Below are 72,089 nucleotides of genomic sequence, written 5' to 3'. Positions count from 1 at the left end.
TATAGGCCTCTTGGCGCTTAGCATGTCCAATTGCAGTTTCTACAGAAAGAGTGTTTCAGAACGGCTCAATCAAAAGTAAGGTTCAACTCTGTTAGTTGAATGCACAGAACAGAAAGAATTTTCACAGAATGCTACTGTGTAGTTTATATTTGAATATATTCCTTTTTCCACTATTACCCTCTTAGCGCTCCGAATGTCCACTTGCATTTTCTACAGAAAGAGTGTTCAGAACTGTGCAATCAAAAGTATGGTTTAACTCTGTTAGCTTAATGAACATATCAGAAATAAGTTTCACACAATGCTTCTGTGTAGTTTTTATTTGAAGATATTATTTTTCCCAATAGAGGCCTCTTAGCGCTCAGAATGTCCAATTGCAGTTTCTACAGAAAGAGAGTTTCAGAAAGGCTCAATCAAAAGTAAGGTTCAACTCTGTTAGTTGAATGCACAGAACAGAAAGAAGTTTCATACAATGCTTCTGTGTAGTTTATATTTGAACATATTCTTTTTTCCACTATTACCCACTTAGCGTTACGAATGTCCAGTTGCATTTTCTACAGACAGAGTGTTTCAAAACTGCTCAATCAAAAGTATGGTTTAACTCTGTTAGCCGAATACTCAGATCAGAAAGAAGTTTCACAGAATGCTTCTGTGTAGTTCATATTTGAATATATTCCTTTTTCCACTACTACTCTCTTAGCGCTCCAAATGTCCAGTTGCATTTTCTACAGAAAGAGTGTTCAGATCTGCTCAATCAAAACTATGGTTTAACTCTGTTAGCTGAATGCACAGACCAGAAAAAGTTTCACAGAATGATTCTGTGTAGTTTATATTTGGAGACATTCCTTTTTCCACTATTACCCTCTTAGCGCTCCGAATCTCCACTTGCATTTTCTACAGAAAGAGTGTTTCAGAACGGCTCAATCAAAACTAAGGTTCAACTCTTTTAGTTGGACAAACAGAACAGAAAGAAGTTTCACACAATTCTTCTGTGTAGTTTTTATTTGTAGACATTCTTTTTCCCAATATAGGCCTCTTAGCGCTCAGAATGTCCAATTGCAGTTTCTACAGAAAGAGTGTTTCAGAACGGCTCAATCAAAAGTAAGGTTCAACTCTGTTAGTTGAATGCACAGAACAGAAAGAAGTTTCATACAATGCTTCTGTGTAGTTTATATTTGAACATATTCTTTTTTCCACTATTACCCACTTAGCGCTACGAATGTCCAGTTGCATTTTCTACAGACAGAGTGTTTCAAAACTGCTCAATCAAAAGTATGGTTTAACTCTGTTAGCTGAATGCTCAGATCAGAAAGAAGTTTCACAGAATGCTTCTGTGTAGTTTATATTTGAATATATTCCTTTTTCCACTACTACGCTCTTACCGCTCCAAATGTCCAGTTGCATTTTCAACAGAAAGAGTGTTCAGATCTGCTCAATCAAAAATATGGTTTAACTCTGTTAGCTGAATGCACAGATCAGAAAGAAGTTTCACCGAATGATTCTGTGTAGTTTATATTTGAAGACATTCCTTTTTCCACTATTACCCTCTTAGCGCTCCGAATCTCCACTTGCATTTTCTACAAAAAGAGTGTTTCATAACTGCTCAATCAAAAATATGTTTTATCTCTGTTAACTGAATTTACAGATCAGAAATAAGTTTCACAGAGTGCATCTGTGTAGTTTTTATTTGAAGATATTCTTTTTCCCAATGTAGGCCTCTTAGCGCTTAGCATGTCCAATTGCAGTTTCTACAGAAAGAGTGTTTCAGAACGGCTCAATCAAAAGTAAGGTTCAACTCTGTTAGTTGAATGCACAGAACAGAAAGAATTTTCACAGAATGCTACTGTGTAGTTTATATTTGAATATATTCCTTTTTCCACTATTACCCTCTTAGCGCTCCGAATGTCCACTTGCATTTTCTACAGAAAGAGTGTTCAGAACTGCGCAATCAAAAGTATGGTTTAACTCTGTTAGCTTAATGAACATATCAGAAATAAGTTTCACACAATGCTTCTGTGTAGTTTTTATTTGAAGATATTATTTTTCCCAATAGAGGCCTCTTAGCGCTCAGGATGTCCAATTGCAGTTTCTACAGAAAGAGTGTTTCAGAAAAGCTCAATCAAAAGTAAGGTTCAACTCTGTTAGTTGAATGCACAGAACAGAAAGAAGTTTCATAGAATGCTTCTGTGTAGTTTATATTTGAACATATTCTTTTTTCCACTATTACCCACTTAGCGCTACGAATGTCCAGTTGCATTTTCTACAGACAGAGTGTTTCAAAACTGCTCAATCAAAAGTATGGTTTAACTCTGTTAGCTGAATGCTCAGATCAGAAAGAAGTTTCACAGAATGCTTCTGTGTAGTTTATATTTGAATATATTCCTTTTTCCACTACTACTCTCTTAGCGCTCCAAATGTCCAGTTGCATTTTCTACAGAAAGAGTGTTCAGATCTGCTCAATCAAAAGTATGGTTTAACTCTGTTAGCTGAATGCACAGATCAGAAAGAAGTTTCACAGAATGATTCTGTGTAGTTTATATTTGGAGACATTCCTTTTTCCACTATTACCCTCTTAGCGCTCCGAATCTCCACTTGCATTTTCTACAGAAAGAGTGTTTCAGAACGGCTCAATCAAAACTAAGTTTCAACTCTTTTAGTTGAACAAACAGAACAGAAAGAAGTTTCACAAAATTATTCTGTGTAGCTTTTATTTGTAGACATTCTTTTTCCCAATATAGGCCTCTTAGCGCTCAGAATGTCCAATTGCAGTTTCTACAGAAAGAGTGTTTCAGAACGGCTCAATCAAAAGTAAGGTTCAACTCTGTTAGTTGAATGCACAGAACAGAAAGAAGTTTCATACAATGCTTCTGTGTAGTTTATATTTGAACATATTCTTTTTTCCACTATTACCCACTTAGTGCTACGAATGTCCAGTTGCATTTTCTACAGACAGAGTGTTTCAAAACTGCTCAATCAAAAGTATGGTTTAACTCTGTTAGCTGAATGCTCAGATCAGAAAGATGTTTCACAGAATGCTTCTGTGTAGTTTATATTTGAATATATTCCTTTTTCCACTACTACCCTCTTAGCGCTCCGAATCTCCACTTGCATTTTCTACAGAAAGAGTGTTTCAGAACGGCTCAATCAAAACTAAGTTTCAACTCTTTTAGTTGAACAAACAGAACAGAAAGAAGTTTCACACAATTCTTCTGTGTAGTTTTTATTTGTAGACATTCTTTTTCCCAATATAGGCCTCTTAGCGCTTAGCATGTCCAATTGCAGTTTCTACAGAAAGAGTGTTTCAGAACGGCTCAATCAAAAGTAAGGTTCAACTCTGTTAGTTGAATGCACAGAACAGAAAGAATTTTCACAGAATGCTACTGTGTAGTTTATATTTGAATATATTCCTTTTTCCACTATTACCCTCTTAGCGCTCCGAATGTCCACTTGCATTTTCTACAGAAAGAGTGTTCAGAACTGTGCAATCAAAAGTATGGTTTAACTCTGTTAGCTTAATGAACATATCAGAAATAAGTTTCACACAATGCTTCTGTGTAGTTTTTATTTGAAGATATTATTTTTCCCAATAGAGGCCTCTTAGCGCTCAGAATGTCCAATTGCAGTTTCTACAGAAAGAGAGTTTCAGAAAGGCTCAATCAAAAGTAAGGTTCAACTCTGTTAGTTGAATGCACAGAACAGAAAGAAGTTTCATACAATGCTTCTGTGTAGTTTATATTTGAACATATTCTTTTTTCCACTATTACCCACTTAGCGCTACGAATGTCCAGTTGCATTTTCTACAGACAGAGTGTTTCAAAACTGCTCAATCAAAAGTATGGTTTAACTCTGTTAGCCGAATACTCAGATCAGAAAGAAGTTTCACAGAATGCTTCTGTGTAGTTCATATTTGAATATATTCCTTTTTCCACTACTACTCTCTTAGCGCTCCAAATGTCCAGTTGCATTTTCTACAGAAAGAGTGTTCAGATCTGCTCAATCAAAACTATGGTTTAACTCTGTTAGCTGAATGCACAGACCAGAAAGAAGTTTCACAGAATGATTCTGTGTAGTTTATATTTGGAGACATTCCTTTTTCCACTATTACCCTCTTAGCGCTCCGAATCTCCACTTGCATTTTCTACAGAAAGAGTGTTTCAGAACGGCTCAATGAAAACTAAGGTTCAACTCTTTTAGTTGGACAAACAGAACAGAAAGAAGTTTCACACAATTCTTCTGTGTAGTTTTTATTTGTAGACATTCTTTTTCCCAATATAGGCCTCTTAGCGCTCAGAATGTCCAATTGCAGTTTCTACAGAAAGAGTGTTTCAGAACGGCTCAATCAAAAGTAAGGTTCAACTCTGTTAGTTGAATGCACAGAACAGAAAGAAGTTTCATACAATGCTTCTGTGTAGTTTATATTTGAACATATTCTTTTTTCCACTATTACCCACTTAGCGCTACGAATGTCCAGTTGCATTTTCTACAGACAGAGTGTTTCAAAACTGCTCAATCAAAAGTATGGTTTAACTCTGTTAGCTGAATGCTCAGATCAGAAAGAAGTTTCACAGAATGCTTCTGTGTAGTTTATATTTGAATATATTCCTTTTTCCACTACTACGCTCTTACCGCTCCAAATGTCCAGTTGCATTTTCAACAGAAAGAGTGTTCAGATCTGCTCAATCAAAAGTATGGTTTAACTCTGTTAGCTGAATGCACAGATCAGAAAGAAGTTTCACCGAATGATTCTGTGTAGTTTATATTTGAAGACATTCCTTTTTCCACTATTACCCTCTTAGCGCTCCGAATCTCCACTTGCATTTTCTACAAAAAGAGTGTTTCATAACTGCTCAATCAAAAATATGTTTTATCTCTGTTAACTGAATTTACAGATCAGAAATAAGTTTCACAGAGTGCATCTGTGTAGTTTTTATTTGAAGATATTCTTTTTCCCAATGTAGGCCTCTTAGCGCTTAGCATGTCCAATTGCAGTTTCTACAGAAAGAGTGTTTCAGAACGGCTCAATCAAAAGTAAGGTTCAACTCTGTTAGTTGAATGCACAGAACAGAAAGAATTTTCACAGAATGCTACTGTGTAGTTTATATTTGAATATATTCCTTTTTCCACTATTACCCTCTTAGCGCTCCGAATGTCCACTTGCATTTTCTACAGAAAGAGTGTTCAGAACTGCGCAATCAAAAGTATGGTTTAACTCTGTTAGCTTAATGAACATATCAGAAATAAGTTTCACACAATGCTTCTGTGTAGTTTTTATTTGAAGATATTATTTTTCCCAATAGAGGCCTCTTAGCGCTCAGGATGTCCAATTGCAGTTTCTACAGAAAGAGTGTTTCAGAAAGGCTCAATCAAAAGTAAGGTTCAACTCTGTTAGTTGAATGCACAGAACAGAAAGAAGTTTCATAGAATGCTTCTGTGTAGTTTATATTTGAACATATTCTTTTTTCCACTATTACCCACTTAGCGCTACGAATGTCCAGTTGCATTTTCTACAGACAGAGTGTTTCAAAACTGCTCAATCAAAAGTATGGTTTAACTCTGTTAGCTGAATGCTCAGATCAGAAAGAAGTTTCACAGAATGCTTCTGTGTAGTTTATATTTGAATATATTCCTTTTTCCACTAGTACTCTCTTAGCGCTCCAAATGTCCAGTTGCATTTTCTACAGAAAGAGTGTTCAGATCTGCTCAATCAAAAGTATGGTTTAACTCTGTTAGCTGAATGCACAGATCAGAAAGAAGTTTCACAGAATGATTCTGTGTAGTTTATATTTGGAGACATTCCTTTTTCCACTATTACCCTCTTAGCGCTCCGAATCTCCACTTGCATTTTCTACAGAAAGAGTGTTTCAGAACGGCTCAATTAAAACTAAGGTTCAACTCTTTTAGTTGAACAAACAGAACGGAAAGAAGTTTCACAAAATTATTCTGTGTAGCTTTTATTTGTAGACATTCTTTATCCCAATATAGGCCTCTTAGCGCTCAGAATGTCCAATTGCAGTTTCTACAGAAAGAGTGTTTCAGAACGGCTCAATCAAAAGTAAGGTTCAACTCTGTTAGTTGAATGCACAGAACAGAAAGAAGTTTCATACAATGCTTCTGTGTAGTTTATATTTGAACATATTCTTTTTTCCACTATTACCCACTTAGTGCTACGAATGTCCAGTTGCATTTTCTACAGACAGAGTGTTTCAAAACTGCTGAATCAAAAGTATGGTTTAACTCTGTTAGCTGAATGCTCAGATCAGAAAGATGTTTCACAGAATGCTTCTGTGTAGTTTATATTTGAATATATTCCTTTTTCCACTACTACCCTCTTAGCGCTCCGAATCTCCACTTGAATTTTCTACAGAAAGAGTGTTTCAGAACGGCTCAATCAAAACTAAGTTTCAACTCTTTTAGTTGAACAAACAGAACAGAAAGAAGTTTCACACAATTCTTCTGTGTAGTTTTTATTTGTAGACATTCTTTTTCCCAATATAGGCCTCTTAGCGCTTAGCATGTCCAATTGCAGTTTCTACAGAAAGAGTGTTTCAGAACGGCTCAATCAAAAGTAAGGTTCAACTCTGTTAGTTGAATGCACAGAACAGAAAGAATTTTCACAGAATGCTACTGTGTAGTTTATATTTGAATATATTCCTTTTTCCACTATTACCCTCTTAGCGCTCCGAATGTCCACTTGCATTTTCTACAGAAAGAGTGTTCAGAACTGCGCAATCAAAAGTATGGTTTAACTCTGTTAGCTTAATGAACATATCAGAAATATGTTTCACACCATGCTTCTGTGTAGTTTTTATTTGAAGTTATTATTTTTCCCAATAGAGGCCTCTTAGCGCTCAGAATGTCCAATTGCAGTTTCTACAGAAAGAGTGTTTCAGAAAGGCTCAATCAAAATAAGGTTCAACTCTGTTAGTTGAATGCACAGAACAGAAAGAAGTTTCATACAATGCTTCTGTGTAGTTTATATTTGAACATATTTTTTTTCCACTATTACCCACTTAGCGCTACGAATGTCCAGTTGCATTTTCTACAGACAGAGTGTTTCAAAACTGCTCAATCAAAAGTATGGTTTAACTCTGTTAGCTGAATGCTCAGATCAGAAAGAAGTTTCACAGAATGCTTCTGTGTAGTTTATATTTGAATATATTCCTTTTTCCACTACTACTCTCTTAGCGCTCCAAATGTCCAGTTGCATTTTCTACAGAAAGAGTGTTCAGATCTGCTCAATCAAAAGTATGGTTTAACTCTGTTAGCTGAATGCACAGACCAGAAAGAAGTTTCACAGAATGATTCTGTGTAGTTTATATTTGGAGACATTCCTTTTTCCACTATTACCCTCTTAGCGCTCCGAATCTCCACTTGCATTTTCTACAGAAAGAGTGTTTCAGAACGGCTCAATCAAAACTAAGGTTCAACTCTTTTAGTTGGACAAACAGAACAGAAAGAAGTTTCACACAATTCTTCTGTGTAGTTTTTATTTGTAGACATTCTTTTTCCCAATATAGGCCTCTTAGCGCTCAGAATGTCCAATTGCAGTTTCTACAGAAAGAGTGTTTCAGAACGGCTCAATCAAAAGTAAGGTTCAACTCTGTTAGTTGAATGCACAGAACAGAAAGAAGTTTCATACAATGCTTCTGTGTAGTTTATATTTGAACATATTCTTTTTTCCACTATTACCCACTTAGCGCTACGAATGTCCAGTTGCATTTTCTACAGACAGAGTGTTTCAAAACTGCTCAATCAAAAGTATGGTTTAACTCTGTTAGCTGAATGCTCAGATCAGAAAGAAGTTTCACAGAATGCTTCTGTGTAGTTTATATTTGAATATATTCCTTTTTCCACTACTACGCTCTTACCGCTCCAAATGTCCAGTTGCATTTTCAACAGAAAGAGTGTTCAGATCTGCTCAATCAAAAGTATGGTTTAACTCTGTTAGCTGAATGCACAGATCAGAAAGAAGTTTCACCGAATGATTCTGTGTAGTTTATATTTGAAGACATTCCTTTTTCCACTATTACCCTCTTAGCGCTCCGAATCTCCACTTGCATTTTCTACAAAAAGAGTGTTTCATAACTGCTCAATCAAAAATATGTTTTATCTCTGTTAACTGAATTTACAGATCAGAAATAAGTTTCACAGAGTGCATCTGTGTAGTTTTTATTTGAAGATATTCTTTTTCCCAATGTAGGCCTCTTAGCGCTTAGCATGTCCAATTGCAGTTTCTACAGAAAGAGTGTTTCAGAACGGCTCAATCAAAAGTAAGGTTCAACTCTGTTAGTTGAATGCACAGAACAGAAAGAATTTTCACAGAATGCTACTGTGTAGTTTATATTTGAATATATTCCTTTTTCCACTATTACCCTCTTAGCGCTCCGAATGTCCACTTGCATTTTCTACAGAAAGAGTGTTCAGAACTGCGCAATCAAAAGTATGGTTTAACTCTGTTAGCTTAATGAACATATCAGAAATAAGTTTCACACAATGCTTCTGTGTAGTTTTTATTTGAAGATATTATTTTTCCCAATAGAGGCCTCTTAGCGCTCAGGATGTCCAATTGCAGTTTCTACAGAAAGAGTGTTTCAGAAAGGCTCAATCAAAAGTAAGGTTCAACTCTGTTAGTTGAATGCACAGAACAGAAAGAAGTTTCATAGAATGCTTCTGTGTAGTTTATATTTGAACATATTCTTTTTTCCACTATTACCCACTTAGCGCTACGAATGTCCAGTTGCATTTTCTACAGACAGAGTGTTTCAAAACTGCTCAATCAAAAGTATGGTTTAACTCTGTTAGCTGAATGCTCAGATCAGAAAGAAGTTTCACAGAATGCTTCTGTGTAGTTTATATTTGAATATATTCCTTTTTCCACTACTACTCTCTTAGCGCTCCAAATGTCCAGTTGCATTTTCTACAGAAAGAGTGTTCAGATCTGCTCAATCAAAAGTATGGTTTAACTCTGTTAGCTGAATGCACAGATCAGAAAGAAGTTTCACAGAATGATTCTGTGTAGTTTATATTTGGAGACATTCCTTTTTCCACTATTACCCTCTTAGCGCTCCGAATCTCCACTTGCATTTTCTACAGAAAGAGTGTTTCAGAACGGCTCAATCAAAACTAAGGTTCAACTCTTTTAGTTGAACAAACAGAACAGAAAGAAGTTTCACAAAATTATTCTGTGTAGCTTTTATTTGTAGACATTCTTTATCCCAATATAGGCCTCTTAGCGCTCAGAATGTCCAATTGCAGTTTCTACAGAAAGAGTGTTTCAGAACGGCTCAATCAAAAGTAAGGTTCAACTCTGTTAGTTGAATGCACAGAACAGAAAGAAGTTTCATACAATGCTTCTGTGTAGTTTATATTTGAACATATTCTTTTTTCCACTATTACCCACTTAGTGCTACGAATGTCCAGTTGCATTTTCTACAGACAGAGTGTTTCAAAACTGCTCAATCAAAAGTATGGTTTAACTCTGTTAGCTGAATGCTCAGATCAGAAAGATGTTTCACAGAATGCTTCTGTGTAGTTTATATTTGAATATATTCCTTTTTCCACTACTACCCTCTTAGCGCTCCGAATCTCCACTTGCATTTTCTACAGAAAGAGTGTTTCAGAACGGCTCAATCAAAACTAAGTTTCAACTCTTTTAGTTGAACAAACAGAACAGAAAGAAGTTTCACACAATTCTTCTGTGTAGTTTTTATTTGTAGACATTCTTTTTCCAAATATAGGCCTCTTAGCGCTTATCATGTCCAATTGCAGTTTCTACAGAAAGAGTGTTTCAGAACGGCTCAATCAAAAGTAAGGTTCAACTCTGTTAGTTGAATGCACAGAACAGAAAGAATTTTCACAGAATGCTACTGTGTAGTTTATATTTGAATATATTCCTTTTTCCACTATTACCCTCTTAGCGCTCCGAATGTCCACTTGCATTTTCTACAGAAAGAGTGTTCAGAACTGTGCAATCAAAAGTATGGTTTAACTCTGTTAGCTTAATGAACATATCAGAAATAAGTTTCACACAATGCTTCTGTGTAGTTTTTATTTGAAGATATTATTTTTCCCAATAGAGGCCTCTTAGCGCTCAGAATGTCCAATTGCAGTTTCTACAGAAAGAGAATTTCAGAAAGGCTCAATCAAAAGTAAGGTTCAACTCTGTTAGTTGAATGCACAGAACAGAAAGAAGTTTCATACAATGCTTCTGTGTAGTTTATATTTGAACATATTCTTTTTTCCACTATTACCCACTTAGCGCTACGAATGTCCCGTTGCATTTTCTACAGACAGAGTGTTTCAAAACTGCTCAATCAAAAGTATGGTTTAACTCTGTTAGCCGAATACTCAGATCAGAAAGAAGTTTCACAGAATGCTTCTGTGTAGTTCATATTTGAATATATTCCTTTTTCCACTACTACTCTCTTAGCGCTCCAAATGTCCAGTTGCATTTTCTACAGAGAGAGTGTTCAGATCTGCTCAATCAAAACTATGGTTTAACTCTGTTAGCTGAATGCACAGACCAGAAAGAAGTTTCACAGAATGATTCTTTGTAGTTTATATTTGGAGACATTCCTTTTTCCACTATTACCCTCTTAGCGCTCCGAATCTCCACTTGCATTTTCTACAGAAAGAGTGTTTCAGAACGGCTCAATCAAAACTAAGGTTCAACTCTTTTAATTGAACAAACAGAACAGAAAGAAGTTTCACACAATTCTTCTGTGTAGTTTTTATTTGTAGACATTCTTTTTCCCAATATAGGCCTCTTAGCGCTCAGAATGTCCAATTGCAGTTTCTACAGAAAGAGTGTTTCAGAACGGCTCAATCAAAAGTTAGGTTCAACTCTGTTAGTTGAATGCACAGAACAGAAAGAAGTTTCATACAATGCTTCTGTGTAGTTTATATTTGAACATATTCTTTTTTCCACTATTACCCACTTAGCGCTACGAATGTCCAGTTGCATTTTCTACAGACAGAGTGTTTCAAAACTGCTCAATCAAAAGTATGGTTTAACTCTGTTAGCTGAATGCTCAGATCAGAAAGAAGTTTCACAGAATGCTTCTGTGTAGTTTATATTTCAATATATTCCTTTTTCCACTACTACGCTCTTACCGCTCCAAATGTCCAGTTGCATTTTCAATAGAAAGAGTGTTCAGATCTGCTCAATCAAAAGTATGGTTTAACTCTGTTAGCTGAATGCACAGATCAGAAAGAAGTTTCACCGAATGATTCTGTGTAGTTTATATTTGAAGACATTCCTTTTTCCACTATTACCCTCTTAGCGCCCCGAATCTCCACTTGCATTTTCTACAAAAGGGTGTTTCATAACTGCTCAATCAAAAATATGTTTTATCTCGGTTAACTGAATTTACAGATCAGAAATAAGTTTCACAGAATGCAACTGTGTAGTTTTTATTTGAAGATATTCTTTTTCCCAATGTAGGCCTCTTAGCGCTTAGCATGTCCAATTGCAGTTTCTACAGAAAGAGTGTTTCAGAACGGCTCAATCAAAAGTAAGGTTCAACTCTGTTAGTTGAATGCACAGAACAGAAAGAATTTTCACAGAATGCTACTGTGTAGTTTATATTTGAATATATTCCTTTTTCCACTGTTACCCTCTTAGCGCTCCGAATGTCCACTTGCATTTTCTACAGAAAGAGTGTTCAGAACTGCGCAATCAAAAGTATGGTTTAACTCTGTTAGCTTAATGAACATATCAGAAATATGTTTCACACCATGCTTCTGTGTAGTTTTTATTTGAAGTTATTATTTTTCCCAATAGAGGCCTCTTAGCGCTCAGAATGTCCAATTGCAGTTTCTACAGAAAGAGTGCTTCAGAAAGGCTCAATCAAAATAAGGTTCAACTCTGTTAGTTGAATGCACAGAACAGAAAGAAGTTTCATAGAATGCTTCTGTGTAGTTTATATTTGAACATATTCTTTTTTCCACTATTACCCACTTAGCGCTACGAATGTCCAGTTGCATTTTCTACAGACAGAGTGTTTCAAAACTGCTCAATCAAAAGTATGGTTTAACTCTGTTAGCTGAATGCTCAGATCAGAAAGAAGTTTCACAGAATGCTTCTGTGTAGTTTATATTTGAATATATTCCTTTTTCCACTACTACTCTCTTAGCGCTCCAAATGTCCAGTTGCATTTTCTACAGAAAGAGTGTTCAGATCTGCTCAATCAAAAGTATGGTTTAACTCTGTTAGCTGAATGCACAGACCAGAAAGAAGTTTCACAGAATGATTCTGTGTAGTTTATATTTGGAGACATTCCTTTTTCCACTATTACCCTCTTAGCGCTCCGAATCTCCACTTGCATTTTCTACAGAAAGAGTGTTTCAGAACGGCTCAATCAAAACTAAGGTTCAACCCTTTTAGTTGGACAAACAGAACAGAAAGAAGTTTCACACAATTCTTCTGTGTAGTTTTTATTTGTAGACATTCTTTTTCCCAATATAGGCCTCTTAGCGCTCAGAATGTCCAATTGCAGTTTCTACAGAAAGAGTGTTTCAGAACGGCTCAATCAAAAGTAAGGTTCAACTCTGTTAGTTGAATGCACAGAACAGAAAGAAGTTTCATACAATGCTTCTGTGTAGTTTATATTTGAACATATTCTTTTTTCCACTATTACCCACTTAGCGCTACGAATGTCCAGTTGCATTTTCTACAGACAGAGTGTTTCAAAACTGCTCAATCAAAAGTATGGTTTAACTCTGTTAGCTGAATGCTCAGATCAGAAAGAAGTTTCACAGAATGCTTCTGTGTAGTTTATATTTGAATATATTCCTTTTTCCACTACTACGCTCTTACCGCTCCAAATGTCCAGTTGCATTTTCAACAGAAAGAGTGTTCAGATCTGCTCAATCAAAAGTATGGTTTAACTCTGTTAGCTGAATGCACAGATCAGAAAGAAGTTTCACCGAATGATTCTGTGTAGTTTATATTTGAAGACATTCCTTTTTCCACTATTACCCTCTTAGCGCTCCGAATCTCCACTTGCATTTTCTACAAAAAGAGTGTTTCATAACTGCTCAATCAAAAATATGTTTTATCTCTGTTAACTGAATTTACAGATCAGAAATAAGTTTCACAGAGTGCATCTGTGTAGTTTTTATTTGAAGATATTCTTTTTCCCAATGTAGGCCTCTTAGCGCTTAGCATGTCCAATTGCAGTTTCTACAGAAAGAGTGTTTCAGAACGGCTCAATCTAAAGTAAGGTTCAACTCTGTTAGTTGAATGCACAGAACAGAAAGAATTTTCACAGAATGCTACTGTGTAGTTTATATTTGAATATATTCCTTTTTCCACTATTACCCTCTTAGCGCTCCGAATGTCCACTTGCATTTTCTACAGAAAGAGTGTTCAGAACTGCGCAATCAAAAGTATGGTTTAACTCTGTTAGCTTAATGAACATATCAGAAATAAGTTTCACACAATGCTTCTGTGTAGTTTTTATTTGAAGATATTATTTTTCCCAATAGAGGCCTCTTAGCGCTCAGGATGTCCAATTGCAGTTTCTACAGAAAGAATGTTTCAGAAAGGCTCAATCAAAGGTAAGGTTCAACTCTGTTAGTTGAATGCACAGAACAGAAAGAAGTTTCATAGAATGCTTCTGTGCAGTTTATATTTGAACATATTCTTTTTTCCACTATTACCCACTTAGCGCTACGAATGTCTAGTTGCATTTTCTACAGACAGAGTGTTTCAAAACTGCTCAATCAAAAGTATGGTTTAACTCTGTTAGCTGAATGCTCAGATCAGAAAGAAGTTTCACAGAATGCTTCTGTGTAGTTTATATTTGAATATATTCCTTTTTCCACTAGTACTCTCTTAGCGCTCCAAATGTCCAGTTGCATTTTCTACAGAAAGAGTGTTCAGATCTGCTCAATCAAAAGTATGGTTTGACTCTGTTAGCTGAATGCACAGATCAGAAAGAAGTTTCACAGAATGATTCTGTGTAGTTTATATTTGGAGACATTCCTTTTTCCACTATTACCCTCTTAGCGCTCCGAATCTCCACTTGCATTTTCTACAGAAAGAGTGTTTCAGAACGGCTCAATCAAAACTAAGGTTCAACTCTTTTAGTTGGACAAACAGAACAGAAAGAAGTTTCACACAATTCTTCTGTGTAGTTTTTATTTGTAGACATTCTTTTTCCCAATATAGGCCTCTTAGCGCTCAGAATGTCCAATTGCAGTTTCTACAGAAAGAGTGTTTCAGAACGGCTCAATCAAAAGTAAGGTTCAACTCTGTTAGTTGAATGCACAGAACAGAAAGAAGTTTCATACAATGCTTCTGTGTAGTTTATATTTGAACATATTCTTTTTTCCACTATTACCCACTTAGCGCTACGAATGTCCAGTTGCATTTTCTACAGACAGAGTGTTTCAAAACTGCTCAATCAAAAGTATGGTTTAACTCTGTTAGCTGAATGCTCAGATCAGAAAGAAGTTTCACAGAATGCTTCTGTGTAGTTTATATTTGAATATATTCCTTTTTCCACTACTACGCTCTTACCGCTCCAAATGTCCAGTTGCATTTTCAACAGAAAGAGTGTTCAGATCTGCTCAATCAAAAGTATGGTTTAACTCTGTTAGCTGAATGCACAGATCAGAAAGAAGTTTCACCGAATGATTCTGTGTAGTTTATATTTGAAGACATTCCTTTTTCCACTATTACCCACTTAGCGCTCCGAATCTCCACTTGCATTTTCTACAAAAAGAGTGTTTCATAACTGCTCAATCAAAAATATGATTTATCTCTGTTAACTGAATTTACAGATCAGAAATAAGTTTCACAGAGTGCATCTGTGTAGTTTTTATTTGAAGATATTCTTTTTCCCAATGTAGGCCTCTTAGCGCTTAGCATGTCCAATTGCAGTTTCTACAGAAAGAGTGTTTCAGAACGGCTCAATCAAAAGTAAGGTTCAACTCTGTTAGTTGAATGCACAGAACAGAAAGAATTTTCACAGAATGCTACTGTGTAGTTTATATTTGAATATATTCCTTTTTCCACTATTACCCTCTTAGCGCTCCGAATGTCCACTTGCATTTTCTACAGAAAGAGTGTTCAGAACTGCGCAATCAAAAGTATGGTTTAACTCTGTTAGCTTAATGAACATATCAGAAATAAGTTTCACACAATGCTTCTGTGTAGTTTTTATTTGAAGATATTATTTTTCCCAATAGAAGCCTCTTAGCGCTCAGAATGTCCAATTGCAGTTTCTACAGAAAGAGTGTTTCAGAAAGGCTCAATCAAAAGTAAGGTTCAACTCTGTTAGTTGAATGCAGAGACCAGAAAGAAGTTTCATAGAATGCTTCTGTGTAGTTTATATTTGAACATATTCTTTTTTCCACTATTACCCACTTAGCGCTACGAATGTCCAGTTGCATTTTCTACAGACAGAGTGTTTCAAAACTGCTCGATCAAAAGTATGGTTTAACTCTGTTAGCTGAATGCTCAGATCAGAAAGAAGTTTCACAGAATGCTTCTGTGTAGTTTATATTTGAATATATTCCTTTTTCCACTACTACTCTCTTAGCGCTCCAAATGTCCAGTTGCATTTTCTACAGAAAGAGTGTTCAGATCTGCTCAATCAAAAGTATGGTTTAACTCTGTTAGCTGAATGCACAGACCAGAAAGAAGTTTCACAGAATGATTCTGTGTAGTTTATATTTGGAGACATTCCTTTTTCCACTATTACCCTCTTAGCGCTCCGAATCTCCACTTGCATTTTCTACAGAAAGAGTGTTTCAGAACGGCTCAATCAAAACTAAGGTTCAACTCTTTTAGTTGGACAAACAGAACAGAAAGAAGTTTCACACAATTCTTCTGTGTAGTTTTTATTTGTAGACATTCTTTTTCCCAATAGAGGCCTCTTAGCGCTCAGAATGTCCAATTGCAGTTTCTACAGAAAGAGTGTTTCAGAACGGCTCAATCAAAAGTAAGGTTCAACTCTGTTAGTTGAATGCACAGAACAGAAAGAAGTTTCATACAATGCTTCTGTGTAGTTTATATTTGAACATATTCTTTTTTCCACTATTACCCACTTAGCGCTACGAATGTCCAGTTGCATTTTCTACAGACAGAGTGTTTCAAAACTGCTCAATCAAAAGTATGGTTTAACTCTGTTAGCTGAATGCTCAGATCAGAAAGAAGTTTCACAGAATGCTTCTGTGTAGTTTATATTTGAATATATTCCTTTTTCCACTACTACGCTCTTACCGCTCCAAATGTCCAGTTGCATTTTCAACAGAAAGAGTGTTCAGATCTGCTCAATCAAAAGTATGGTTTAACTCTGTTAGCTGAATGCACAGATCAGAAAGAAGTTTCACCGAATGATTCTGTGTAGTTTATATTTGAAGACATTCCTTTTTCCACTATTACCCTCTTAGCGCTCCGAATCTCCACTTGCATTTTCTACAAAAAGAGTGTTTCATAACTGCTCAATCAAAAATATGTTTTATCTCTGTTAACTGAATTTACAGATCAGAAATAAGTTTCACAGAGTGCATCTGTGTAGTTTTTATTTGAAGATATTCTTTTTCCCAATGTAGGCCTCTTAGCGCTTAGCATGTCCAATTGCAGTTTCTACAGAAAGAGTGTTTCAGAAAGGCTCAATCAAAAGTAAGGTTCAACTCTGTTAGTTGAATGCACAGAACAGAAAGAAGTTTCATAGAATGCTTCTGTGTAGTTTATATTTGAACATATTCTTTTTTCCACTATTACCCACTTAGCGCTACGAATGTCCAGTTGCATTTTCTACAGACAGAGTGTTTCAAAACTGCTCAATCAAAAGTATGGTTTAACTCTGTTAGCTGAATGCTCAGATCAGAAAGAAGTTTCACAGAATGCTTCTGTGTAGTTTATATTTGAATATATTCCTTTTTCCACTACTACTCTCTTAGCGCTCCAAATGTCCAGTTGCATTTTCTACAGAAAGAGTGTTCAGATCTGCTCAATCAAAAGTATGGTTTAACTCTGTTAGCTGAATGCACAGACCAGAAAGAAGTTTCACAGAATGATTCTGTGTAGTTTATACTTGGAGACATTCCTTTTTCCACTATTACCCTCTTAGCGCTCCGAATCTCCACTTGCATTTTCTACAGAAAGAGTGTTTCATAACGGCTCAATCAAAACTAAGGTTCAACTCTTTTAGTTGAACAAACAGAACAGAAAGAAGTTTCACACAATTCTTCTGTGTAGTTTTTATTTGTAGACATTCTTTTTCCCAATATAGGCCTCTTAGCGCTCAGAATGTCCAATTGCAGTTTCTACAGAAAGAGTGTTTCCGAACGGCTCAATCAAAAGTAAGGTTCAACTCTGTTAGTTGAATGCACAGAACAGAAAGAAGTTTCATACAATGCTTCTGTGTAGTTTATATTTGAACATATTCTTTTTTCCACTATTACCCACTTAGTGCTACGAATGTCCAGTTGCATTTTCTACAGACAGACTGTTTCAAAACTGCTCAATCAAAAGTATGGTTTAACTCTGTTAGCTGAATGCTCAGATCAGAAAGAAGTTTCACAGAATGCTTCTGTGTAGTTTATATTTGAATATATTCCTTTTTCCACTACTACTCTCTTAGCGCTCCAAATGTCCAGTTGCATTTTCTACAGAAAGAGTGTTCAGATCTGCTCAATCAAAAGTATGGTTTAACTCTGTTAGCTGAATGCACAGACCAGAAAGAAGTTTCACAGAATGATTCTGCGTAGTTTATATTTGGAGACATTCCTTTTTCCACTATTACCCTCTTAGCGCTCCGAATCTCCACTTGCATTTTCTACAGAAAGAGTGTTTCAGAACCGCTCAATCAAAACTAAGGTTCAACTCTTTTAGTTGAACAAACAGAACAGAAAGAAGTTTCACACAATTCTTCTCTGTAGTTTTTATTTGTAGACATTCGTTTTCCCAATATAGGCCTCTTAGCGCTCAGAATGTCCAATTGCAGTTTCTACAGAAAGAGTGTTTCAGAACGGCTCAATCAAAAGTAAGGTTCAACTCTGTTAGTTGAATGCACAGAACAGAAAGAAGTTTCATACAATGCTTCTGTGTAGTTTATATTTGAACCTATTCTTTTTTCCACTATTACCCACTTAGCGCTACGAATGTCCAGTTGCATTTTCTACAGACAGAGTGTTTCAAAACTGCTCAATCAAAAGTATGGTTTAACTCTGTTAGCTGAATGCTCAGATCAGAAAGAAGTTTCACAGAATGCTTCTGTGTAGTTTATATTTGAATATATTCCTTTTTCCACTACTACGCTCTTACCGCTCCAAATGTCCAGTTGCATTATCCACAGAAAGAGTGTTCAGATCTGCTCAATCAAAAGTATGGTTTAACTCTGTTAGCTGAATGCACAGATCAGAAAGAAGTTTCACCGAATGATTCTGTGTAGTTTATATTTGAAGACATTCCTTTTTCCACTATTACCCTCTTAGCGCTCCGAATCTCCACTTGCATTTTCTACAAAAAGAGTGTTTCATAACTGCTCAATCAAAAATATGTTTTATCTCTGTTAACTGAATTTACAGATCAGAAATAAGTTTCACAGAGTGCATCTGTGTAGTTTTTATTTGAAGATATTCTTTTTCCCAATGTAGGCCTCTTAGCGCTTAGCATGTCTAATTGCAGTTTCTACAGAAAGAGTGTTTCAGAACGGCTCAATCAAAAGTAAGGTTCAACTCTGTTAGTTGAATGCACAGAACAGAAAGAATTTTCACAGAATGCTACTGTGTAGTTTATATTTGAATATATTCCTTTTTCCACTATTACCCTCTTAGCGCTCCGAATGTCCACTTGCATTTTCTACAGAAAGAGTGTTCAGAACTGCGCAATCAAAAGTATGGTTTAACTCTGTTAGCTTAATGAACATATCAGAAATAAGTTTCACACAATGCTTCTGTGTAGTTTTTATTTGAAGATATTATTTTTCCCAATAGAAGCCTCTTAGCGCTCAGAATGTCCAATTGCAGTTTCTACAGAAAGAGTGTTTCAGAAAGGCTCAATCAAAAGTAAGGTTCAACTCTGTTAGTTGAATGCACAGAACAGAAAGAAGTTTCATAGAATGCTTCTGTGTAGTTTATATTTGAACATATTCTTTTTTCCACTATTACCCACTTAGCGCTACGAATGTCCAGTTGCATTTTCTACAGACAGAGTGTTTCAAAACTGCTCAATCAAAAGTATGGTTTAACTCTGTTAGCTGAATGCTCAGATCAGAAAGAAGTTTCACAGAATGCTTCTGTGTAGTTTATATTTGAATATATTCCTTTTTCCACTACTACTCTCTTAGCGCTCCAAATGTCCAGTTGCATTTTCTACAGAAAGAGTGTTCAGATCTGCTCAATCAAAAGTATGGTTTAACTCTGTTAGCTGAATGCACAGACCAGAAAGAAGTTTCACAGAATGATTCTGTGTAGTTTATATTTGGGGACATTCCTTTTTCCACTATTACCCTCTTAGCGCTCCGAATCTCCACTTGCATTTTCTACAGAAAGAGTGTTTCAGAACGGCTCAATCAAAACTAAGGTTCAACTCTTTTAGTTGGACAAACAGAACAGAAAGAAGTTTCACACAATTCTTCTGTGTAGTTTTTATTTGTAGACATTCTTTTTCCCAATAGAGGCCTCTTAGCGCTCAGAATGTCCAATTGCAGTTTCTACAGAAAGAGTGTTTCAGAACGGCTCAATCAAAAGTAAGGTTCAACTCTGTTAGTTGAATGCACAGAACAGAAAGAAGTTTCATACAATGCTTCTGTGTAGTTTATATTTGAACATATTCTTTTTTCCACTATTACCCACTTAGCGCTACGAATGTCCAGTTGCATTTTCTACAGACAGAGTGTTTCAAAACTGCTCAATCAAAAGTATGGTTTAACTCTGTTAGCTGAATGCTCAGATCAGAAAGAAGTTTCACAGAATGCTTCTGTGTAGTTTATATTTGAATATATTCCTTTTTCCACTACTACGCTCTTACCGCTCCAAATGTCCAGTTGCATTTTCAACAGAAAGAGTGTTCAGATCTGCTCAATCAAAAGTATGGTTTAACTCTGTTAGCTGAATGCACAGATCAGAAAGAAGTTTCACCGAATGATTCTGTGTAGTTTATATTTGAAGACATTCCTTTTTCCACTATTACCCTCTTAGCGCTCCGAATCTCCACTTGCATTTTCTACAAAAAGAGTGTTTCATAACTGCTCAATCAAAAATATGTTTTATCTCTGTTAACTGAATTTACAGATCAGAAATAAGTTTCACAGAGTGCATCTGTGTAGTTTTTATTTGAAGATATTCTTTTTCCCAATGTAGGCCTCTTAGCGCTTAGCATGTCCAATTGCAGTTTCTACAGAAAGAGTGTTTCAGAAAGGCTCAATCAAAAGTAAGGTTCAACTCTGTTAGTTGAATGCACAGAACAGAAAGAAGTTTCATAGAATGCTTCTGTGTAGTTTATATTTGAACATATTCTTTTTTCCACTATTACCCACTTAGCGCTACGAATGTCCAGTTGCATTTTCTACAGACAGAGTGTTTCAAAACTGCTCAATCAAAAGTATGGTTTAACTCTGTTAGCTGAATGCTCAGATCAGAAAGAAGTTTCACAGAATGCTTCTGTGTAGTTTATATTTGAATATATTCCTTTTTCCACTACTACTCTCTTAGCGCTCCAAATGTCCAGTTGCATTTTCTACAGAAAGAGTGTTCAGATCTGCTCAATCAAAAGTATGGTTTAACTCTGTTAGCTGAATGCACAGACCAGAAAGAAGTTTCACAGAATGATTCTGTGTAGTTTATACTTGGAGACATTCCTTTTTCCACTATTACCCTCTTAGCGCTCCGAATCTCCACTTGCATTTTCTACAGAAAGAGTGTTTCATAACGGCTCAAACAAAACTAAGGTTCAACTCTTTTAGTTGAACAAACAGAACAGAAAGAAGTTTCACACAATTCTTCTGTGTAGTTTTTATTTGTAGACATTCTTTTTCCCAATATAGGCCTCTTAGCGCTCAGAATGTCCAATTGCAGTTTCTACAGAAAGAGTGTTTCCGAACGGCTCAATCAAAAGTAAGGTTCAACTCTGTTAGTTGAATGCACAGAACAGAAAGAAGTTTCATACAATGCTTCTGTGTAGTTTATATTTGAACATATTCTTTTTTCCACTATTACCCACTTAGTGCTACGAATGTCCAGTTGCATTTTCTACAGAGAGAGTGTTTCAAAACTGCTCAATCAAAAGTATGGTTTAACTCTGTTAGCTGAATGCTCAGATCAGAAAGAAGTTTCACAGAATGCTTCTGTGTAGTTTATATTTGAATATATTCCTTTTTCCACTACTACTCTCTTAGCGCTCCAAATGTCCAGTTGCATTTTCTACAGAAAGAGGGTTCAGTTCTGCTCAATCAAAAGTATGGTTTAACTCTGTTAGCTGAATGCACAGACCAGAAAGAAGTTTCACAGAATGATTCTGCGTAGTTTATATTTGGAGACATTCCTTTTTCCACTATTACCCTCTTAGCGCTCCGAATCTCCACTTGCATTTTCTACAGAAAGAGTGTTTCAGAACCGCTCAATCAAAACTAAGGTTCAACTCTTTTAGTTGAACAAACAGAACAGAAAGAAGTTTCACACAATTCTTCTCTGTAGTTTTTATTTGTAGACATTCGTTTTCCCAATATAGGCCTCTTAGCGCTCAGAATGTCCAATTGCAGTTTCTACAGAAAGAGTGTTTCAGAACGGCTCAATCAAAAGTAAGGTTCAACTCTGTTAGTTGAATGCACAGAACAGAAAGAAGTTTCATACAATGCTTCTGTGTAGTTTATATTTGAACCTATTCTTTTTTCCACTATTACCCACTTAGCGCTACGAATGTCCAGTTGCATTTTCTACAGACAGAGTGTTTCAAAACTGCTCAATCAAAAGTATGGTTTAACTCTGTTAGCTGAATGCTCAGATCAGAAAGAAGTTTCACAGAATGCTTCTGTGTAGTTTATATTTGAATATATTCCTTTTTCCACTACTACGCTCTTACCGCTCCAAATGTCCAGTTGCATTATCCACAGAAAGAGTGTTCAGATCTGCTCAATCAAAAGTATGGTTTAACTCTGTTAGCTGAATGCACAGATCAGAAAGAAGTTTCACCGAATGATTCTGTGTAGTTTATATTTGAAGACATTCCTTTTTCCACTATTACCCTCTTAGCGCTCCGAATCTCCACTTGCATTTTCTACAAAAAGAGTGTTTCATAACTGCTCAATCAAAAATATGTTTTATCTCTGTTAACTGAATTTACAGATCAGAAATAAGTTTCACAGAGTGCATCTGTGTAGTTTTTATTTGAAGATATTCTTTTTCCCAATGTAGGCCTCTTAGCGCTTAGCATGTCTAATTGCAGTTTCTACAGAAAGAGTGTTTCAGAACGGCTCAATCAAAAGTAAGGTTCAACTCTGTTAGTTGAATGCACAGAACAGAAAGAATTTTCACAGAATGCTACTGTGTAGTTTATATTTGAATATATTCCTTTTTCCACTATTACCCTCTTAGCGCTCCGAATGTCCACTTGCATTTTCTACAGAAAGAGTGTTCAGAACTGCGCAATCAAAAGTATGGTTTAACTCTGTTAGCTTAATGAACATATCAGAAATAAGTTTCACACAATGCTTCTGTGTAGTTTTTATTTGAAGATATTATTTTTCCCAATAGAGGCCTCTTAGCGCTCAGAATGTCCAATTGCAGTTTCTACAGAAAGAGTGTTTCAGAAAGGCTCAATCAAAAGTAAGGTTCAACTCTGTTAGTTGAATGCACAGAACAGAAAGAAGTTTCATACAATGCTTCTGTGTAGTTTATATTTGAACATATTCTTTTTTCCACTATTACCTACTTAGCGCTACGAATGTCCAGTTCCATTTTCTACAGACAGAGTGTTTCAAAACTGCTCAATCAAAAGTATGGTTTAACTCTGTTAGCTGAATGCTCAGATCAGAAAGAAGTTTCACAGAATGCTTCTGTGTAGTTTATATTTGAATATATTCCTTTTTCCACTACTACTCTCTTAGCGCTCCAAATGTCCAGTTGCATTTTCTACAGAAAGAGTGTTCAGATCTGCTCAATCAAAAGTATGGTTTAACTCTGTTAGCTGAATGCACAGATCAGAAAGAATTTTCACAGAATGATTCTGTGTAGTTTATATTTGGAGACATTCCTTTTTCCACTATTACCCTCTTAGCGCTCCGAATCTCCACTTGCATTTTCTACAGAAAGAGTGTTTCAGAACGGCTCAAACAAAACTAAGGTTCAACTCTTTTAGTTGAACAAACAGAACAGAAAGAAGTTTCACACAATTCTTCTGTGTAGTTTTTATTTGTAGACATTCTTTTTCCCAATATAGGCCTCTTAGCGCTCAGAATGTCCAATTGCAGTTTCTACAGAAAGAGTGTTTCAGAACGGCTCAATCAAAAGTAAGGTTCAACTCTGTTAGTTGAATGCACAGAACAGAAAGAAGTTTCATACAATGCTTCTGTGTAGTTTATATTTGAACATATTCTTTTTTCCACTATTACCCACTTAGCGCTACGAATGTCCAGTTGCATTTTCTACAGACAGAGTGTTTCAAAACTGCTCAATCAAAAGTATGGTTTAACTGTGTTAGCTGAATGCTCAGATCAGAAAGAAGTTTCACAGAATGCTTCTGTGTAGTTTATATTTGAATATATTCCTTTTTCCACTACTACCCTCTTAGCGCTCCGAATCTCCACTTGCATTTTCTACAGAAAGATTGTTTCAGAACGGCTCAATCAAAACTAAGGTTCAACTCTTTTAGTTGAACAAACAGAACCGAAAGAAGTTTCACACAATTCTTCTGTGTAGTTTTTATTTGTAGACATTCTTTTTCCCAATATAGGCCTCTTAGCGCTCAGAATGTCCAATTGCAGTTTCTACAGAAAGAGTGTTTCAGAACGGCTCAATCAAAAGTAAGGTTCAACTCTGTTAGTTGAATGCACAGAACAGAAAGAAGTTTCATACAATGCTTCTGTGTAGTTTACATTTGAACATATTCTTTTTTCCACTATTACCCACTTAGCGCTACGAATGTCCAGTTGCATTTTCTACAGACAGAGTGTTTCAAAACTGCTCAATCAAAAGTATGGTTTAACTCTGTTAGCTGAATGCTCAGATCAGAAAGAAGTTTCACAGAATGCTTCTGTGTAGTTTATATTTGAATATATTCCTTTTTCCACTACTACGCTCTTAGCGCTCCAAATGTCCAGTTGCATTTTCTACAGAAAGAGTGTTCAGATCTGCTCAATCAAAAGTATGGTTTAACTCTGTTAGCTGAATGCACAGATCAGGAATAAGTTTCACCGAATGATTCTGTGTAGTTTATATTTGAAGACATTCATTTTTCCACTGTTACCCTCTTAGCGCTCAGAATCTCCACTTGCATTTTCTACAAAAAGAGTGTTTCATAACTGCTCAATCAAAAATATGTTTTATCTCTGTTAACAGAATTTACAGATCAGAAATAAGTTTCACAGAATGCATCTGTGTAGTTTTTATTTGAAGATATTCTTTTTCCCAATGTAGGCCTCTTAGCGCTTAGCATGTCCAATTGCAGTTTCTACAGAAAGAGTGTTTCAGAACGGCTCAATCAAAAGTAAGGTTCAACTCTGTTAGTTGAATGCACAGAACAGAAAGAAGTTTCACAGAATGCTACTGTGTAGTTTATATTTGAATATGTTCCTTTTTCCACTATTACCCTCTTAGCGCTCCGAATGTCCACTTGCATTTTCTACAGAAATAGTGTTCAGAACCGCGCACTCAAAAGTATGGTTTAACTCTGTTAGCTTAATGAACGTATCAGAAATAAGTTTCACACAATGCTTCTGTGTAGTTTTTATTTGAAGATATTATTTTTCCCAATATAGGCCTCTTAGCGCTCAGAATGTCCAATTGCAGTTTCTACAGAAAGAGTGTTTCAGAAAGGCTCAATCAAAAGTAAGGTTCAACTCTGTTAGTTGAATGCACAGAACAGAAAGAAGTTTCATACAATGCTTCTGTGTAGTTTATATTTGAACATATTCTTTTTTCCACTATTACCCACTTAGCGCTACGAATGTCCAGTTGCATTTTCTACAGACAGAGTGTTTCAAAACTGCTCAATCAAAAGTATGGTTTAACTCTGTTAGCTGAATGCTCAGATCAGAAAGAAGTTTCACAGAATGCTTCTGTGTAGTTTATATTTGAATATATTCCTTTTTCCACTACTACTCTCTTAGCGCTCCAAATGTCCAGTTGCATTTTCTACAGAAAGAGTGTTCAGATCTGCTCAATCAAAAGTATGGTTTAACTCTGTTAGCTGAATGCACAGATCAGAAAGATGTTTCACCGAATGATTCTGTGTAGTTTATATTTGGAGACATTCCTTTTTCCACTATTACCCTCTTAGCGCTCCGAATCTCCACTTGCATTTTCTACAGAAAGAGTGTTTCAGAACGGCTCAATCAAAACTAAGGTTCAACTCTTTTAGTTGAACAAACAGAACAGAAAGAAGTTTCACACAATTCTTCTGTGTAGTTTTTATTTGTAGACATTCTTTTTCCCAATATAGGCCTCTTAGCGCTCAGAATGTCCAATTGCGGTTTCTACAGAAAGAGTGTTTCAGAACGGCTCAATCAAAAGTAAGGTTCAACTCTGTTAGTTGAATGCACAGAACAGAAAGAAGTTTCATACAATGCTTCTGTGTAGTTTACATTTGAACATATTCTTTTTTCCACTATTACCCACTTAGCGCTACGAATGTCCAGTTGCATTTTCTACAGACAGAGTGTTTCAAAACTGCTCAATCAAAAGTATGGTTTAACTCTGTTAGCTGAATGCTCAGATCAGAAAGAAGTTTCACAGAATGCTTCTGTGTAGTTTATATTTGAATATATTCCTTTTTCCACTACTACGCTCTTAGCGCTCCAAATATCCAGTTGCATTTTCTACAGAAAGAGTGTTCAGATCTGCTCAATCAAAAGTATGGTTTAACTCTGTTAGCTGAATGCACAGATCAGAAAGAAGTTTCACCGAATGATTCTGTGTAGTTTATATTTGAAGACATTCCTTTTTCCACTATTACCCTCTTAGCGCTCCGAATCTCCACTTGCATTTTCTACAAAAAGAGTGTTTCATAACTGCTCAATCAAAAATATGTTTTATCTCTGTTAACTGAATTTACAGATCAGAAATAAGTTTCACAGAATGCATCTGTGTAGTTTTTATTTGAAGATATTCTTTTTCCCAATGTAGGCCTCTTAGCGCTTAGCATGTCCAATTGCAGTTTCTACAGAAAGAGTGTTTCAGAACGGCTCAATCAAAAGTAAGGTTCAACTCTGTTAGTTGAATGCACAGAACAGAAAGAATTTTCACAGAATGCTACTGTGTAGTTTATATTTGAATATATTCCTTTCTCCACTATTACCCTCTTAGCGCTCCGAATGTCCACTTGCATTTTCTACAGAAAGAGTGTTCAGAACTGCGCAATCAAAAGTATGGTTTAACTCTGTTAGCTTAATGAACATATCAGAAATAAGTTTCACACAATGCTTCTGTGTAGTTTTTATTTGAAGATATTATTTTTCCCAATAGAGGCCTCTTAGCGCTCAGAATGTCCAATTGCAGTTTCTACAGAAAGAGTGTTTCAGAAAGGCTCAATCAAAAGTAAGGTTCAACTCTGTTAGTTGAATGCACAGAACAGAAAGAAGTTTCATACAATGCTTCTGTGTAGTTTATATTTGAACATATTCTTTTTTCCACTATTACCCACTTAGCGCTACGAATGTCCAGTTGCATTTTCTACAGACAGAGTGTTTCAAAACTGCTCAATCAAAAGTATGGTTTAACTCTGTTAGCTGAATGCTCAGATCAGAAAGAAGTTTCACAGAATGCTTCTGTGTAGTTTATATTTGAATATATTCTTTTTTCCACTACTACTCTCTTAGCGCTCCAAATGTCCAGTTGCATTTTCTACAGAAAGAGTGTTCAGATCTGCTCAATCAAAAGTATGGTTTAACTCTGTTAGCTGAATGCACAGATCAGAAAGAAGTTTCACAGAATGATTCTGTGTAGTTTATATTTGAAGACATTCCTTTTTCCACTATTACCCTCTTAGCGCTCCGAATCTCCACTTGCATTTTCTACAGAAAGAGTGTTTCAGAACGGCTCAATCAAAACTAAGGTTCAACTCTTTTAGTTGAACAAACAGAACAGAAAGAAGTTTCACACAATTCTTCTGTGTAGCTTTTATTTGTAGACATTCTTTTTCCCAATATAGGCCTCTTAGCGCTCAGAATGTCCAATTGCAGTTTCTACAGAAAGAGTGTTTCAGAACGGCTCAATCAAAAGTAAGGTTCAACTCTGTTAGTAGAATGCACAGAACAGAAAGAAGTTTCATACAATGTTTCTGTGTAGTTCATATTTGAACATACTCTTTTTTCCACTATTACCCACTTAGCGCTACGAATGTCCAGTTGTATTTTCTACAGACAGAGTGTTTCAAAACTGCTCAATCAAAAGTATGGTTTAACTCTGTTAGCTGAATTCTCAGTTCAGAAAGAAGTTTCACAGAATGCTTCTGTATAGTTTATAATTGAATATATTCCTTTTTCCACTACTGCGCTCTTAGCGCTCCAAATGTCCAGTTGCATTTTCTACAGAAAGAGTGTTCAGATCTGCTCAATCAAAAGTATGGTTTAACTCTGTTAGCTGAATGCACAGATCAGGAATAAGTTTCACCGAATGATTCTGTGTAGTTTATATTTGAAGACATTCCTTTTTCCACTATTACCCTCTTAGCGCTCCGAATCTCCACTTGCATTTTCTACAAAAAGTGTGTTTCATAACTGCTCAATCAAAAATATGTTTTATCTCTGTTAACTGAATTTACAGATCAGAAATAAGTTTCACAGAATGCATCTGTGTAGTTTTTATTTGAAGATATTCTTTTTCCCAATGTAGGCCTCTTAGCGCTTAGCATGTCCAATTGCAGTTTCTACAGAAAGAGTGTTTCAGAACGGCTCAATCAAAAGTAAGGTTCAACTCTGTTAGTTGAATGCACAGAACAGAAAGTAGTTTCATACAATGCTTCTGTGTAGTTCATATTTGAACATATTCTTTTTTCCACTATTACCCACTTAGCGCTACGAATGTCCAGTTGCATTTTCTACAGACAGAGGGTTTCAAAACTGTTCAATCAAAAGTATGGTTTAACTCTGTTAGCTGAATGCTCAGATCAGAAAGAAGTTTCACAGAATGCTTCTGTGTAGTTTATATTTGACTATATTCGTTTTTCCACTACTAGGCTCTTAGCGCTCCAAATGTCCAGTTGCATTTTCTACAGAAAGAGTGTTCAGATCTGCTCAATCAGAAGTATGGTTTAACTCTGTTAGCTGAATGCACAGATCAGAAAGAAGTTTCACCGAATGATTCTGTGTAGTTTATATTTGAAGACATTCCTTTTTCCACTATTACCCTCTTAGCGCTCCGAATCTCCACTGGCATTTTCTACAAAAAGAGTGTTTCATAACTGCTCAATCAAAAATATGTTTTATCTCTGTTAACAGAATTTACAGATCAGAAATAAGTTTCACAGAATGCATCTGTGTAGTTTTTATTTGAAGATATTCTTTTTCCCAATGTAGGCCTCTTAGCGCTTAGCATGTCCAATTGCAGTTTCTACAGAAAGAGTGTTTCAGAACGGCTCAATCAAAAGTAAGGTTCAACTCTGTTAGTTGAATGCACAGAACAGAAAGAATTTTCACAGAATGCTACTGTGTAGTTTATATTTGAATATATTCCTTTTTCCACTATTACCCTCTTAGCGCTCCGAATGTCCACTTGCATTTTCTACAGAAAGAGTGTTCAGAACTGCGCAATCCAAAGTATGGTTTAACTCTGTTAGCTTAATGAACATATCAGAAATAAGTTTCACACAATGCTTCTGTGTAGTTTTTATTTGAAGGTATTATTTTTCCCAATAGAGGCCTCTTAGCGCTCAGAATGTCCAATTGCAGTTTCTACAGAAAGAGTGTTTCAGGAAGTCTCAATCAAAAGTAAGGTTCAACTCTGTTAGTTGAATGCACAAAACAGAAAGAATTTTCACAGAATGCTACTGTGTAGTTTATATTTGAACATATTCTTTTTTCCACTATTACCCACTTAGCGCTACGAATGTACAGTTGCCTTTTCTACAGACAGAGTGTTTCAAAACTGCTCAATCAAAAGTATGGTTTAACTCTGTTAGCTGAATGCTCAGATCAGAAAGAAGTTTCACAGAATGATTCTGTGTAGTTTATATTTGGAGACATTCCTTTTTCCACTATTACCCTCTTAGCGCTCCGAATCTCCACTTGCATTTTCTACAGAAAGAGTGTTTCAGAACGGCTCAATCAAAACTAAGGTTCAACTCTTTTAGTTGAACAAACAGAACAGAAAGAAGTTTCACACAATACTTCTGTGTAGCTTTTATTTGTAGACATTCTTTTTCCCAATATAGGCCTCTTAGCGCTCAGAATGTCCAATTGCAGTTTCTACAGAAAGAGTGTTTCAGAACGGCTCAATCAAAAGTAAGGTTCAACTCTGTTAGTAGAATGCACAGAACAGAAAGAAGTTTCATACAATGCTTCTGTGTAGTTCATATTTGAACATATTTTTTTTCCACTATTATCCACTTAGCGCTACGACTGTCCAGTTGCATTTTCTACAGACAGAGTGTTTCAAAACTGCTCAATCAATAGTATGGTTTAACTCTGTTAGCTGAATGCTCAGATCAGAAAGAAGTTTCACAGAATGCTTCTGTGTAGTTTATATTTGAATATATTACTTTTTCCACTACTACGCTCTTAGCGCTCCAAATGTCCAGTTACATTTCCTACAGAAAGAGTGTTCAGATCTGCTCAATCAAAAGTATGGTTTAACTCTGTTAGCTGAATGCACAGATCAGAAAGAAGTTTCACCGAATGATTCTGTGTAGTTTATATTTGAAGACATTCCTTTTTCCACTATTACCCTCTTAGCGCTCCGAATCTCCACTTGCATTTTCTACAAAAAGAGTGTTTCATAACTGCTCAATCAAAAACATGTTTTATCTCTGTTAACTGAATTTACAGATCAGAAATAAGTTTCACAGAATGCATCTGTGTAGTTTTTATTTGAAGATATTCTTTTTCCCAATGTAGGCCTCTTAGCGCTTAGCATGTCCAATTGCAGTTTCTACAGAAAGAGTGTTTCAGAACGGCTCAATCAAAAGTAAGGTTCAACTCTGTTAGTTGAATGCACAGAACAGAAAGAATTTTCACAGAATGCTACTGTGTAGTTTATATTTGAATATATTCCTTTTTCCACTATTAACCTCTTAGCGCTCCGAATGTCCACTTGCATTTTCTACAGAAAGAGTGTTCAGAACTGCGCAATCCAAAGTATGGTTTAACTCTGTTAGCTTAATGAACATATCAGAAATAAGTTTCACACAATGCTTCTGTGTAATTTTTATTTGAAGGTATTATTTTTCCCAATAGAGGCCTCTTAGCGCTCAGAATGTCCAATTGCAGTTTCTACACAAAGAGTGTTTCAGGAAGGCTCAATCAAAAGTAAGGTTCAACTCTGTTAGTTGAATGCACAAAATAGAAAGAATTTTCACAGAATGCTACTGTGTAGTTTATATTTGAACATATTCTTTTTTCCACTATTACCCACTTAGCGCTACGAATGTCCAGTTGCCTTTTCTACAGACAGAGTGTTTCAAAACTGCTCAATCAAAAGTATGGTTTAACTCTGTTAGCTGAATGCTCAGATCAGAAAGAAGTTTCACAGAATGCTTCTGTGTAGTTTATATTTGAATATATTCCTTTTTCCAATACTACTCTCTTAGCGCTCCAAATGTCCAGTTGCATTTTCTACAGAAAGAGTGTTCAGATCTGCTCAATCAAAAGTATGGTTTAACTCTGTTAGCTGAATGCACAGATCAGAAAGAAGTTTCACAGAATGATTCTGTGTAGTTTATATTTGGAGACATTACTTTTTCCACTATAACCCTCTTAGCGCTCCGAATCTCCACTTGCATTTTCTACAGAAAGAGTGTTTCAGAACGGCTCAATCAAAACTAAGGTTCAACTCTTTTAGTTGAACAAACAGAACAGAAAGAAGTTTCACACAATTCTTCTGTGTAGCTTTTATTTGTAGACATTCTTTTTCCCAATATAGGCCTCTTAGCGCTCAGAATGTCCAATTGCAGTTTCTACAGAAAGAGTGTTTCAGAACGGCTCAATCAAATGTAAGGTTCAACTCTGTTAGTAGAATGCACAGAACAGAAAGAAGTTTCATACAATGCTTCTGTGTAGTTCATATTTGAACATATTTTTTTTCCACTATTATCCACTTAGCGCTACGACTGTCCAGTTGCATTTTCTACAGACAGAGTGTTTCAAAACTGCTCAATCAAAAGTATGGTTTAACTCTGTTAGCTGAATGCTCAGATCAGAAAGAAGTTTCACAGAATGCTTCTGTGTAGTTTATATTTGAATATATTCCTTTTTCCACTACTACGCTCTTAGCGCTCCAAATGTCCAGTTACATTTCCTACAGAAAGAGTGTTCAGATCTGCTCAATCAAAAGTATGGTTTAACTCTGTTAGCTGAATGCACAGATCAGAAAGAAGTTTCACCGAATGATTCTGTGTAGTTTATATTTGAAGACATTCCTTTTTCCACTATAACCCTCTTAGCGCTCCGAATATCCACTTGCATTTTCTACAAAAAGAGTGTTTCATAACTGCTCAATCAAAAATATGTTTTATCTCTGTTAACTGAATTTACAGATCAGAAAGAAGTTTCACAGAATGCATCTGTGTAGTTTTTATTTGAAGATATTCTTTTTCCCAATGTAGGCCTCTTAGCGCTTAGCATGTCCAATTGCAGTTTCTACAGAAAGAGTGTTTCAGAACGGCTCAATCAAAAGTAAGGTTCAACTCTGTTAGTTGAATGCACAGAACAGAAAGAATTTTCACAGAATGCTACTGTGTAGTTTATATTTGAATATATTCCTTTTTCCACGATTACCCTCTTAGCGCTCCGAATGTCCACTTGCATTTTCTACAGAAAGAGTGTTCAGAACTGCGCAATCAAAAGTATGGTTTAACTCTGTTAGCTTAATGAATATATCAGAAATAAGTTTCACACAATGCTTCTGTGTAGTTTTTATTAGAAGATATTATTTTTCCCAATAGAGGCCTCTTAGCGCTCAGAATGTCCAATTGCAGTTTCTACAGAAAGAGTGTTTCAGAAAGGCTCAATCAAAAGTAAGGTTCAACTCTGTTAGTTGAATGCACAGAACAGAAAGAAGTTTCATACAATGCTTCTGTGTAGTTTATATTTGAAAATATTCTTTTTTCCACTATTACCCACTTAGCGCTACGAATGTCCAGTTGCATTTTCTACAGACAGAGTGTTTCAAAACTGCTCAATCAAAAGTATGGTTTAACTCTGTTAGCTGAATGCCCAGATCAGAAAGAAGTTTCACAGAATGATTCTGTGTAGTTTATATTTGGAGGCATTCCTTCTTCCACTATTACGCTCTTAGCGCTCCGAATCTCCACTTGCAATTTCTACAGAAAGAGTGTTTCAGAACGGCTCAATCAAAACTAAGGTTCAACTCTTTTAGTTGAACAAACAGAAAAGAAAGAAGTTTCACACAATTCTTCTGTGTAGTTTTTATTTGTAGACATTCTTTTTCCCAATATATGCCTCTTAGCGCTCAGAATGTCCAATTGTAGTTTCTACAGAAAGAGTGTTTCAGAACGGCTCAATCAAAAGTAAGGTTCAACTCTGTTAGTTGAATGCACAGAACAGAAAGAAGTTTCATACAATGCTTCTGTGTAGTTTATATTTGAACATATTCTTTTTTCCACTATTACCCACTTAGCGCTACGAATGTCCAGTGGCATTTTCTACAGACAGAGTGTTTCAAAACTGCTCAATCAAAAGTATGGTTTAACTCTGTTAGCTGAATGCTCAGATCAGAAAGAAGTTTCACAGAATGCTTCTGTGTAGTTTATATTTGAATATATTCCTTTTTCCACTATTACGCTCTTAGCGCTCCAAATGTCCAGTTGCATTTTCTACAGAAAGAGTGTTCAGATCTGCTCAATCAAAAGTATGGTTTAACTCTGTTAGCTGAATGCACAGATCAGAAAGAAGTTTCACCGAATGATTCTCTGTAGTTTATATTTGAAGACATTCCTTTTTCCACTATTACCCTCTTAGCGCTCCGAATCTCCACTTGCATTTTCTACAAAAAGAGTGTTTCATAACTGCTCAATCAAAAATATGTTTTATCTCTGTTATCTGAATTTACAGATCAGAAATAAGTTTCACAGAATGCATCTGTGTAGTTTTTATTTGAAGATATTCTTTTTCCCAATGTAGGCCTCTTAGCGCTTAGCATGTCCAATTGCAGTTTCTACAGAAAGAGTGTTTCAGAACGGCTCAATCAAAAGTAAGGTTCAACTCTGTTAGTTGAATGCACAGAACAGAAAGAATTTTCACAGAATGCTACTGTGTAGTTTATATTTGAATATATTCCTTTCTCCACTATTACCCTCTTAGCGCTCCGAATGTCCACTTGCATTTTCTACAGAAAGAGTGTTCAGAACTGCGCAATCAAAAGTATGGTTTAACTCTGTTAGCTTAATGAACATATCAGAAATAAGTTACACACAATGCTTCTGTGTAGTTTTTATTTGAAGATATTATTTTTCCCAATATAGGCCTCTTAGTGCTCAGAATGTCCAATTGCAGTTTCTACAGAAAGAGTGTTTCAGAAAGGCTCAATCAAAAGTAAGGTTCAAGTCTGTTAGTTGAATGCACAGAACAGAAAGAAACTTCATACAATGCTTCTGTGTAGTTTATATTTGAAGATATTCTTTTTTCCACTATTACCCACTTGGGGCTACGAATGTCCAGTTGCATTTCCTACAGACAGAGTGTTTCAAAACTGCTCAATCAAAATTACGGTTTAACTCTGTTAGCTGAATGCTCAGATCAGAAAGAAGTTTCACAGAATGCTTCTGTGTAGTTTATATTTGAATATATTCCTTTTTCCACTACTACTCTCCTAGTGCTCCAAATGTCCAGTTGCATTTTCTACAGAAAGAGTGTTCAGATCTGCTCAATCAAAAGTATGGTTTAACTCTGTTAGCTGAATGCACAGATCAGAAAGAATTTTCACAGAATGATTCTGTGTAGTTTATATATAGAGATATTCCTTTTTCCACTATTACCCTCTTAGCGCTCCGAATCTCCACTTGCATTTTCTACAGAAAGAGTGTTTCAGAACGGCTCAATCAAAACTAAGGTTCAACTCTTTTAGTTGAACAAACAGAACAGAAAGAAGTTTCACACAATTCTTCTGTGTAGTTTTTATTTGTAGACATTCTTTTTCCCAATATAGGCCTCTTAGCGCTCAGAATGTCCAATTGCAGTTTCTACAGAAAGAGTGTTTCAGAACGGCTCAATCAAAAGTAAGGTTCAACTCTGTTAGTTGAATGCACAGAACAGAAAGAAGTTTCATACAATGCTTCTGTGTAGTTTATATTTGAACATATTATTTTTTCCACTATTACCCACTTAGCGCTACGAATGTCCAGTTGCATTTTCTACAGTGTTTCAAAACTGCTCAATCAAAAGCATGGTTTAACTCTGTTAGATGAATGCTCAGATCAGAAAGAAGTTTCACAGAATGCTTCTGTGTAGTTTATATTTGAATATATTCCTTTTTCCACTACTACGCTCTTAGCGCTCCAAATGTCCAGTTGCATTTTCTACAGAAAGAGTGTTCAGATCTGCTCAATCAAAAGTATGGTTTAACTCTGTTAGCTGAATGCACAGATCAGAAAGAAGTTTCACCGAATGATTCTGTGTAGTTTATATTTGAAGACATTCCTTTTTCCACTATTACCTTCTTAGCGCTCCGAATCTCCACTTGCATTTTCTACAAAAAGAGTGTTTCATAACTGCTCAATCAAAAATATGTTTTATCTCTGTTAACTGAATTTACAGATCAGAAATAAGTTTCACAGAATGCATCTGTGTAGTTTTTATTTGAAGATATTCTTTTTCCCAATGTAGGCCTCTTAGCGCTTAGCATGTCCAATTGCAGTTTCTACAGAAAGAGTGTTTCAGAACGGCTCCATCAAAAGTAAGGTTCAACTCTGTTAGTTGAATGCACAGAACCGAAAGAATTTTCACAGAATGCTACTGTGTAGTTTATATTTGAATATATTCCTTTCTCCACTATTACCCTCTTAGCGCTCCGAATGTCCACTTGCATTTTCTACAGAAAGAGTGTTCAGAACTGCGCAATCAAAAGTATGGTTTAACTCTGTTAGCTTAATGAACATATCAGAAATAAGTTTCACACAATGCTTCTGTGTAGTTTTTATTTGAAGATATTATTTTTCCCAATATAGGCCTCTTAGCGCTCAGAATGTCCAATTGCAATTTCTACAGAAAGAGTGTTTCAGAAAGGCTCAATCAAAAGTAAGGTTCATCTCTGTTAGTTGAATGCACAGAACAGAAAGAAATTTCATACAATGCTTCTGTGTAGTTTATATTTGAACATATTCTTTTTCCCACTATCACCCACTTAGCGCTACGAATGTCCAGTTGCATTTTCTACAGACAGAGAGTTTCAAAACTGCTCAATCAAAAGTATGGTTTAACTCTGTTAGCTGTATGCTCAGATCAGAAAGAAGTTTCACAGAATGCTTCTGTGTAGTTTATATTTGAATATATTCCTTTTTCCACTACTACTCTCTTAGCGCTCCAAATGTCCGGTTGCATTTTCTACAGAAAGAGTGTTCAGATCTGCTCAATCAAAAGTATGGTTTAACTCTGTTAGCTGAATGCACAGATCAGAAAGAAGTTTCACAGAATGATTCTGTGTAGTTTATATTTGGAGGCATTCCTTTTTCCACTATTACCCTCTTAGCGCTCCGAATCTCCACTTGCATTTTCTACAGAAAGAGTGTTTCAGAACGGCTCAATCAAAACTAAGTTTCAACTCTTTTAGTTGAACAAACAGAACAGAAAGAAGTTTCACACAATTCTTCTGTGTAGTTTTTATTTGTAGACATTATTTTTCCCAATATAGGCCTCTTAGCGCTCAGAATGTCCAATTGCAGTTTCTACAGAAAGAGTGTTTCAGAACGGCTCAATCAAAAGTAAGGTTCAACTCTGTTAGTTGAATGCACAGAACAGAAAGAAGTTTCATACAATGCTTCTGTGTAGTTTATATTTGAACATATTCTTTTTTCCACTATTACCCACTTAGCGCTACGAATGTCCAGTGGCATTTTCTACAGACAGGGTGTTTCAAAACTGCTCAATCAAAAGTATGGTTTAACTCTGTTAGCTGAATGCTCAGATCAGAAAGAAGTTTCACAGAATGCTTCTGTGTAGTTTATATTTGAATATATTCCTTTTTCCACTACTACGCTCTTAGCGCTCCAAATGTCCAGTTGCATTTTCTACAGAAAGAGTGTTCAGATCTGCTCAATCAAAAGTATGGTTTAACTCTGTTAGCTGAATGCACAGATCAGAAAGAAGTTTCACCGAATGATTCTGTGTAGTTTATATTTGAAGACATTCCTTTTTCCACTATTACCCTCTTAGCGCTCCGAATCTCCACTTGCATTTTCTACAAAAAGAGTGTTCATAACTGCTCAATCAAAAATATGTTTTATCTCTGTTAACTGAATTTACAGATCAGAAATAAGTTTCACAGAATGCATCTGTGTAGTTTTTATTTGAAGATATTCTTTTTCCCAATGTAGGCCTCTTAGCGCTTAGCATGTCCAATTGCAGTTTCTACAGAAAGAGTGTTTCAGAACGGCTCAATCAAAAGTAAGGTTCAACTCTGTTAGTTGAATGCACAGAACAGAAAGAATTTTCACAGAATGCTACTGTGTAGTTTATATTTGAATATATTCCTTTCTCCACTATTACCCTCTTAGCGCTCCGAATGTCCACTTGCATTTTCTACAGAAAGAGTGTTCAGAACTGCGCAATCAAAAGTATGGTTTAACTCTGTTAGCTTAATGAACATATCAGAAATAAGTTTCACACAATGCTTCTGTGTAGTTTTTATTTGAAGATATTATTTTTCCCAATATAGGCCTCTTAGCGCTCAGAATGTGCAATTGCAATTTCTACAGAAAGAGTGTTTCAGAAAGGCTCAATCAAAAGTAAGGTTCATCTCTGTTAGTTGAATGCACAGAACAGAAAGAAATTTCATACAATGCTTCTGTGTAGTTTATATTTGAACATATTCTTTTCCCCACTATCACCCACTTAGCGCTACGAATGTCCAGTTGCATTTTCTACAGACAGAGAGTTTCAAAACTGCTCAATCAAAAGTATGGTTTAACTCTGTTAGCTGTATGCTCAGATCAGAAAGAAGTTTCACAGAATGCTTCTGTGTAGTTTATATTTGAATATATTGCTTTTTCCACTACTACTCTCTTAGCGCTCCAAATGTCCGGTTGCATTTTCTACAGAAAGAGTGTTCAGATCTGCTCAATCAAAAGTATGCTTTTACTCTGTTAGCTGAATGCACAGATCAGAAAGAAGTTTCACAGAATGATTCTGTGTAGTTTATATTTGGAGACATTCCTTTTTCCACTATTACCCTCTTAGCGCTCCGAATCTCCACTTGCATTTTCTACAGAAAGAGTGTTTCAGAACGGCTCAATCAAAACTAAGGTTCAACTCTTTTAGTTGAACAAACAGAACAGAAAGAAGTTTCACACAATTCTTCTGTGTAGTTTTTATTTGTAGACATTCTTTTTCCCAATATAGGCCTCTTAGCGCTCAGAATGTCCAATTGCAGTTTCTACAGAAAGAGTGTTTCAGAACGGCTCAATCAAAAGTAAGGTTCAACTCTGTTAGTTGAATGCACAGAACAGAAAGAAGTTTCATACAATGCTTCTGTGTAGTTTATATTTGAACATATTCTTTTTTCCACTATTACCCACTTAGCGCTACGAATGTCCAGTTGCATTTTCTACAGACAGAGTGTTTCAAAACTGCTCAATCAAAAGTATGGTTTAACTCTGTTAGCTGAATGCTCAGATCAGAAAGAAGTTTCACAGAATGCTTCTGTGTAGTTTATATTTGAATATATTCCTTTTTCCACTACTACGCTCTTAGCGCTCCAAATGTCCAGTTGCATTTTCTACAGAAAGAGTGTTCAGATCTGCTCAATCAAAAGTATGGTTTAACTCTGTTAGCTGAATGCACAGATCAGAAAGAAGTTTCACCGAATGATTCTGTGTAGTTTATATTTGAAGACATTCCTTTTTCCACTATTTCCCTCTTAGCGCTCCGAATCTCCACTTGCATTTTCTACAAAAAGAGTGTTTCATAACTGCTCAATCAAAAATATGTTTTATCTCTGTTAACTGAATTTACAGATCAGAAATAAGTTTCACAGAATGCATCTGTGTAGTTTTTATTTGATGATATTCTTTTTCCCAATGTAGGCCTCTTAGCGCTTAGCATGTCCAATTGCAGTTTCTACAGAAAGAGTGTTTCAGAACGGCTCAATCAAAAGTAAGGTTCAACTCTGTTAGTTGAATGCACAGAACAGAAAGAATTTTCACAGAATGCTACTGTGTAGTTTATATTTGAATATATTCCTTTTTCCACTATTACCCTCTTAGCGCTCCGAATGTCCACTTGCATTTTCTACAGAAAGAGTGTTCAGAACTGCGCAATCAAAAGTATGGTTTAACTCTGTTAGCTTAATGAACATATCAGAAATAAGTTTCACACAATGCTTCTGTGTAGTTTTTATTTGAATATATTTTTTTTCCCAATATAGGCCTCTTAGCGCTCAGAATGTCCAATTGCAGTTTATACAGAAAGAGTGTTTCAGAAAGGCTCAATCAAAAGGAAGGTTCAACTCTGTTAGTTGAATGCACAGAACAGAAAGAAATTTCATACAATGCTTCTGTGTAGGTTATATTTGAAGATATTCTTTTTTCCACTATTACCCACATGGCGCTACGAATGTCCAGTTGCATTTTCTACAGACAGAGTGTTTCAAAACTGCTCAATCAAAAGTATGGTTTAACTCTGTTAGCTGAATGCTCAGATCAGAAAGAAGTTTCACAGAATGCTTCTGTGTAGTTTATATTTGAATATATTCCTTTTTCCACTACTACTCTCTTAGCGCTCCAAATGTCCAGTTGCATTTTCTACAGAAAGAGTGTTCAGATCTGCTCAATCAAAAGTATGGTTTAACTCTGTTAGCTGAATGCACAGATCAGAAAGAAGTTTCACAGAATGATTCTGTGTAGTTTATATTTGGAGACATTCCTTTTTCCACTATTACCCTCTTAGCGCTCCGAATCTCCACTAGCATTTTCTACAGAAAGGGTGTTTCAGAACGGCTCAATCAAAACTAAGGTTCAACTCTTTTAGTTGAACAAACAGAACAGAAAGAAGTTTCACACAATTCTTCTGTGTAGTTTTTATTTGTAGACATTCTTTTTCCCAATATAGGCCTCTTAGCGCTCAGAATGTCCAATTGCAGTTTCTACAGAAAGAGTGTTTCAGAACGGCTCAATCAAAAGTAAGGTTCAACTCTGTTAGTTGAATGCACAGAACAGAAAGAAGTTTCATACAATGCTTCTGTGTAGTTTATATTTGAACACATTATTTTTTCCACTATTACCCACTTAGCGCTACGAATGTCCAGTGGCATTTTCTACAGACAGAGTGTTTCAAAACTGCTCAATCAAATGTATGGTTTAACTCTGTTAGCTGAATGCTCAGATCACAAAGAAGTTTCACAGAATGCTTCTGTGTGGTTTATATTTGAATATATTCCTTTTTCCACTACTACGCTCTTAGCGCTCCAAATGTCCAGTTGCATTTTCTACAGAAAGTGTGTTCAGATCTGCTCAATCAAAAGTATGGTTTAACTCTGTTAGCTGAATGCACAGATCAGAAAGAAGTTTCACCGAATGATTCTGTGTAGTTTATATTTGAAGACATTCCTTTTTCCACTATTACCCATTTAGCGCTCCGAATCTCCACTTGCATTTTCTACAAAAAGAGTGTTTCATAACTGCTCAATCAAAAATAAGTTTTATCTCTGTTAACTGAATTTACAGATCAGAAATAAGTTTCACAGAATGCATCTGTGTAGTTTTTATTTGAAGATATTCTTTTTCCCAATGTAGGCCTCTTAGCGCTTAGCATGTCCAATTGCAGTTTCTACAGAAAGAGTGTTTCAGAACGGCTCAATCAAAAGTAAGGTTCAACTCTGTTAGTTGAATGCACAGAACAGAAAGAATTTTCACAGAATGCTACTGTGTAGTTTATATTTGAATATATTCCTTTCTCCACTATTACCCTCTTAGCGCTCCGAATGTCCACTTGCATTTTCTACAGAAAGAGTGTTCAGAACTGCACAATCAAAAGTATGGTTTAACTCTGTTAGCTTAATGAACATATCAGAAATAAGTTTCACACAATGCTTCTGTGTAGTTTTTATTTGAAGATATTATTTTTCCCAATATAGGCCTCTTAGTGCTCAGAATGTCCAATTGCACTTACTACAGAAAGAGTGTTTCAGAAAGGCTCAATCAAAAGTAAGGTTCATCTCTGTTAGTTGAATGCACAGAAAAGAAAGAAATTTCATACAATGCTTCTGTGTAGTTTATAGTTGAACATATTTTTTTTCCACTATTACCCACTTAGCGCTACGAATGTCCAGTTGCATTTTCTACAGACAGAGAGTTTCAAAACTGCTCAATCAAAAGTATGGTTTAACTCTGTTAGCTGAATGCTCAGATCAGAAAGAAGTTTCACAGAATGCTTCTGTGTAGTTTATATTTGAATATATTCCTTTTTCCACTACTACTCTCTTAGCGCTCCAAATGTCCAGTTGCATTTTCTACAGAAAGAGTGTTCAGATCTGCTCAATCAAAAGTATGCTTTTACTCTGTTAGCTGAATGCACAGATCAGAAAGAAGTTTTACAGAATGATTCTGTGTAGTTTATATTTGGAGACATTCCTTTTTCCACTCTTACCCTCTTAGCGCTCCGAATCTCCACTGGCATTTTCTACAGAAAGAGTGTTTCAGAACGGCTCAATCAAAACTAAGGTTCAACTCTTTTAGTTGAACAAACAGAACAGAAAGAAGTTTCACACAATTCTTCTGTGTAGTTTTTATTTGTAGACATTCTTTTTCCCAATATAGGCCTCTTAGCGCTCAGAATGTCCAATTGCAGTTTCTACAGAAAGAGTGTTTCAGAACGGCTCAATCAAAAGTAAGGTTCAACTCTGTTAGTTGAATGCACAGAACAGAGAGAAGTTTCATACAATGCTTCTGTGTAGTTTATATTTGAACATATTCTTTTTTCCACTATTACCCACTTAGCGCTACGAATGTCCAGTTGCATTTTCTACAGACAGAGTGTTTCAAAACTGCTCAATCAAAAGTATGGTTTAACTCTGTTAGCTGAATGCTCAGATCAGAAAGAAGTTTCACAGAATGCTTCTGTGTAGTTTATATTTGAATATATTCCTTTTTCCACTACTACGCTCTTAGCGCTCCAAATGTCCAGTTGCATTTTCTACAGAAAGAGTGTTCAGATCTGCTCAATCAAAAGTATGGTTTAACTCTGTTAGCTGAATGCACAGATCAGAAAGAAATTTCACCGAATTATTCTGTGTAGTTTATATTTGAAGACATTCCTTTTTCCACTATTTCCCTCTTAGCGCTCCGAATCTCCACTTGCATTTTCTACAAAAAGAGTGTTTCATAACTGCTCAATCAAAAATATGTTTTATCTCTGTTAACTGAATTTACAGATCAGAAATAAGTTTCACAGAATGCATCTGTGTAGTTTTTATTTGAAGATATTCTTTTTCCCAATGTAGGCCTCTTAGCGCTTAGCATGTCCAATTGCAGTTTCTACAGAAAGAGTGTTTCAGAACGGCTCAATGAAAAGTAAGGTTCAACTCTGTTAGTTGAATGCACAGAACAGAAAGTATTTTCACAGAATGCTACTGTGTAGTTTATATTTGAATATATTCCTTTCTCCACTATTACCCTCTTAGCGCTCCAAATGTCCACTTGCATTTTCTACAGAAAGAGTGTTCAGAACTGCGCAATCAAAAGTATGGTTTAACTCTGTTAGCTTAATGAACATATCAGAAATAAGTTTCACACAATGCTTCTGTGTAGTTTTTATTTGAAGATATTATTTTTCCCAATATAGGCCTCTTAGCGCTCAGAATGTCCAATTGCAGTTTCTACAGAAAGAGTGTTTCAGAAAGGCTCAATCAAAAGTAAGGTTCAACTCTGTTATTTGAATGCACAGAACAGAAAGTAATTTCATACAATGCTTCTGTGTAGTTTATATTTGAACATATTCTTTTTTCCACTATTACCGACTTGGCGCTACGAATGTCCAGTTGCATTTTCTACAGACAGAGTGTTTCAAAACTGCTCAATCAAAAGTATGGTTTAACTCTGTTAGCTGAATGCTCAGATCAGAAAGAAGTTTCACAGAATGCTTCTGTGTAGTTTATATTTGAATATATTCCTTTGTCCACTACTACTCTCTTAGCGCTCAAAATGTCCAGTTGCATTTTCTACAGAAAGAGTGTTCAGATCTGCTCAATCAAAAGTATGCTTTTACTCTGTTAGCTGAATGCACAGATCAGAAAGAAGTTTCACAGAATGATTCTGTGTAGTTTATATTTGGAGACATTCCTTTTTCCACTATTACCCTCTTAGCGCTCCAAATCTCCACTTGCATTTTCTACAGAAAGAGTGTTTCAGAAGGGCTCAATCAAAACTAAGGTTCAACTCTTTTAGTTGAACAAACAGAACAGAAAGAAGTTTCACACAATTCTTCTGTGTAGTTTTTATTTGTAGACATTCTTTTTCCCAATATAGGCCTCTTAGCGCTCAGAATGTCCAATTGCAGTTTCTACAGAAAGAGTGTTTCAGAACGGCTCAATCAAAAGTAAGGTTCAACTCTGTTAGTTGAATGCACAGAACAGAAAGAAGTTTCATACAATGCTTCTGTGTAGTTTATATTTGAACATATTCTTTTTTCCACTATTACCCACTTAGCGCTACGAATGTCCAGTGGCATTTTCTACAGACAGAGTGTTTCAAAACTGCTCAATCAAAAGTATGGTTGAACTCTGTTAGCTGAATGCTCAGATCAGAAAGAAGTTTCACAGAATGCTTCTGTGTAGTTTATATTTGAATATATTCCTTTTTCCACTACTACGCTCTTAGCGCTCCAAATGTCCAGTTGCATTTTCTACAGAAAGAGTGTTCAGATCTGCTCAATCAAAAGTATGGTTTAACTCTGTTATCTGAATGCACAGATCAGAAAAAATTTCACCGAATTATTCTGTGTAGTTTATATTTGAAGACATTCCTTTTTCCACTATTTCCCTCTTAGCGCTCCGAATCTCCACTTGCATTTTCTACAAAAAGAGTGTTTCATAACTGCTCAATCAAAAATATGTTTTATCTCTGTTAACTGAATTTACAGATCAGAAATAAGTTTCACAGAATGCATCTGTGTAGTTTTTATTTGAAGATATTCTTTTTCCCAATGTAGGCCTCTTAGCGCTTAGCATGTCCAATTGCAGTTTCTACAGAAAGAGTGTTTCAGAATGGCTCAATCAAAAGTAAGGTTCAACTCTGTTAGTTGAATGCACAGAACAGAAAGTATTTTCACAGAATGCTACTGTGTAGTTTATATTTGAATATATTCCTTTCTCCACTATTACCCTCTTAGCGCTCCGAATGTCCACTTGCATTTTCTACAGAAAGAGTGTTCAGAACTGCGCAACCAAAAGTATGGTTTAACTCTGTTAGCTTAATGAACATATCAGAAATAAGTTTCACACAATGCTTCTGTGTAGTTTTTATTTGAAGATATTATTTTTCCCAATATAGGCCTCTTAGCGCTCAGAATGTCCAATTGCAGTTTCTACAGAAAGAGTGTTTCAGAAAGGCTCAATCAAAAGTAAGGTTCAACTCTGTTAGTTGAATGCACAGAACAGAAAGTAATTTCATACAATGCTTCTGTGTAGTTTATATTTGAACATATTCTTTTTTCCACTATTACCGACTTGGCGCTACGAATGTCCAGTTGCATTTTCTACAGACAGAGTGTTTCAAAACTGCTCAATCAAAAGTATGGTTTAACTCTGTTAGCTGAATGCTCAGATCAGAAAGAAGTTTCACAGAATGCTTCTGTGTAGTTTATATTTGAATATATTCCTTTTTCCACTACTACTCTCTTAGCGCTCCAAATGTCCAGTTGCATTTTCTACAGAAAGAGTGTTCAGATCTGCTCAATCAAAAGTATGCTTTTACTCTGTTAGCTGAATGCACAGATCAGAAAGAAGTTTCACAGAATGATTCTGTGTAGTTTATATTTGGAGACATTCCTTTTTCCACTATTACCCTCTTAGCGCTCCGAATCTCCACTGGCATTTTCTACAGAAAGAGTGTTTCAGAACGGCTCAATCAAAACTAAGGTTCAACTCTTTTAGTTGAACAAACAGAACAGAAAGAAGTTTCACACAATTCTTCTGTGTAGTTTTTATTTGTAGACATTCTTTTTCCCAATATAGGCCACTTAGCGCTCAGAATGTCCAATTGCAGTTTCTACAGAAAGAGTGTTTCAGAACGGCTCAATCAAAAGTAAGGTTCAACTCTGTTAGTTGAATGCACAGAACAGAAAGAAGTTTCATACAATGCTTCTGTGTAGTTTATATTTGAACATATTCTTTTTTCCACTATTACCCACTTAGCGCTACGAATGTCCAGTTGCATTTTCTACAGACAGAGTGTTTCAAAACTGCTCAATCAAAAGTATGGTTTAACTCTGTTAGCTGAATGCTCAGATCAGAAAGAAGTTTCACAGAATGCTTCTGTGTAGTTTATATTTGAATATATTCCTTTTTCCACTACTACGCTCTTAGCGCTCCAAATGTCCAGTTGCATTTTCTACAGAAAGAGTGTTCAGATCTGCTCAATCAAAAGTATGGTTTAACTCTGTTAGCTGAATGCACAGATCAGAAAGAAATTTCACCGAATTATTCTGTGTAGTTTATATTTGAAGACATTCCTTTTTCCACTATTTCCCTCTTAGCGCTCCGAATCTCCAATTGCATTTTCTACAAAAAGAGTGTTTCATAACTGCTCAATCAAAAATATGTTTTATCTCTGTTAACTGAATTTACAGATCAGAAATAAGTTTCACAGAATGCATCTGTGTAGTTTTTATTTGAAGATATTCTTTTTCCCAATGTAGGCCTCTTAGCGCTTAGCATGTCCAATTGCAGTTTCTACAGAAAGAGTGTTTCAGAACGGCTCAATCAAAAGTAAGGTTCAACTCTGTTAGTTGAATGCACAGAACAGAAAGTATTTTCCCAGAATGCTACTGTGTAGTTTATATTTGAATATATTCCTTTCTCCACTATTACCCTCTTAGCGCTCCGAATGTCCACTTGCATTTTCTACAGAAAGAGTGTTCAGAACTGCGCAATCAAAAGTATGGTTTAACTCTGTTAGCTTAATGAACATATCAGAAATAAGTTTCACACAATGCTTCTGTGTAGTTTTTATTTGAAGATATTATTTTTCCCAATATAGGCCTCTTAGCGCTCAGAATGTCCAATTGCAGTTTCTACAGAAAGAGTGTTTCAGAAAGGCTCAATCAAAAGTAAGGTTCAACTCTGTTAGTTGAATGCACAGAACAGAAAGTAATTTCATACAATGCTTCTGTGTAGTTTATATTTGAACATATTCTTTTTTCCACTATTACCGACTTGGCGCTACGAATGTCCAGTTGCATTTTCTACAGACAGAGTGTTTCAAAACTGCTCAATCAAAAGTATGGTTTAACTCTGTTAGCTGAATGCTCAGATCAGAAAGAAGTTTCACAGAATGCTTCTGTGTAGTTTATATTTGAATATATTCCTTTTTCCACTACTACTCTCTTAGCGCTCAAAATGTCCAGTTGCATTTTCTACAGAAAGAGTGTTCAGATCTGCTCAATCAAAAGTATGCTTTTACTCTGTTAACTGAATGCACAGATCAGAAAGAAGTTTCACAGAATGATTCTGTGTAGTTTATATTTGGAGACATTCCTTTTTCCACTATTACCCTCTTAGCGCTCCAAATCTCCACTTGCATTTTCTACAGAAAGAGTGTTTCAGAACGGCTCAATCAAAACTAAGGTTCAACTCTTTTAGTTGAACAAACAGAACACAAAGAAGTTTCACACAATTCTTCTGTGTAGTTTTTATTTGTAGACATTCTTTTTCCCAATATAGGCCTCTTAGCGCTCAGAATGTCCAATTGCAGTTTCTACAGAAAGAGTGTTTCAGAACGGCTCAATCAAAAGTAAGGTTCAACTCTGTTAGTTGAATGCACAGAACAGAAAGAAGTTTCATACAATGCTTCTGTGTAGTTTATATTTGAACATATTCTTTTTTCCACTATTACCCACTTAGCGCTACGAATGTCCAGTGGCATTTTCTACAGACAGAGTGTTTCAAAACTGCTCAATCAAAAGTATGGTTTAACTCTGTTAGCTGAATGCTCAGATCAGAAAGAAGTTTCACAGAATGCTTCTGTGTAGTTTATATTTGAATATATTCCTTTTTCCACTACTACGCTCTTAGCGCTCCAAATGTCCAGTTGCATTTTCTACAGAAAGAGTGTTCAGATCTGCTCAATCAAAAGTATGGTTTAACTCTGTTAGCTGAATGCACAGATCAGAAAGAAGTTTCACCGAATGATTCTGTGTAGTTTATATTTGAAGACATTCCTTTTTCCACTATTTCCCTCTTAGCGCTCCGAATCTCCACTTGCATTTTCTACAAAAAGAGTGTTTCATAACTGCTCAATCAAAAATATGTTTTATCTCTGTTAACTGAATTTACAGATCAGAAATAAGTTTCACAGAATGCATCTGTGTAGTTTTTATTTGAAGATATTATTTTTCCCAATAGAGGCCTCTTAGCGCTCAGAATGTCCAATTGCAGTTTCTACAGAAATAGTGTTTCAGAAAGGCTCAATCAAAAGTAAGGTTCAACTCTGTTAGTTGAATGCACAGAACAGAAAGGAGTTTCATACAATGCTTCTGTGTAGTTTATATTTGAACATATTCTTTTTTCCACTATTACCCACTTAGCGCTACGAATGCCCAGTTGCATTTTCTACAGACAGAGTGTTTCAAAACTGCTCAATCAAAAGTATGGTTTAACTCTGTTAGCTGAATGCTCAGATCAGAAAGAAGTTTCACAGAATGCTTCTGTGTAGTTTATATTTGAATATATTCCTTTTTCCACTACTAATCTCTTAGCGCTTCAAATGTCCAGTTGCATTTTCTACAGAAAGAGTGTTCAGATCTGCTCAATCAAAAGTATGGTTTAACTCTGTTAGCTGAATGCACAGATCAGAAAGAAGTTTCACAGAATGATTCTGTGTAGTTTATATTTGGAGACATTCCTTTTTCCACTATTACCCTCTTAGCGCTCCGAATGTCCACTTGCATTTTCTACAGAAAGAGAGTTCAGAACTGCGCAATCAAAAGTATGGTTTAACTCTGTTAGCTTAATGAACATATCAGAAATAAGTTTCACACAATGCTGCTGTGTAGTTTTTATTTGAAGATATTATTTTTCCCAATATAGGCATCTTAGCGCTCAGAATGTCCAATTGCAGTTTCTACAGAAAGAGTGTTTCAGAAAGGCTCAATCAAAAGTAAGGTTCAACTCTGTTAGTTGAATGCACAGAACAGAAAGAAGTTTCATACAATGCTTCTGTGTAGTTTATATTTGAACATATTCTTTTTCCACTATTACCCTCTTAGCGCTCCGAATGTCCACTTGCATTTTCTACAGAAAGAGTGTTCAGAACTGCGCAATCAAAAGTATGGTTTAACTCTGTTAGCTTAATGAACATATCAGAAATAAGTTTCACACAATGCTTCTGTGTAGTTTTTATTTGAAGATATTATTTTTCCCAATATAGGCCTCTTAGCGCTCAGAATGTCCAATTGCAGTTTCTACAGAAAGAGTGTTTCAGAAAGGCTCAATCAAAAGTAAGGTTCAACTCTGTTAGTTGAATGCACAGAACAGAAAGTAATTTCATACAATGCTTCTGTGTAGTTTATATTTGAACATATTCTTTTTTCCACTATTACCGACTTGGCGCTACGAATGTCCAGTTGCATTTTCTACAGACAGAGTGTTTCAAAACTGCTCAATCAAAAGTATGGTTTAACTCTGTTAGCTGAATGCTCAGATCAGAAAGAAGTTACACAGAATGCTTCTGTGTAGTTTATATTTGAATATATTCCTTTTTCCACTACTACTCTCTTAGCGCTCAAAATGTCCAGTTGCATTTTCTACAGAAAGAGTGTTCAGATCTGCTCAATCAAAAGTATGCTTTTACTCTGTTAGCTGAATGCACAGATCAGAAAGAAGTTTCACAGAATGATTCTGTGTAGTTTATATTTGGAGACATTCCTTTTTCCACTATTACCCTCTTAGCGCTCCAAATCTCCACTTGCATTTTCTACAGAAAGAGTGTTTCAGAACGGCTCAATCAAAACTAAGGTTCAACTCTTTTAGTTGAACAAACAGAACAGAAAGAAGTTTCACACAATTCTTCTGTGTAGTTTTTATTTGTAGACATTCTTTTTCCCAATATAGGCCTCTTAGCGCTCAGAATGTCCAATTGCAGTTTCTACAGAAAGAGTGTTTCAGAACGGCTCAATCAAAAGTAAGGTTCAACTCTGTTAGTTGAATGCACAGAACAGAAAGAAGTTTCATACAATGCTTCTGTGTAGTTTATATTTGAACATATTCTTTTTTCCACTATTACCCACTTAGCGCTACGAATGTCCAGTGGCATTTTCTACAGACAGAGTGTTTCAAAACTGCTCAATCAAAAGTATGGTTTAACTCTGTTAGCTGAATGCTCAGATCAGAAAGAAGTTTCACAGAATGCTTCTGTGTAGTTTATATTTGAATATATTCCTTTTTCCACTACTACGCTCTTAGCGCTCCAAATGTCCAGTTGCATTTTCTACAGAAAGAGTGTTCAGATCTGCTCAATCAAAAGTATGGTTTAACTCTGTTAGCTGAATGCACAGATCAGAAAGAAGTTTCACCGAATGATTCTGTGTAGTTTATATTTGAAGACATTCCTTTTTCCACTATTTCCCTCTTAGCGCTCCGAATCTCCACTTGCATTTTCTACAAAAAGAGTGTTTCATAACTGCTCAATCAAAAATATGTTTTATCTCTGTTAACTGAATTTACAGATCAGAAATAAGTTTCACAGAATGCATCTGTGTAGTTTTTATTTGAAGATATTATTTTTCCCAATAGAGGCCTCTTAGTGCTCAGAATGTCCAATTGCAGTTTCTACAGAAAGAGTGTTTCAGAAAGGCTCAATCAAAAGTAAGGTTCAACTCTGTTAGTTGAATGCACAGAACAGAAAGGAGTTTCATACAATGCTTCTGTGTAGTTTATATTTGAACATATTCTTTTTTCCACTATTACCCACTTAGCGCTACGAATGCCCAGTTGCATTTTCTACAGACAGAGTGTTTCAAAACTGCTCAATCAAAAGTATGGTTTAACTCTGTTAGCTGAATGCTCAGATCAGAAAGAAGTTTCACAGAATGCTTCTGTGTAGTTTATATTTGAATATATTCCTTTTTCCACTACTAATCTCTTAGCGCTTCAAATGTCCAGTTGCATTTTCTACAGAAAGAGTGTTCAGATCTGCTCAATCAAAAGTATGGTTTAACTCTGTTAGCTGAATGCACAGATCAGAAAGAAGTTTCACAGAATGATTCTGTGTAGTTTATATTTGGAGACATTCCTTTTTCCACTATTACCCTCTTAGCGCTCCGAATGTCCACTTGCATTTTCTACAGAAAGAGAGTTCAGAACTGCGCAATCAAAAGTATGGTTTAACTCTGTTAGCTTAATGAACATATCAGAAATAAGTTTCACACAATGCTGCTGTGTAGTTTTTATTTGAAGATATTATTTTTCCCAATATAGGCATCTTAGCGCTCAGAATGTCCAATTGCAGTTTCTACAGAAAGAGTGTTTCAGAAAGGCTCAATCAAAAGTAAGGTTCAACTCTGTTAGTTGAATGCACAGAACAGAAAGAAGTTTCATTCAATGCTTCTGTGTAGTTTATATTTGAACATATTCTTTTTCCACTATTACCCACTTAGCGCTACGAATGTCCAGTTGCATTTTCTACAGACAGAGTGTTTCAAAACTGCTCAATCAAAAGTATGGTTTAACTCTGTTAGCTGAATGCTCAGATCAGAAAGAAGTTTCACAGAATGCTTCTGTGTAGTTTATAATTGAATATATTCCTTTTTCCACTACTACGCTCTTAGCGCTCCAAATGTCCAGTTGCATTTTCTACAGAAAGAGTGTTCAGATCTGCTCAATCAAAAGTATGGTTTAACTCTGTTAGCTGAATGCACAGATCAGTAAGAAGTTTCACCGAATGATTCTGTGTAGTTTATATTTGAAGACATTACTTTTTCCACTATTACCCTCTTAGCGCTCCGAATCTCCACTTGCATTTTCTACAAAAAGAGTGTTTCATAACTGCTCAAACAAAAATATGTTTTATCTCTGTTAACTGAATTTACAGATCAGAAATAAGTTTCACAGAATGCATCTGTGTAGTTTTTATTTGAAGATATTATTTTTCCCAATGTAGACCTCTTAGCGCTTAGCATGTCCAATTGCAGTTTCTACAGAAAGAGTGTTTCAGAACGGCTCAATCAAAAGTAAGGTTCAACTCTGTTAGTTGAATGCACAGAACAGAAAGAATTTTCACAGAATGCTACTGTGTAGTTTATATTTGAATATATTCGTTTCTCCACTATTACCCTCTTAGCGCTCCGAATGTCCACTTGCATTTTCTACAGAAAGAGTGTTCAGAACTGCGCAATCAAAAGTATGGTTTAACTCTGTTAGCTTAATGAACATATCAGAAATAAGTTTCACACAATGCTTCTGTGTAGTTTTTATTTGAAGATATTATTTTTCCCAATATAGGCCTCTTAGCGCTCAGAATGTGCAATTGCAATTTCTACAGAAAGAGTGTTTCAGAAAGGCTCAATCAAAAGTAAGGTTCATCTCTGTTAGTTGAATGCACAGAACAGAAAGAAATTTCATACAATGCTTCTGTGTAGTTTATATTTGAACATATTCTTTTTCCCACTATCACCCACTTAGCGCTACGAATGTCCAGTTGCATTTTCTACAGACAGAGAGTTTCAAAACTGCTCAATCAAAAGTATGGTTTAACTCTGTTAGCTGTATGCTCAGATCAGAAAGAAGTTTCACAGAATGCTTCTGTGTAGTTTATATTTGAATATATTCCTTTTTCCACTACTACTCTCTTAGCGCTCCAAATGTCCAGTTGCATTTTCTACAGAAAGAGTGTTCAGATCTGCTCAATCAAAAGTATGCTTTTACTCTGTTAGCTGAATGCACAGATCAGAAAGAAGTTTCACAGAATGATTCTGTGTAGTTTATATTTGGAGACATTCCTTTTTCCACTATTACCCTCTTAGCGCTCCGAATCTCCACTTGCATTTTCTACAGAAAGAGTGTTTCAGAACGGCTCAATCAAAACTAAGGTTCAACTCTTTTAGTTGAACAAACAGAACAGAAAGAAGTTTCACACAATTCTTCTGTGTAGTTTTTATTTGTAGACATTCTTTTTCCCAATATAGGCCTCTTAGCGCTCAGAATGTCCAATTGCAGTTTCTACAGAAAGAGTGTTTCAGAACGGCTCAATCAAAAGTAAGGTTCAACTCTGTTAGTTGAATGCACAGAACAGAAAGAAGTTTCATACAATGCTTCTGTGTAGTTTATATTTGAACATATTCTTTTTTCCACTATTACCCACTTAGCGCTACGAATGTCCAGTTGCATTTTCTACAGACAGAGTGTTTCAAAACTGCTCAATCAAAAGTATGGTTTAACTCTGTTAGCTGAATGCTCAGATCAGAAAGAAGTTTCACAGAATGCTTCTGTGTAGTTTATATTTGAATATATTCCTTTTTCCACTACTACGCTCTTAGCGCTCCAAATGTCCAGTTGCATTTTCTACAGAAAGAGTGTTCAGATCTGCTCAATCAAAAGTATGGTTTAACTCTGTTAGCTGAATGCACAGATCAGAAAGAAGTTTCACCGAATGATTCTGTGTAGTTTATATTTGAAGACATTCCTTTTTCCACTATTTCCCTCTTAGCGCTCCGAATCTCCACTTGCATTTTCTACAAAAAGAGTGTTTCATAACTGCTCAATCAAAAATATGTTTTATCTCTGTTAACTGAATTTACAGATCAGAAATAAGTTTCACAGAATGCATCTGTGTAGTTTTTATTTGATGATATTCTTTTTCCCAATGTAGGCCTCTTAGCGCTTAGCATGTCCAATTGCAGTTTCTACAGAAAGAGTGTTTCAGAACGGCTCAATCAAAAGTAAGGTTCAACTCTGTTAGTTGAATGCACAGAACAGAAAGAATTTTCACAGAATGCTACTGTGTAGTTTATATTTGAATATATTCCTTTTTCCACTATTACCCTCTTAGCGCTCCGAATGTCCACTTGCATTTTCTACAGAAAGAGTGTTCAGAACTGCGCAATCAAAAGTATGGTTTAACTCTGTTAGCTTAATGAACATATCAGAAATAAGTTTCACACAATGCTTCTGTGTAGTTTTTATTTGAATATATTTTTTTTCCCAATATAGGCCTCTTAGCGCTCAGAATGTCCAATTGCAGTTTCTACAGAAAGAGTGTTTCAGAAAGGCTCAATCAAAAGTAAGGTTCAACTCTGTTAGTTGAATGCACAGAACAGAAAGAAGTTTCATACAATGCTTCTGTGTAGTTTATATTTGAACATATTCTTTTTTCCACTATTACCCACTTAGCGCTACGAATGTCCAGTTGCATTTTCTACAGACAGAGTGTTTCAAAACTGCTCAATCAAAAGTATGGTTTAACTCTGTTAGCTGAATGCTCAGATCAGAAAGAAGTTTCACAGAATGCTTCTGTGTAGTTTATATTTGAATATATTCCTTTTTCCACTAGTACTCTCTTAGCGCTCCAAATGTCCAGTTGCATTTTCTACAGAAAGAGTGTTCAGATCTGCTCAATCAAAAGTATGGTTTAACTCTGTTAGCTGAATGCACAGATCAGAAAGAAGTTTCACAGAATGATTCTGTGTAGTTTATATTTGGAGACATTCCTTTTTCCACTATTACCCTCTTAGCGCTCCGAATCTCCACTTGCATTTTCTACAGAAAGAGTGTTTCAGAACGGCTCAATCAAAACTAAGGTTCAACTCTTTTAGTTGAACAAACAGAACAGAAAGAAGTTTCACACAATTCTTCTGTGTAGTTTTTATTTGTAGACATTCTTTTTCCCAATATAGGCCTCTTAGCGCTCAGAATGTCCAATTGCAGTTTCTACAGAAAGAGTGTTTCAGAACGGCTCAATCAAAAGTAAGGTTCAACTCTGTTAGTTGAATGCACAGTACAGAAAGAAGTTTCATACAATGTTTCTGTGTAGTTTATATTTGAACATATTCTTTTTTCCACTATTACCCACTTAGCGCTACGAATGTCCAGTTGCATTTTCTACAGACAGAGTGTTTCAAAACTGCTCAATCAAAAGTATGGTTTAACTCTGTTAGCTGAATGCTCAGATCAGAAAGAAGTTTCACAGAATGCTTCTGTGTAGTTTATATTTGAATATATTCCTTTTTCCACTACTACGCTCTTAGCGCTCCAAATGTCCAGTTGCATTTTCTACAGAAAGAGTGTTCAGATCTGCTCAATCAAAAGTATGGTTTAACTCTGTTAGCTGAATGCACAGATCAGAAAGAAGTTTCACCGAATGATTCCGTGTAGTTTATATTTGAAGACATTCCTTTTTCCACTATGACCCTCTTAGCGCTCCGTATCTCCACTTGCATTTTTTACAAAAAGAGTGTTTCATAACTGCTCAATCAAAAATATGTTTTATCTCTGTTAACTGAATTTACAGATCAGAAATAAGTTTCACAGAATGCATCTGTGTAGTTTTTATTTGAAGATATTCTTTTTCCCAATGTAGGCCTCTTAGCGCTTAGCATGTCCAATTGCTGTTTCTACAGAAAGAGTGTTTCAGAACGGCTCAATCAAAAGTAAGGTTCAAATCTGTTAGTTGAATGCACAGAACAGAAAGAATTTTCACAGAATGCTACTGTGTAGTTTATATTTGAATATATTCCTTTTTCCACTATTACCCTCTTAGCGCTCCGAATGTCCACTTGCATTTTCTACAGAAAGAGTGTTCAGAACTGCGCAATCAAAACTATGGTTTAACTGTGTTAGCTTAATGAACATATCAGAAATAAGTTTCACACAATGCTTCTGTGTAGTTTTTATTTGAAGATATTATTTTTCCCAATAGAGGCCTCTTAGCGCTCAGAATGTCCAATTGCAGTTTCTACAGAAAGAGTGTTTCAGAAAGGCTCAATCAAAAGTAAGGTTCAACTCTGTTAGTTGAATGCACAGAACAGAAAGAAGTTTCATACAATGCTTCTGTGTAGTTTATATTGAACATATTCTTTTTTCCACTATTAGCCACTTAGCGCTACGAATGTCCAGTTGCATTTTCTACAGACAGAGTGTTTCAAAACTGCTCAATCAAAAGTATGGTTTAACTCTGTTAGCTGAATGCTCAGATCAGAAAGAAGTTTCACAGAATGCTTCTGTGTAGTTTATATTTGAATATATTCTTTTTCCACTACTACTCTCTTAGCGCTCCAAATGTCCAGTTGCATTTTCTACAGAAAGTGTGTTCAGATCTGCTCAATCAAAAGTATGGTTTAACTCTGTTAGCTGAATGCACAGATCAGAAAAAAGTTTCACAGAATGATTCTGTGTAGTTTATATTTGGAAATATTCCTTTTTCCACTATTACCCTCTTAGCGCTCTGAATCTCCACTTGCATTTTCTACAGAAAGAGTGTTTCAGAACGGCTCAATCAAAACTAAGGTTCAACTCTTTTAGTTGAACAAACAGAACAGAAAGAAGTTTCACACAATTCTTCTGTGTAGTTTTTATTTGTAGACATTCTTTTTCCCAATATAGGCCTCTTAGCGCTCAGAATGTCCAATTGCAGTTTCTACAGAAAGAGTGTTTCAGAACGACTCAATCAAAAGTAAGGTTCAACTCTGTTAGTTGAATGCACAGAACAGAAAGAAGTTTCATACAATGCTTCTGTGTAGTTTATGTTTGAACATATTCTTTTTTCCACTATTACCCACTTAGCGCTACGAATGTCCAGTTGCATTTTCTACAGACAGAGTGTTTCAAAACTGCTCAATCAAAAGCATGGTTTAACTCTGTTAGCTGAATGCTCAGATCAGAAAGAAGTTTCACAGAATGCTTCTGTGTAGTTTATATTTGAATATATTCCTTTTTCCACTACTACTCTCTTAGCGCTCCAAATGTCCAGTTGCATTTTCTACAGAAAGAGAGTTCAGATCTGCTCAATCAAAAGTATGGTTTAACTCTGTTAGCTGAATGCACAGATCAGAAAGAAGTTTCACAGAATGATTCTGTGTAGTTTATATTTGGAGACATTCCTTTTTCCACTATTACCCTCTTAGCGCTCCGAATCTCCACTTGCATTTTCTACAGAAAGAGTGTTTCAGAACGGCTCAATCAAAACTAAGGTTCAACTCTTTTAGTTGAACAAACAGAACAGAAAGAAGTTTCACACAATCCTTCTGTGTAGTTTTTATTTGTAGACATTCTTTTTCCCAATATAGGCCTCTTAGCGCTCAGAATGTCCAATTGCAGTTTCTACAGAAAGAGTGTTTCAGAACGGCTCAATCAAAAGTAAGGTTCAACTCTGTTAGTTGAATGCACAGAACAGAAAGAAGTTTCATACAATGCTTCTGTGTAGTTTATATTTGAACATATTCTTTTTTCCACTATTACCCACTTAGCGCTACGAATGTCCAGTTGCATATTCTACAGACAGAGTGTTTCAAAACTGCTCAATCAAAAGTATGGTTTAACTCTGTTAGCTGAATGCTCAGATCAGAAAGAAGTTTCACAGAATGCTTCTGTGTAGTTTATATTTGAATATATTCCTTTTTCCACTACTACGCACTTAGCGCTCCAAATGTCCAGTTGCATTTTCTACAGAAAGACTGTTCAGATCTGCTCAATCAAAAGTATGGTTTAACTCTGTTAGCTAAATGCACAGATCAGAAAGAAGTTTCACAGAATGATTCTGTGTAGTTTATATTTGGAGACATTCCTTTTTCCACTATTACCCTCTTAGCGCTCCGAATCTCCACTTGCTTTTTCTACAGAAAGAGTGTTTCAGAACGGCTCAATCAAAACTAAGGTTCAACTCTTTTAGTTGAACAAACAGAACAAAAAGAAGTTTCACACAATTCTTCTGTGTAGTTTTTATTTGTAGACATTCTTTTTCCCAATATAGGCCTCTTAGCGCTCAGAATGTCCAATTGCAGTTTCTACAGAAAGAGTGTTTCAGAACGGCTCAATCAAAAGTAAGGTTCAACTCTGATAGTTGAATGCACAGAACAGAAAGAAGTTTCATACAAGGCTTCTGTGTAGTTTATATTTGAACATATTCTTTTTTCCACTATTACCCACTTAGCGCTACGAATGTCCAGTTGCATTTTCTACAGACAGAGTTTCAAAACTGCTCAATCAAAAGCATGGTTTAACTCTGTTAGCTGAATGCTCAGATCAGAAAGAAGTTTCACAGAATGCTTTTGTGTAGTTTATATTTGAATATATTCCTTTTTCCACTACTACGCTCTTAGCGCTCCAAATGTCCAGTTGCATTTTCAACAGAAAGAGTGTTCAGATCTGCTCAATCAAAAGTATGGTTTAACACTGTTAGCTGAATGCACAGATCAGAAAGAAGTTTCACCGAATGATTCTGTGTAGTTTATATTTGAAGACATTCCTTTTTCCACTATTACCCTCTTAGCGCTCCGAATCTCCACTTGCATTTTCTACAAAAAGACTTTTTCATAACTGCTCAATCAAAAATATGTTTTATCTCTGTTAACTGAATTTACAGATCAGAAATAAGTTTCACAGAGTGCATCTGTGTAGTTTTTATTTGAAGATATTCTTTTTCCCAATGTAGGCCTCTTAGCGCTTAGCATGTCCAATTGCAGTTTCTACAGAACGAGTGTTTCAGAACGGCTCAATCAAAAGTAAGGTTCAACTCTGTTAGTTGAATGCACAGAACAGAAAGAATTTTCACAGAATGCTACTGTGTAGTTTATATTTGAATATATTCCTTTTTCCACTATTACCCTCTTAGCGCTCCGAATGTCCACTTGAATTTTCTACAGAAAGAGTGTTCAGAACTGCGCAATCAAAAGTATGGTTTAATTCTGTTAGCTTAATGAACATATCAGAAATAAGTTTCACACAATGCTTCTGTGTAGTTTTTATTTGAAGATATTATTTTTCCCAATAGAGGCCTCTTAGCGCTCAGAATGTCCAATTGCAGTTTCTACAGAAAGAGTGTTTCAGAAAGGCTCAATCAAAAGTAAGGTTCAACTCTGTTAGTTGAATGCACAGAACAGAAAGAAGTTTCATACAATGCTTCTGTGTAGTTTATATTTGAACATATTCTTTTTTCCACTATTAGCCACTTAGCGCTACGAATGTCCAGTTGCATTTTCTACAGACAGAGTGTTTCAAAACTGCTCAATCAAAAGTATGGTTTAACTCTGTTAGCTGAATGCTCAGATCAGAAAGAAGTTTCACAGAATGCTTCTGTGTAGTTTATATTTGAATATATTCCTTTTTCCACTACTACTCTCTTAGCGCTCCAAATGTCCAGTTGCATTTTCTACAGAAAGAGTGTTCAGATCTGCTCAATCAAAAGTATGGTTTAACCCTGTTAGCTGAATGCACAGATCAGAAAGAAGTTTCACAGAATGATTCTGTGTAGTTTATATTTGGAGACATTCCTTTTTCCACTATTATCCTCTTAGCGCTCCGAATCTCCACTTGCATTTTCTACAGAAAGAGTGTTTCAGAACGGCTCAATCAAAACTAAGGTTCAACAATTTTAGTTGAACAAACAGAACAGAAAGAAGTTTCACACAATTCTTCTCTGTAGTTTTTATTTGTAGACATACTTTTTCCCAATATAGGCCTCTTAGCGCTCAGAATGTCCAATTGCAGTTTCTACAGAAAGAGTGTTTCAGAACGGCTCAATCAAAAGTAAGGTTCAACTCTGTTAGTTGAATGCACAGAACAGAAAGAAGTTTCATACAATGCTTCTGTGTAGTTTATATTTGAACATATTCTTTTTTCCACTATTACCCACTTAGCGCTACGAATGTCCAGTTGCATTTTCTACACAGAGTGTTTCAAAACTGCTCAATCAAAAGTATGGTTTAACTCTGTTAGCTGAATGCTCAGATCAGAAAGAAGTTTCACAGAATGCTTCTGTGTAGTTTATATTTGAATATATTCCTTTTTCCACTACTACGCTCTTAGCGCTCAAAATGTCCAGTTGCATTTTCAACAGAAAGAGTGTTCAGATCTGCTCAATCAAAAGTATGGTTTAACTCTGTTAGCTGAATGCACAGATCAGAAAGAAGTTTCACCGAATGATTCTGTGTAGTTTATATTTGAAGACATTCCTTTTTCAACTATGACCCTCTTAGCACTCCGAATCTCCACTTGCATTTTCTACAAAAAGAGTGTTTCATAACTGCTCAATCAAAATTATGTTTTATCTCTGTTAACTGAATTTACAGATCAGAAATAAGTTTCACAGAGTGCATCTGTGTAGTTTTTATTTGAAGATATTCTTTTTCCCAATGTAGGCCTCTTAGCGCTTAGCATGTCCAATTGCAGTTTCTACAGAAAGAGTGTTTCAGAACGGCTCAATCAAAAGTAAGGTTCAACTCTGTTAGTTGAATGCACAGAACAGAAAGAATTTTCACAGAATGCTACTGTGTAGTTTATATTTGAATATATTCCTTTTTCCACTATTACCCTCTTAGCGCTCCGAATGTCCACTTGCATTTTCTACAGAAAGAGTGTTCAGAACTGCGCAATCAAAAGTATGGTTTAACTCTGTTAGCTTAATGAACATATCAGAAATAAGTTTCACACAATGCTTCTGTGTAGTTTTTATTTGAAGATATTATTTTCCCCAATATAGGCCTCTTAGCGCTCAGAATGTCCAATTGCAGATTCTACAGAAAGAGTGTTTCAGAAAGGCTCAATCAAAAGTAAGGTTCAACTCTGTTAGTTGAATGCACAGATCAGAAAGAAGTTTCACCGAATGATTCTGTGTAGTTTATATTTGAAGACATTCCTTTTTCCACTATTACCCTCTTAGCGCTCCGAATCTCCACTTGCATTTTCTACAAAAAGAGTGTTTCATAACTGCTCAATCAAAAATATGTTTTATCTCTGTTAACTGAATTTACAGATCAGAAATAAGTTTCACAGAATGCATCTGTGTAGTTTTTATTTGAAGATATTCTTTTTCCCAATGTAGGCCTCTTAGCGCTCAGCATGTCCAATTGCAGTTTCTACAGAAAGAGTGTTTCAGAACGGCTCAATCAAAAGTAAGGTTCAACTCTGTTAGTTGAATGCACAGAACAGAAAGAATTTTCACAGAATGCTACTGTGTAGTTTATATTTGAATATATTCCTTTTTCCACTATTACCCTCTTAGCGCTCCGAATGTCCACTTGCAATTTCTACAGAAAGAGTGTTCAGAACTGCGCAATCAAAAGTATGGTTTAACTCTGTTAGCTTAGTGAACATATCAGAAATAAGTTTCACACAATGCTTCTGTGTAGTTTTTATTTGAAGATATTATTTTTCCCAATATAAGCCTCTTAGCGCTCAGAATGTCCAATTGCAATTTCTACAGAAAGAGTGTTTCAGAAAGGCTCAATCAAAAGTAAGGTTCAACTCTGTTAGTTGAATGCACGGAACAGAAAGAAGTTTCATACAATGCTTCTGTGTAGTTTATATTTGAACATATTCTTTTTTCCACTATTACCCACTTAGCGCTACGAATGTCCAGTTGCATTTTCTACAGACAGAGTGTTTCAAAACTGCTCAATCAAAAGTATGGTTTAACTCTGTTAGCTGAATGCTCAGATCAGAAAGAAGTTTCACAGAATGCTTCTGTGTAGTTTATATTTGAATATATTCCTTTTTCCACTACTACTCTCTTAGCGCTCCAAATGTCCAGTTGCATTTTCTACAGAAAGAGTGTTCAGATCTGCTCAATCAAAAGTATGGTTTAACTCTGTTAGCTGAATGCACAGATCAGAAAGAAGTTTCACAGAATGATTCTGTGTAGTTTATATTTGGAGACATTCCTTTTTCCACTATTACCCTCTTAGCGCTCCGAATCTCCACTTGCATTTTCTACAGAAAGAGTGTTTCAGAACGGCTCAATCAAAACTAAGGTTCAACACTTTTAGTTGAACAAACAGAACAGAAAGAAGTTTCACACAATTCTTCTGTGTAGTTTTTATTTGTAGACATTCTTTTTCCCAATATAGGCCTCTTAGCGCTCAGAATGTCCAATTGCAGTTTCTACAGAAAGAGTGTTTCAGAACGGCTCAATCAAAAGTAAGGTTCAACTCTGTTAGTTGAATGCACAGAACAGAAAGAAGTTTCATTCAATGCTTCTGTGTAGTTTATATTTGAACATATTCTTTTTTCCACTATTACCCACTTAGCGCTACGAATGTCCAGTTGCATTTTCTACAGACAGAGTGTTTCAAAACTGCTCAATCAAAAGTATGGTTTAACTCTGTTAGCTGAATGCTCAGATCAGAAAGAAGTTTCACAGAATGCTTCTGTGTAGTTTATATTTGAATATATTCCTTTTTCCACTACTACGCTCTTAGCGCTCCAAATGTCCAGTTGCATTTTCTACAGAAAGAGTGTTCAGATCTGCTCAATCAAAAGTATGGTTTAACTCTGTTAGCTGAATGCACAGATCAGAAAGAAGTTTCACCGAATGATTCTGTGTAGTTTATATTTGAAGACATTCCTTTTTCCACTATTACCCTCTTAGCGCTCCGAATCTCCACTTGCATTTTCTACAAAAAGAGTGTTTCATAACTGCTCAATCAAAAATATGTTTTATCTCTGTTAACTGAATTTACAGATCAGAAATAAGTTTCACGGAATGCATCTGTGTAGTTTTTATTTGAAGATATTCTTTTACCCAATGTAGGCCTCTTAGCGCTTAGCATGTCCAATTGCAGTTTCTACAGAAAGAGTGTTTCAGAACGGCTCAATCAAAAGTAAGGTTCAACTCTGTTAGTTGAATGCACAGAACAGAAAGAATTTTCACAGAATGCTACTGTGTAGTTTATATTTGAATATATTCCTTTTTCCACTATTACCCTCTTAGCGCTCCGAATGTCCACTTGCATTTTCTACAGAAAGAGTGTTCAGAACTGCGCAATCAAAAGTATGGTTTAACTCTGTTAGCTTAATGAACATATCAGAAATAAGTTTCACACAATGCTTCTGTGTAGTTTTTATTTGAAGATATTATTTTTCCCAATATAGGCCTCTTAGCGCTCAGAATGTCCAATTGCAGTTTCTACAGAAAGAGTGTTTCAGAAAGGCTCAATCAAAAGTAAGGTTCAACTCTGTTAGTTGAATGCACAGAACAGAAAGTAGTTTCATACAATGCTTCTGTGTAGTTTATATTTGAACATATTCTTTTTTCCACTATTACCCACTTAGCGCTACGAATGTCCAGTTGCATTTTCTACAGCCAGAGTGTTTCAAAACTGCTCAATCAAAAGTATGGTTTAACTCTGTTAGCTGAATGCTCAGATCAGAAAGAAGTTTCACAGAATGCTTCTGTGTAGTTTATATTTGAATATATTCCTTTTTCCACTACTACTCTCTTAGCGCTCCAAATGTCCAGTTGCATTTTCTACAGAAAGAGTGTTCAGATCTGCTCAATCAAAAGTATGGTTTAACTCTGTTAGCTGAATGCACAGATCAGAAAGAAGTTTCACAGAATTATTCTGTGTAGTTTATATTTGGAGACATTCCTTTTTCCACTATTACCCTCTTAGCGCTCCGAATCTCCACTTGCATTTTCTACAGAAAGAGTGTTTCAGAACGGCTCAATCAAAACTAAGGTTCAACTCTTTTAGTTGAACAAACAGAACAGAAAGAAGTTTCACACAATTCTTCTGTGTAGTTTTTATTTGTAGACATTCTTTTTCCCAATATAGGCCTCTTAGCGCTCAGAATGTCCAATTGCAGTTTCTACAGAAAGAGTGTTTCAGAACGGCTCAATCAAAAGTAAGGTTCAACTCTGTTAGTTGAATGCACAGAACAGAAAGAAGTTTCATACAATGCTTCTGTGTAGTTTATATTTGAACATATTCTTTTTTCCACTATTACCCACTTAGCGCTACGAATGTCCAGTTGCATTTTCTACAGACAGAGTGTTTCAAAACTGCTCAATCAAAATTATGGTTTAACTCTGTTAGCTGAATGCTCAGATCAGAAAGAAGTTTCACAGAATGCTTCTGTGTAGTTTATATTTTAATATATTCCTTTTTCCACTACTACGCTCTTAGCGCTCCAAATGTCCAGTTGCATTTTCTACAGAAAGAGTGTTCAGATCTGCTCAATCAAAAGTATGGTTTAACTCTGTTAGCTGAATGCACAGATCAGAAAGAAGTTTCACCGAATGATTCTGTGTAGTTTATATTTGAAGACATTCCTTTTTCCACTATTACCCTCTTAGCGCTCCGAATCTCCACTTGCATTTTCTACAAAAAGAGTGTTTCATAACTGCTCAATCAAAAATATGTTTTATCTCTGTTAACTGAATTTACAGATCAGAAATAAGTTTCACAGAATGCATCTGTGTAGTTTTTATTTGAAGATATTCTTTTTCCCAATGTAGGCCTCTTAGCGCTTAGCATGTCCAATTGCAGTTTCTACAGAAAGAGTGTTTCAGAACGGCTCAATCAAAAGTAAGGTTCAACTCTGTTAGTTGAATGCACAGAACAGAAAGAATTTTCACAGAATGCTACTGTGTAGTTTATATTTGAATATATTCCTTTCTCCACTATTACCCTCTTAGCGCTCCGAAAGTCCACTTGCATTTTCTACAGAAAGAGTGTTCAGAACTGCGCAATCAAAAGTATGGTTTAACTCTGTTAGCTTAATGAACATATCAGAAATAAGTTTCACACAATGCTTCTGTGTAGTTTTTATTTGAAGATATTATTTTTCCCAATAGAGGCCTCTTAGCGCTCAGAATGTCCAATTGCAGTTTCTACAGAAAGAGTGTTTCAGAAAGGCTCAATCAAAAGTAAGGTTCAACTCTGTTAGTTGAATGCACAGAACAGAAAGAAGTTTCATACAATGCTTCTGTGTAGTTTATATTTGAACATATTCTTTTTTCCACTATTACCCACTTAGCGCTACGAATGTCCAGTTGCATTTTCTACAGACAGAGTGTTTCAAAACTGCTCAATCAAAAGTATGGTTTAACTCTGTTAGCTGAATGCTCAGATCAGAAAGAAGTTTCACAGAATGCTTCTGTGTAGTTTATATTTGAATATATTCCTTTTTCCACTACTACGCTCTTAGCGCTCCAAATGTCCAGTTGCATTTTCTACAGAAAGAGTGTTCAGATCTGCTCAATCAAAAGTATGGTTTAACTCTGTTAGCTGAGTGCACAGATCAGAAAGAAGTTTCACAGAATGATTCTGTGTAGTTTATATTTGGAGACATTCCTTTTTCCACTACTACCCTCTTAGCGCTCCGAATCTCCACTTGCATTTTCTACAGAAAGAGTGTTTCAGAACGGCTCAATCAAAACTAAGGTTCAACTCTTTTAGTTGAACAAACAGAACAGAAAGAAGTTTCACACAATTCTTCTGTGAAGTTTTTATTTGTAGACATTCTTTTTCCCAATATAGGCCTCTTAGCGCTCAGAATGTCCAATTGCAGTTTCTACAGAAAGAGTGTTTCAGAACGGCTCAATCAAAAGTAAGGTTCAACTCTGTTAGTTGACTGCACAGAACAGAAAGAAGTTTCATACAATGCTTCTGTGTAGTTTATATTTGAACATATTCTTTTTTCCACTATTACCCACTTAGCGCTACGAATGTCCAGTTGCATTTTCTACAGACAGAGTGTTTCAAAACTGCTCAATCAAAAGTATGGTTTAATTCTGTTAGCTGAATGCTCAGATCAGAAAGAAGTTTCACAGAATGCTTCTGTGTAGTTTATATTTGAATATATTCCTTTTTCCACTACTACGCTCTTAGCGCTCCAAATGTCCAGTTGCATTTTCTACAGAAAGAGTGTTCAGATCTGCTCAATCAAAAGTATGGTTTAACTCTGTTAGCTGAATGCACAGATCAGAAAGAAGTTTCACCGAATGATTCCGTGTAGTTCATATTTGAAGACATTCCTTTTTCCACTATTACCCTCTTAGCGCTCCGAATCTCCACTTGCATTTTCTACAAAAAGAGTGTTTCATAACTGCTCAATCAAAAATATGTTTTATCTCTGTTAACTGAATTTACAGATCAGAAATAAGTTTCACAGAATGCATCTGTGTAGTTTTTATTTGAAGATATTCTTTTTCCCAATGTAGGCCTCTTAGCGCTTAGCATGTCCAATTGCAGTTTCTACAGAAAGAGTGTTTCAGAACGGCTCAATCAAAAGTAAGGTTCAACTCTGTTAGTTGAATGCACAGAACAGAAAGAATTTTCACAGAATGCTACTGTGTAGTTTATATTTGAATATATTCCTTTCTCCACTATTACCCCCTTAGCGCTCCGAATGTCCACTTGCATTTTCTACAGAAAGAGTGTTCAGAACTGCGCAATCAAAAGTATGGTTTAACTCTGTTAGCTTAATGAACATATCAGAAATAAGTTTCACACAATGCTTCTGTGTAGTTTTTATTTGAAGATATTATTTTTCCCAATAGAGGCCTCTTAGCGCTCAGAATGTCCAATTGCAGTTTCTACAGAAAGAGTGTTTCAGAAAGGCTCAATGAAAAGTAAGGTTCAACTCTGTTAGTTGAAGGCACAGAACAGAAAGAAGTTTCATACAATGCTTCTGTGTAGTTTATATTTGAACATATTCTTTTTTCCACTATTACCCACTTAGCGCTACGAATGTCCAGTTGCATTTTCTACAGACAGAGTGTTTCAAAACTGCTCAATCAAAAGTATGGTTTAACTCTGTTAGCTGAATGCTCAGATCAGAAAGAATTTTCACAGAATGCTTCTGTGTAGTTTATATTTGAATATATTCCTTTTTCCACTACTACTCTCTTAGCGCTCCAAATGTCCAGTTGCATTTTCTACAGAAAGAGTGTTCAGATCTGCTCAATCAAAAGTATGGTTTAACTCTGTTAGCTGAATGCACAGATCAGAAAGAAGTTTCACAGAATGATTCTGTGTAGTTTATATTTGGAGACATTCCTTTTTCCACTATTACCCTCTTAGCGCTCCGAATCTCCACTTGCATTTTCTACAGAAAGAGTGTTTCAGAACGGCTCAATCAAAACTAAGGTTCAACTCTTTTAGTTGAACAAACAGAACAGAAAGAAGTTTCACACAATTCTTCTGTGTAGTTTTTATTTGTAGACATTCTTTTTCCCAATATAGGCCTCTTAGCGCTCAGAATGTCCAATTGCAGTTTCTACAGAAAGAGTGTTTCAGAACGGCTCAATCAAAAGTAAGGTTCAACTCTGTTAGTTGAATGCACAGAACAGAAAGAAGTTTCATACAATGCTTCTGTGTACTTTATATTTGAACATATTCTCTTTTCCACTATTACCCACTTAGCGCTAGGAATGTCCAGTTGCATTTTCTACAGACAGAGTGTTTCAAAACTGCTCAATCAAAAGTATGGTTTAACTCTGTTAGCTGAATGCTCAGATCAGAAAGAAGTTTCACAGAATGCTTCTGTGTAGTTTATATTTGAATATATTCCTTTTTCCACTAATACGCTCTTAGCGCTCCAAATGTCCAGTTGCATTTTCAACAGAAAGAGTGTTCAGATCTGCTCAATCAAAAGTATGGTTTAACTCTGTTAGCTGAATGCACAGATCAGAAAGAAGTTTCACCGAATGATTCTGTGTAGTTTATATTTGAAGACATTCCTTTTTCCACTATTACCCTCTTAGCGCTCCGAATCTCCACTTGCATTTTCTACAAAAAGAGTGTTTCATAACTGCTCAATCAAAAATATGTTTTATCTCTGTTAACTGAATTTACAGATCAGAAATAAGTTTCACAGAATGCATCTGTGTAGTTTTTATTTGAAGATATTCTTTTTCCCAATGTAGGCCTCTTAGCGCTCAGCATGTCCAATTGCAGTTTCTACAGAAAGAGTGTTTCAGAACGGCTCAATCAAAAGTAAGGTTCAACTCTGTTACTTGAATGCACAGAACAGAAAGAATTTTCACAGAATGCTACTGTGTAGTTTATATTTGAATATATTCCTTTTTCCACTATTACCCTCTTAGAGCTCCGAATGTCCACTTGCATTTTCTACAGAAAGAGTGTTCAGAACTGCGCAATCAAAAGTATGGTTTAACTCTGTTAGCTTAATGAACATATCAGAAATAAGTTTCACACAATGCTTCTGTGTAGTTTTTATTTGAATATATTCCTTTTTCCACTAATACGCTCTTAGCGCTCCAAATGTCCAGTTGCATTTTCAACAGAAAGAGTGTTCAGATCTGCTCAATCAAAAGTATGGTTTAACTCTGTTAGCTGAATGCACAGATCAGAAAGAAGTTTCACCGAATGATTCTGTGTAGTTTATATTTGAAGACATTACTTTTTCCACTATTACCCTCTTAGCGCTCCGAATCTCCACTTGCATTTTCTACAAAAAGAGTGTTTCATAACTGCTCAATCAAAAATATGTTTTATCTCTGTTAACTGAATTTACAGATCAGAAATAAGTTTCACGGAATGCATCTGTGTAGTTTTTATTTGAAGATATTCTTTTTCCCAATGTAGGCCTCTTAGCGCTTAGCATGTCCAATTGCAGTTTCTACAGAAAGAGTGTTTCAGAACGGCTCAATCAAAAGTAAGGTACAACTCTGTTAGTTGAATGCACAGAACAGAAAGAATTTTCACAGAATGCTACTGTGTAGTTTATATTTGAATATATTCCTTTTTCCACTATTACCCTCTTAGCGCTCCGAATGTCCACTTGCAATTTCTACAGAAAGAGTGTTCAGAACTGCGCAATCAAAAGTATGGTTTAACTCTGTTAGCTTAGTGAACATATCAGAAATAAGTTTCACACAATGCTTCTGTGTAGTTTTTATTTGAAGATATTATTTTTCCCAATATAAGCCTCTTAGCGCTCAGAATGTCCAATTGCAATTTCTACAGAAAGAGTGTTTCAGAAAGGCTCAATCAAAAGTAAGGTTCAACTCTGTTAGTTGAATGCACGGAACAGAAAGAAGTTTCATACAATGCTTCTGTGTAGTTTATATTTGAACATATTCTTTTTTCCACTATTACCCACTTAGCGCTACGAATGTCCAGTTGCATTTTCTACAGACAGAGTGTTTCAAAACTGCTCAATCAAAAGTATGGTTTAACTCTGTTAGCTGAATGCTCAGATCAGAAAGAAGTTTCACAGAATGCTTCTGTGTAGTTTATATTTGAATATATTCCTTTTTCCACTACTACTCTCTTAGCGCTCCAAATGTCCAGTTGCATTTTCTACAGAAAGAGTGTTCAGATCTGCTCAATCAAAAGTATGGTTTAACTCTGTTAGCTGAATGCACAGATCAGAAAGAAGTTTCACAGAATGATTCTGTGTAGTTTATATTTGGAGACATTCCTTTTTCCACTATTACCCTCTTAGCGCTCCGAATCTCCACTTGCATTTTCTACAGAAAGAGTGTTTCAGAACGGCTCAATCAAAACTAAGGTTCAACACTTTTAGTTGAACAAACAGAACAGAAAGAAGTTTCACACAATTCTTCTGTGTAGTTTTTATTTGTAGACATTCTTTTTCCCAATATAGGCCTCTTAGCGCTCAGAATGTCCAATTGCAGTTTCTACAGAAAGAGTGTTTCAGAACGGCTCAATCAAAAGTAAGGTTCAACTCTGTTAGTTGAATGCACAGAACAGAAAGAAGTTTCATTCAATGCTTCTGTGTAGTTTATATTTGAACATATTCTTTTTTCCACTATTACCCACTTAGCGCTACGAATGTCCAGTTGCATTTTCTACAGACAGAGTGTTTCAAAACTGCTCAATCAAAAGTATGGTTTAACTCTGTTAGCTGAATGCTCAGATCAGAAAGAAGTTTCACAGAATGCTTCTGTGTAGTTTATATTTGAATATATTCCTTTTTCCACTACTACGCTCTTAGCGCTCCAAATGTCCAGTTGCATTTTCTACAGAAAGAGTGTTCAGATCTGCTCAATCAAAAGTATGGTTTAACTCTGTTAGCTGAATGCACAGATCAGAAAGAAGTTTCACCGAATGATTCTGTGTAGTTTATATTTGAAGACATTCCTTTTTCCACTATTACCCTCTTAGCGCTCCGAATCTCCACTTGCATTTTCTACAAAAAGAGTGTTTCATAACTGCTCAATCAAAAATATGTTTTATCTCTGTTAACTGAATTTACAGATCAGAAATAAGTTTCACGGAATGCATCTGTGTAGTTTTTATTTGAAGATATTCTTTTACCCAATGTAGGCCTCTTAGCGCTTAGCATGTCCAATTGCAGTTTCTACAGAAAGAGTGTTTCAGAACGGCTCAATCAAAAGTAAGGTTCAACTCTGTTAGTTGAATGCACAGAACAGAAAGAATTTTCACAGAATGCTACTGTGTAGTTTATATTTGAATATATTCCTTTTTCCACTATTACCCTCTTAGCGCTCCGAATGTCCACTTGCATTTTCTACAGAAAGAGTGTTCAGAACTGCGCAATCAAAAGTATGGTTTAACTCTGTTAGCTTAATGAACATATCAGAAATAAGTTTCACACAATGCTTCTGTGTAGTTTTTATTTGAAGATATTATTTTTCCCAATATAGGCCTCTTAGCGCTCAGAATGTCCAATTGCAGTTTCTACAGAAAGAGTGTTTCAGAAAGGCTCAATCAAAAGTAAGGTTCAACTCTGTTAGTTGAATGCACAGAACAGAAAGTAGTTTCATACAATGCTTCTGTGTAGTTTATATTTGAACATATTCTTTTTTCCACTATTACCCACTTAGCGCTACGAATGTCCAGTTGCATTTTCTACAGCCAGAGTGTTTCAAAACTGCTCAATCAAAAGTATGGTTTAACTCTGTTAGCTGAATGCTCAGATCAGAAAGAAGTTTCACAGAATGCTTCTGTGTAGTTTATATTTGAATATATTCCTTTTTCCACTACTAGTCTCTTAGCGCTCCAAATGTCCAGTTGCATTTTCTACAGAAAGAGTGTTCAGATCTGCTCAATCAAAAGTATGGTTTAACTCTGTTAGCTGAATGCACAGATCAGAAAGAAGTTTCACAGAATTATTCTGTGTAGTTTATATTTGGAGACATTCCTTTTTCCACTATTACCCTCTTAGCGCTCCGAATCTCCACTTGCATTTTCTACAGAAAGAGTGTTTCAGAACGGCTCAATCAAAACTAAGGTTCAACTCTTTTAGTTGAACAAACAGAACAGAAAGAAGTTTCACACAATTCTTCTGTGTAGTTTTTATTTGTAGACATTCTTTTTCCCAATATAGGCCTCTTAGCGCTCAGAATGTCCAATTGCAGTTTCTACAGAAAGAGTGTTTCAGAACGGCTCAATCAAAAGTAAGGTTCAACTCTGTTAGTTGAATGCACAGAACAGAAAGAAGTTTCATACAATGCTTCTGTGTAGTTTATATTTGAACATATTCTTTTTTCCACTATTACCCACTTAGCGCTACGAATGTCCAGTTGCATTTTCTACAGACAGAGTGTTTCAAAACTGCTCAATCAAAATTATGGTTTAACTCTGTTAGCTGAATGCTCAGATCAGAAAGAAGTTTCACAGAATGCTTCTGTGTAGTTTATATTTTAATATATTCCTTTTTCCACTACTACGCTCTTAGCGCTCCAAATGTCCAGTTGCATTTTCTACAGAAAGAGTGTTCAGATCTGCTCAATCAAAAGTATGGTTTAACTCTGTTAGCTGAATGCACAGATCAGAAAGAAGTTTCACCGAATGATTCTGTGTAGTTTATATTTGAAGACATTCCTTTTTCCACTATTACCCTCTTAGCGCTCCGAATCTCCACTTGCATTTTCTACAAAAAGAGTGTTTCATAACTGCTCAATCAAAAATATGTTTTATCTCTGTTAACTGAATTTACAGATCAGAAATAAGTTTCACAGAATGCATCTGTGTAGTTTTTATTTGAAGATATTCTTTTTCCCAATGTAGGCCTCTTAGCGCTTAGCATGTCCAATTGCAGTTTCTACAGAAAGAGTGTTTCAGAACGGCTCAATCAAAAGTAAGGTTCAACTCTGTTAGTTGAATGCACAGAACAGAAAGAATTTTCACAGAATGCTACTGTGTAGTTTATATTTGAATATATTCCTTTCTCCACTATTACCCTCTTAGCGCTCCGAAAGTCCACTTGCATTTTCTACAGAAAGAGTGTTCAGAACTGCGCAATCAAAAGTATGGTTTAACTCTGTTAGCTTAATGAACATATCAGAAATAAGTTTCACACAATGCTTCTGTGTAGTTTTTATTTGAAGATATTATTTTTCCCAATAGAGGCCTCTTAGCGCTCAGAATGTCCAATTGCAGTTTCTACAGAAAGAGTGTTTCAGAAAGGCTCAATCAAAAGTAAGGTTCAACTCTGTTAGTTGAATGCACAGAACAGAAAGAAGTTTCATACAATGCTTCTGTGTAGTTTATATTTGAACATATTCTTTTTTCCACTATTACCCACTTAGCGCTACGAATGTCCAGTTGCATTTTCTACAGACAGAGTGTTTCAAAACTGCTCAATCAAAAGTATGGTTTAACTCTGTTAGCTGAATGCTCAGATCAGAAAGAAGTTTCACAGAATGCTTCTGTGTAGTTTATATTTGAATATATTCCTTTTTCCACTACTACGCTCTTAGCGCTCCAAATGTCCAGTTGCATTTTCTACAGAAAGAGTGTTCAGATCTGCTCAATCAAAAGTATGGTTTAACTCTGTTAGCTGAGTGCACAGATCAGAAAGAAGTTTCACAGAATGATTCTGTGTAGTTTATATTTGGAGACATTCCTTTTTCCACTACTACCCTCTTAGCGCTCCGAATCTCCACTTGCATTTTCTACAGAAAGAGTGTTTCAGAACGGCTCAATCAAAACTAAGGTTCAACTCTTTTAGTTGAACAAACAGAACAGAAAGAAGTTTCACACAATTCTTCTGTGAAGTTTTTATTTGTAGACATTCTTTTTCCCAATATAGGCCTCTTAGCGCTCAGAATGTCCAATTGCAGTTTCTACAGAAAGAGTGTTTCAGAACGGCTCAATCAAAAGTAAGGTTCAACTCTGTTAGTTGACTGCACAGAACAGAAAGAAGTTTCATACAATGCTTCTGTGTAGTTTATATTTGAACATATTCTTTTTTCCACTATTACCCACTTAGCGCTACGAATGTCCAGTTGCATTTTCTACAGACAGAGTGTTTCAAAACTGCTCAATCAAAAGTATGGTTTAATTCTGTTAGCTGAATGCTCAGATCAGAAAGAAGTTTCACAGAATGCTTCTGTGTAGTTTATATTTGAATATATTCCTTTTTCCACTACTACGCTCTTAGCGCTCCAAATGTCCAGTTGCATTTTCTACAGAAAGAGTGTTCAGATCTGCTCAATCAAA

Source organism: Symphalangus syndactylus, chromosome 7, assembly GCF_028878055.3.
Source record: "Symphalangus syndactylus isolate Jambi chromosome 7, NHGRI_mSymSyn1-v2.1_pri, whole genome shotgun sequence".
Taxonomy (NCBI): Eukaryota; Metazoa; Chordata; class Mammalia; order Primates; family Hylobatidae; genus Symphalangus; species Symphalangus syndactylus.
The sequence above is the reverse complement of the archived record's forward strand: the minus strand, read 5'-3'. Positions refer to the sequence as shown.